Source organism: Oryctolagus cuniculus, chromosome 2, assembly GCF_051225735.1.
Source record: "Oryctolagus cuniculus isolate XC-2025 breed Fujian yellow rabbit chromosome 2, ASM5122573v1, whole genome shotgun sequence".
Classification (NCBI taxonomy): domain Eukaryota; kingdom Metazoa; phylum Chordata; class Mammalia; order Lagomorpha; family Leporidae; genus Oryctolagus; species Oryctolagus cuniculus.
Window position 1 is genome coordinate 115,704,878 of NC_142868.1, and position 55,683 is coordinate 115,760,560.

General features: G+C 52.4%; 3 protein-coding genes and 1 long non-coding RNA gene across 6 annotated transcripts; 1 reads left to right on the top strand and 3 right to left on the bottom strand.

Moving 5' to 3' along the window:
* Positions 1-1,788: 1,788 nt before the first annotated feature.
* Positions 1,789-23,654, bottom strand: C2H2orf92 (chromosome 2 C2orf92 homolog). 3 transcript variants are annotated; one of them, XM_008253663.5, is made up of 9 exons: positions 23,479-23,654; positions 21,983-22,045; positions 18,027-18,128; positions 16,285-16,368; positions 9,238-9,339; positions 8,323-8,391; positions 5,627-5,737; positions 4,208-4,358; positions 1,789-2,205 (listed from the first exon to the last, which is right to left on the bottom strand). In XM_008253663.5, exons 1-9 carry the CDS (start codon positions 23,558-23,560, stop codon positions 2,073-2,075), a joined length of 897 nt encoding a protein of 298 aa, XP_008251885.3. In that variant the 5' UTR covers positions 23,561-23,654; the 3' UTR covers positions 1,789-2,072. The 3 variants fall into 3 exon arrangements, with proteins under 3 accessions (XP_008251885.3, XP_089182168.1, XP_089182169.1); XM_089326042.1 differs by lacking the exons at positions 21,983-22,045; positions 23,479-23,654 and adding an exon at positions 21,403-21,678; XM_089326043.1 differs by lacking the exons at positions 18,027-18,128; positions 21,983-22,045; positions 23,479-23,654 and adding an exon at positions 21,403-21,678.
* A 5,922-nt stretch (positions 23,655-29,576) lies between these two features.
* On the top strand, positions 29,577-38,664 carry ACTR1B (actin related protein 1B). Its single transcript, XM_002710003.6, has 11 exons — positions 29,577-29,828; positions 31,382-31,446; positions 32,513-32,588; positions 33,306-33,431; positions 33,691-33,815; positions 33,942-34,158; positions 34,272-34,364; positions 34,444-34,618; positions 35,036-35,097; positions 35,310-35,350; positions 35,525-38,664. The coding sequence occupies exons 1-11, from the start codon at positions 29,781-29,783 to the stop codon at positions 35,625-35,627; spliced, it is 1,131 nt and encodes a 376-aa protein (XP_002710049.1). The 5' UTR covers positions 29,577-29,780; the 3' UTR covers positions 35,628-38,664.
* Positions 38,665-45,884: 7,220 nt separating this feature from the next.
* Positions 45,885-47,683, bottom strand: COX5B (cytochrome c oxidase subunit 5B). Its single transcript, XM_002710006.6, has 4 exons — positions 47,562-47,683; positions 46,925-46,998; positions 46,642-46,741; positions 45,885-46,083 (listed from the first exon to the last, which is right to left on the bottom strand). Exons 1-4 carry the CDS (start codon positions 47,662-47,664, stop codon positions 45,971-45,973), a joined length of 390 nt encoding a protein of 129 aa, XP_002710052.1. The 5' UTR covers positions 47,665-47,683; the 3' UTR covers positions 45,885-45,970.
* Positions 47,684-47,692: 9 nt separating this feature from the next.
* LOC149128007 (uncharacterized) lies at positions 47,693-48,424 on the bottom strand. Its single transcript, XR_016229179.1, has 3 exons — positions 48,285-48,424; positions 47,940-47,991; positions 47,693-47,822 (listed from the first exon to the last, which is right to left on the bottom strand). It is a non-coding gene; the product is annotated as an uncharacterized LOC149128007 (long non-coding RNA).
* Positions 48,425-55,683: the final 7,259 nt, after the last annotated feature.

Genomic DNA, 55,683 nt, shown 5'->3' on the forward strand with positions numbered 1-55,683 from the left:
GACCCCAGCAGTATTAATAGTCGCACCTGCTGTGTGATGGACACTGTGGTCAGCATTTTACATTAGCCCACTCAATCCATTTCCCAGATGAAGTAAGTGAAGCCCAGAGAGATAAACACAGACGCGGGCAGGAAGGGAGTGTGGGCAGCTGGGCCCCAGGACCCCACACGCTGGTTCTCTCCCCAAATGGCCACAATAGCCAAGAATGGGCGAGGCCCAAGCTGGGAGCCAGGAACTCCATCCAGGCTTCCCTGGCAGGGGCTCAGGCACTTGGGCCATCTTCGGCTGCTCTCCCAGGAGCATCAGCAAGGAACCGGATGGGAAATAGAGCAGCCGGGATTCCAGTAGGCGCTTTGTACACGATGCTGGCTCAACTCTCTACCCACAAGCACTGGTCCCAAACTTTCTTTTTTAAAACTACCTACAAGGGTAGGGGCCGGGGGACAGCTTCCCAGGGAGCAGGCTGCGTGCAGGCACCAAGGGGCAGCAGCACACGGACCCATTCCATGGGTAGGCGGGGTCTCCAGACTCTGAGAAGGGGGCACCCAGACTTTGCCATGCACAGGTCCAGCAGCCTTGACCCCTCCCCTCCTTCCTGCCCAGAGCTGACGGCCAGAAACTACACAGCAGCTTCTGAGATGGGGACGCAGATAAGGGTGTGGGTCCCGCCAGTGTGACAAGAGGCAGTGTGGCTCCTGCACGTTGGCGGAAAGGGCAAGCGGTGGACACGTGGGCTGGGTGCTCTACAGATTCACACCCGATATGCAGAGGGCCAGGGAAGAAATTGTCACACCGCAGGGTCCTCGCCCATGCTCTGCCCCGGCCCCTTCACCTGCCCGCCTCAGCCCTCTTTCAGGTCTCCCATTAAATGGACCTTCCTCCAGGAAGCCTTCCTGACCTCAGACTGGGTGGAGTTGGGGCTTTGCGTGACAGTAAAGGGGCCACCAGGTTAGGGCTGGAAAACCTCAGCTGGTGGGGGTGGGAGGGCTGCAGGCTCCAGGCTGCTGGGGGGGGGGGGTCACCCTGCAGCCCATTGACCCCAAAAGCACTCCAGCCCCTGTCCCAGACCTCCTCCCGGATTCCCTCCCACCCACTGCATGCAGCCCGACTTTGCCTTCCTCTGGGTGCTGACAGCAGGGAATTTTATCTCCTGGGTTTGCCACTTAGCACTGAGGGAGCCAGAGTTTTCACTCTGGGGAAATGGGGAGGGGGTGGTGGTGACAGTACCTACTTCGCAGGGCTGTTGTGAAAAGTACAATTGGCCTGAGAAAGACAGGCTGCATTATCGCCCTCACCATCTATCTCCCCATTTGCCCAATTTCTTTAGCGCCTGGTAACCGACAAGTCCAAGTGCGCCCTCTAGGGGCAGCTCTGCAGTACTGCATGCTACCAGGAACAACCAGAAAGCCAAACGTTGTAGTGACCCCGGTCCCTCCCCCATACAAAAATTAACCCCAGCTGGTTTAAATGAGAATGAATTACTCACAGAAGTGCTTTATGCTTTATGAATAGGTGGAACATTTTAAAACACCCAAACGCCTGGGTTTTGCTGTAGACGTGGAAGCTTATAAAACCTGGTTACAAGTGGAGCTCCTGCAATTCTTCATGGTCTTGGTGGAATACTTCATGTATTCCTACCTCCCACAAAAGAGACTCACCCTACCCCACACTGCCATCCTGCCCAGAGCAGAAGCCGGGCCAGACTCAGCCCTGGCTCCCTTGTTGCCTTTGGATATTGTCTGCGTTATTAGGTATTCAATTAATAACTGTCCAATGACAGGCTGAATTAATGAACAAATGCTTTACTAAATAAAGAACTACATAATGGAAAACTAGGTTTGTCTTTGGAAAAATGGGCGATTTCCTGCACCGGCATTAGCGCCATTTGACCATAAGCATCCTACGGTGCAGTACTTTTTCTTGGTCCATTCAAGACTGGGTGATGAGAAGGTGAAGGTGTTTGGTGAGGGCACCTTGCAGCCAGAAATCCAACTGCCTCTCGCGGTGTCTGGATGGAGCGCAGCCCCGCGGCGCAGTCTGCAGACTTGGGTGGCTGCCCCCCCCCACCTGCCTTAGACACAAGAATTGCTTTTCAGAAGCTTCTGCTTCCCAGAAAACTTCCTGAGATTTTTATCTGGAGACTTCTGCCACCAAGTCTTGCCATTCATGATGAAAATGTTATAGGTCATGTTTGCCGGCGGGTATCTGAAACAAGCCACAGAAAACAAACGCTGCTCAGCTGCGCACGCAGGAGTCCCTGTTAGGCGGGGATAGTCTGGTGTTCTGAGTGGGGAGGATTCCGCCTTCCAACAGGCGGGCTTGTCATACATGAAACCCCTGCCACTGGCCGGCGCCACGGCTCACTAGGCTAATCCTCCGCCTACGGCGCCGGCACACCGGGTTCTAGTCCTGGTCGGGGTGCCGGATTCTGTCCCGGTTGCCCCTCTTCCAGGCCAGCTCTCTGCTGTGGCCAGGGAGTGCAGTGGAGGATGGCCCAAGTGCTTGGGCCCTGCACCCCATGGGAGACCAGGAGAAGCACCTGGCTCCTGCCATCGGATCAGCGCGGTGCGCCAGCTGCGGCGGCCACTGGAGGGTGAACCAATGGCAAAGGAAGACCTTTCTCTCTGTCTCTCTCTCTCACTGTCCACTCTGCCTGTCAAAAAAAAAATAAAAAATATGGCCGGCGCCGTGGCTCAATAGGCTAATCCTCCACCCCTTGCGGCGCCAGCACACCGGGTTCTAGTCCCGGTCAGGGCGCCGGATTCTGTCCCGGTTGCCCCTCTTCCAGGCCAGCTCTCTGCTATGGCCAGGGAGTGCAGTGGAGGATGGCCCAGGTGCTTGGGCCCTGCACCCCATGGGAGACCAGGAAAAGCACCTGGCTCCTGGCTCCTGCCATCGGATCAGCGCGGTGCGCCGGCTGCAGCGGTGGCCATTGGAGGGTGAACCAACGGCAAAGGAAGACCTTTCTCTCTCTGTCTCTCTCTCTCACTGTCCACTCTGCCTGTCAAAAAAATAAAATAAAATAAAATAAAAAATAAAAATAAAAATAAAAATAAAAATAAATCCCTGCCACCTCTGGCCCCCACAGAGCCTCTGCAATATCCCTTTCTGGAAAACACTTGTCCACGACTAACCCAGGCCATGTACAGCTATGTCTCCGTGAGCTGGACGGGTACAAGGGGCGTGGAGGGGAAATGGCCCGTCGGAAAGATGAGCCATATTCAGAATTGTGAAACAGGGCCATGCTTACTTTCAGGCGCTCTGAAACAAGTCATGTCTAACCCCCTCAAGGAGTCACCAGTCGCAGGACCCCTGGAGCACTCCTGGCATCTAGAGAAAGCAACGCCCTTCTTGTGGGGAAATGGAAATACCGCAGCCTCAGAAGCAGACACTTCAGCATCGTCACACAGCCCCAGTCCCCTCTCTCGGGGGACACGCTGAGCCCCCGACACAGTGAGGGGCCTGTTGGGGAGCTGCTCTGTCCTCTGTGACCACGTCCCCAGCCGCACAGCCCACAGCATAGAATTTCCAAACGCAGTGACTCACTTACACAGTGAGTGCACAGTCTTGCACACTAGTTGCTTCCAGTGTTCCATGCTTGAGCCCTGTCATCCAGTGGTTTCATCAAAACACTGAACAATGGTGCACATAGGCTCTGCCAGCCCAAGGGCCCACTGGTAGAGCCTGGCCTCTCAAGGCCACTGCTGTACCAGGCATTAACCCTTCACGTGCAGGATCAGGGGTGGGTGGGTGGGGGGAGGTTCTTGAAGTGGCTGTAGAGGGACCCGTGGAGCCTTCTGCAATATTCTAACGACCAGAGCAGCTCCACCACGGGCCCTAGGTGCACACCAGCTTGCTCACATCCCTCCCCACCCCACCTCTCGGAGCTGTGTACTTCCTTTCCTTTCTCTGTGCATTGGCTATTTTTCCATCTTCATGCCAGACATGACACAGTCTCCTCTTTCAGTAGCCGGATGGGCACAGCCCAGTCCAGGAAGACTGGTGTGCATCAGTCACGCAGACAGGGCCCAGGATCCAGGGCACGCGTCCTCTTCCAAGCCCACAGGTGATGTCCGCACACAGCCCGGCCTAGAGAGCCCCCACTCTCCTCCTCCCCAATCCAGGAAGCTTCGGGGGAGGGTGGGGCAGCTTCAGTGCCAGCACCCACGAGTCCCGGGTGGAAGGGCGGGCGCTAGGAGCCACTCACAGGGGCTGCCTGCTCCTGACGTACGAGGTCAACATGAGCAGCAGCATGACCGTGACAGCAAGGATGGCGGCCACGGAGAAGGCGGTGATGATGATGTTCTTTCGCAGGAAGTGCAGGAGCTGTGCACAGGGCATGTTCCCGTTGCGACTATCTGCGGAAGACACAGGCCAGAGGGGACATGGAGGGGTGCCCCACACACACACACACACACAGCCCTGCTGCTACTCACAGCCTGGCCCCCATCTGCCAGGGCAACCTGAGAGTCACGCTCACTGCAGAGAGGAAAACAGCAGTCCACCTGCTGGTTCCAGAAGTGTTCTTGGGGATGGAACTGGCTTTGTTTAGGGAAATGCATTCATCATCGGCTGGCAGAGGGGTGATGCAGGCAACAGAGGGGGCAGAAAGAAGGAGCAAGAAACAGCAGTGGGAGAGACACCAGAAGAGGTGAGAAAGCCCTGTTGCAAAGGCTTATGGGAACAGAGGCATTTGGTCTACAGCGCTTCTATAACCCGGTCTCTGCTGCCCCCGTTCCCCCAGCTTCAGCAAATCCTACTGTATATAGAGTCAGCCACATGTGTGCAGGTTTGGGGTGGGGATCAGGTCTGATCCAACAGGAGGTGAACACAAGGTAGTGGTGATCCCAGGGTCCAGCGGGTCTCTAGGACCTCCCAGCAATCTGGAGGGTGGATTGGGGCCACCAAGCGTGGGCTTGGGCTCTTAGCTGGATCTCAAAGGAAGGAGAGTCCAGCTGACATCAGGCTTCTAGAGCTTGTCACCCTATTTGCAAGGGGACTGAAAAGGAAAGAGGGATCAGAGAAATGGGGTCTGGAGGTTCAATGACAAGAACAAGGTGGGGAGAAGCCAAGCCCAGCTGGTGATACAGGCAGGAGAGTGCCGGCCAAGGGTCTTGCCAGGTTAGGGGAAGAACACTATGCATGTCCAACTTTCTGCCCTCATCCATGCCACTTCAAAGGGCAGCCAATCAGGAGGCACCAAGGGCTCTGGTGGATAAACCCAGCATTGCCTTTCCAAGCTTTGCAAAGTGATGATCAGGCATTACGTTGACAGGCTGCATGGAGGGGGTAGCCCAGGCCCAGGTAATCCAGCAAGGAGGAAGATGCCAGGCCCGGGGGCCCTGGGCCAGCATTTGGCATTTAAACCTCCTTGCAAGCTACAAAGCCTCAGTGCTCGGCAGTGGCGGGGCCTCTGGAGATGATACCTGGATGACGAATGAACTTGGCTGTGTGCAATCAGGATATGAGTAGCATCTTTTTGAAAGGGTGCAGTTAGTTTATTCATAATTTTAACCACAGATCATACACTTCCGAAGGTGAATTAACGGTGTGCCGCCCATCTACTCAGACACATTCTGAAGTCATTTGCGGTTACGGATCTTATTCACTCACGCGCTAGACTCACCTGGGCTCACTGCGCCTTCAGCTGTTCCGCTAGTGACAGTAGCTAATTGGTTATTCACATCTCTGTGGAATAGGGAGGGTTCTTTAATCCTCCTCTCTTCTGAAATGTGATCTACAAAAGATAAGACCCGCCCATCAGGAAACACTGTTGGTCTGTGATTAGTTCTGTTTTTTCTTTCTAGAGTCAAAGTAGGGAGTTGGGGTGTTGGAGAAGACTCTACATACTATGTAGTGTTAACAGAGTATATTCACCTGGTCTATCCCTGGATAGTGTGGGTCTTCAGGAAGTGAACCAGAGGATGGAAGATCTCTTTCTGTCTGTCAGTCTGACTATATTTATGAATCTACCTGTCCATCTGTCTCTTTCCCCACCTCACATTGTCTTTTTCTTTTAATACAAGGGTCAAAATAAGAGGTATTTGCATCCTACCTCTACTATTATCTATCTGACTCATTTGTATATAGCCTGATGAAGTTCTCTTCATTCCTAGAGAAACAGAAACTTGTTCCTTATCCAATTTGGCTTAGAAAGAGAGAAACTCCCAATTTAATGTGACGCACAGTGATTTGACTTGGAAAACGCCAGCTTGTCATACCAGAGTTAAGAGATGAGCAGCCACGGAGAGGACGCTCTGGCCGCCATGGAGCAGCCAATGGGGATGTGCGCTTGCCTTGTCTTTCACAGAGCCATAAACAAATAGACTTGACCCTGGAACACACAGCTGCACTTTCCTCCTCTCTACACAACGAAAAAACCCAACTGAATTAAGAGCCATTGTCTATACTTACCATCAGGAAGGTCCTAAGTTTCTGTTTATCTAAGGTTCTTTGGAGAGTTTGAAGAGTATTTTTTATGTGATGAGTTGTGACTTTAATTATTTGTTGAATTTTTTATTTTTATTTGAGAGGCAGAGAGAGATATCTCCCATCTACTAGTTTACACCCCAACTTTCCAAAACAGCTGGCACTGGGCCAGGCTGAAATCAAGAGCTTCTTCTGGGTCTTCCACATGGGTGCAAGGGCCCAAGGACTTGGGCCATCTTCTACTGCTTTCCCAGGACATAGCAGAGAGCTGAATCAAAAGTGGAGCAGCCAGAACTCAAACCAGCACCCATATGGGATGCTGGCATTGCAGGCAGTGACTTTACCCACTATGCCACAGTGCTGGCCCCAGGGTTGAAGTTTTACATTGCAATTTTTGTTTTCATGTTCTTAAGAGACAAGCATTGAAATGAATCTTCGGGGGCCATCACTGTGGCATAGCGGGTAAAGCCTCCACCTGCAGTGCCAGCATCCCATATGGGCACCAGTTCAAGTCCTGGCTGCTCCACTTCTGATCCAGCTCTCTGCTATGGCCTGGGAAAGCAGTAGAAGATGGCCCAAGTCCTTCGGCCCCTGAACCTACGTGGGAGACCCAGAAGAAACTCCTGGCTCCTGGCTTCAAATTGGCACAGCTCCGGCCGTTGTGGCCATCTGGGGAGTGAACCAGCAGATGGAAGACCTCTTTCTCTCTCTCTGTCTCTGTCTGTAACTCTGCCTTTCAAATAAAGAAATTTTAAAAAGAACGAAAGAAATGAGCCTTGATTTAGATGTCAACAGCACCTCATTGCCAGGTGTCCCAGGACAGAGACTGGAGTCCCCAGAGTGGACCTAAGATCACTCCCAGTGTGAGCTGCTGTCCAGGGACCTGTGCACACCTCTCAACACCTCACTTCGCAGAGGCGTCACTTCTCCAGGCTCCTCCTGTCCTGTCCACCATTGATCACTACTGTCGCTAGAGGTGCAGACAGTGTGGTCTGGAACTTCCTGCTCCCTGTGGGCCGGCTTCAGAGCAGCTCCCAGCCTCAGAAGGTGGGCGTTGGTTGTGGCCTTCACCACTGCCCACAGGGTCTGCTCAGTTCTCTTCTTCCCTTGCCTGTGCTACTCAAGGCAACTTTACGAAGCAGCTCCACCTCCTTGTTCTTCCAAAACTCTTTACAAATCCAACCTAAGCACTGTCCAAATACCCTCCATTTTAGCATATTTACAACTAATTGTTTATTGTATAGGCTCCTGGCTCCCAGCTGTTACGGCCATCTGGGGAGTGAACTAACAGATGGAAGATCTGTGTGGGCGAGATGGCTCCAGGCCACATGCAGCTCTGTGTAGACACTCATCCCCGCCCCTCTCCCCAGCATGGCAGAGAGACATGCTTGTCCTGCTTTATCCCTTTCGGAGGAAGAAATGCATCCTGGGACTGTAGGTGCTCGCCCTGTGCTCAAGCCAATTGGCCTCCACGGCAGTGAGACTGGCAAGACCAGCCTTTCTCATCAGCCAGGAGCACCTTCCCATAATCCTCCTGGGGATGCAGAGAGCCCCCTGGGGTGGCACTCGGCAGTGTGCTCAGCCTCTTACAAGCCCCGGACTCTCCAGGGGCGGAAGGACTTAGCGAGGAAGCTTGGGAAGAGGACTCAGATGCCATGGGCAGCTCTCTCTCCCTCGTGGTGACCCATCTGCCCACCATGCTGCACCGTGACCAGTGCTGGGCACTCTGCCCAAGTACGGGCAAAGCACCTACACCCAAGCATTCATAAGAGAGCTTGAGATCCATCTGCCAGCATCCTGCCTCTGCCTCTCACTGGGTTCTCAACTCAGGCAAGAGAAACAAGAACCAAGACTTAGTGATTCCCAGCTCCAAGCTTCGCCGTTCGCACTTACCGTTATCGGCAATTCTGTCCGCGGTGCCAAGGAAATAGTCCGGCTCAGAATTCCAAGCGTTGCTAACTCCTTTGATGAGACAGGTGGGGGGGGGGGGGAGAAAAAGGGTTTCTTTAGTACACGCCTGCATCCATATTTCGTTTTACATTGCTAAGTTGAAACGTCCCTAGAGAATTTGATTTGTATTTGGAAATGTGTGTCTGAAAGTTGAGTCACTGGTGTAGACAGAGCCATCCGCGGACTGAGTGTAGACTCCTGGGCAGAGGGAGTGGGAAATCGCCCTTAGGCACTGCAGTGTATATCTGTATGCAAGATACGCGCCCCACCCCACCCCACCCCGCCCCCTCCTCAAGGCTCACTCCCCTGCCACAGGGGAATTCTCTTCCCGTTACCGGTGATCAAACAGCTGTCTTAATTCCCAAGAACTCTTTTTTTTTTTTCAATCCCTTGAAACTGCTCTGGGACAGAGGACTATCTTCACCTGTGTCATGTCTGTGGCTGTGCCCAGGGAGTCGTTTTTGGTTCTGTCTTCTCATCCACTGAATGGGGCACTGATGACCATCCAGGCTGTCTGTCAACCACATCACGCACGTGCAAGTATCAAGTGTGTGGAACAGAGGTTATGACGTTACCCAGGGCTCGTGTGGCAAGGAACAAGAAAGTCCACTTACAAACCAGGTGCCCAGAGTGGCAGGACCTGCCTACTTCCCGCATGTCAAGGATCACCCCAGAACACAGGCACGGTCACACTTGAGACGGGGCCTCCACAGGTGGTGGGGAGAGAGGTCTCCCACCCCGCTTTTACCCCATAGTAGCTGGTTTCAGGGAGGCGAGGATGACAACAAAGCACACCTACTACTACAACATGGAGCCTATAAAAGACGCGCACTCACATGCTGAGTGACGTATACTTGCCTTCATTTACTTCTCTCTTTGTCATTGATTTGCCAGTTGTTCTCGCCTCCTCAAATGGTACATCATACGGAGTTTTGGACAACACTTGCAGCAGAATTTCATCTCAAGGGAAGCAAACAAAGGCATGTTACTATCAGCAACGCGGGATGTATACGTTCTGCTGTGTAAGTTCCTAAAGTGGTCCAAAGACATGAAGAAATGATGCAGACGCCATGGGCATGGGAAGTTGCGTTCTAAAATGCTTTGTCTTGGGAAGCGAAGCTCCAGCAGCCCAAACCATCTGGAATATGGTGATTGCTCAAGATATCCTGGGATGCAGGGCTGGAAACTGCCCCAGAGCTCCTGGTGTTTGGCACCATGATTTTTATTCCTTTTCCTCACTCATGAGACTTTCCCCAGGATGGCCCAGAAAAATGGGGAGATGGCTGTAGGGGTAACAATAACGCATAACAGATTTTAAAACGTCAGGAAGTTCTTTCTTTATCAAACTGTCGGGGCCGGCACTGCGGTGTAGCAGGTAAGGCTGCCACCTGTAGTGTTGGCATCCCATACGGGCACTGGTTGGAGTCCCAGCTCTACTTTCAATCCAGCTCTCTGCTATGGCCTGGGAAGGTAGCGGAAAATGCCCCAGGTGCTTGGGCCCCAGCAGCCACATGGAGACCCAGAAGAAGCTCCTGGCTCCTGACTTTGGATCAGCCTAGCTCTGGCCATTGCAGCCATTTGGGGAATGAATCAGCAGATGGAAGACCTTTCTCTCTGTCTCTCCCTCTCTCTGTAACTCTGTCCCTCAAATAAAGAAACAAAATCTTTTTCCAAAAAATCTCCAATTTGTTGGCATAGAAATGTTGATATTATCCTCCTTATGACACTTTTTCTTTCAGAAAATCAGTAATAATTCCCCCCTCTCACTTCAGAATTAAAAATTTACTTTCTTGGGACAAGCACTGTGGCATAGTGGGTAAAGCTGCTGCATGGGGTGCCAGCATCCTATATGGGCATTGTTTCGAGTCTTGACTGCTCCAGCTCTCTGCTTATGGCGTGGGAAAGCAGTAGAAGATGGCCCAAGTGCTTGGGCCCCTGCACCCATGTGGGAGACCCGGAAGAAGCTCCTGGCTCCTGGCTCCTGGCTCCTGGCTCCTGGCTCCTGGCTTCAGATTGGCCCAGCCCTGGCTGTTGAGGCCACTGGGGAAGTGAACCAGCAGATGGAAGACCTCTGTGTCTGCCTCTCTCTGTAACCTCCCTATCAAATACATAAATACATCTTTAAAAATCTAGTCTTTTAATGATCCAATCAATTTACACTTAATGTCATTACTGGTAAAGAAATATTTATCTTCCATTTTTTCTCATTTTCTGTATTGTGCCTTTTTTTGTTTCTCATTTCCCTAATTGTCGCTCCCCCTCTTCGTGGAGGAGCGACACAGGACCCTGCGCTGTTCTTTCGTCTGCTCGGCCCTCCCCGGGTTTGCTGCTGGTTCTTCCCGGGTTGGCTACTATCCCTTCCACCTCCGTGGAAGGGCAGTTCCCCCTGGCCGCATTCCCCACTTCCGCAGGGGAGCGGCACACCGCCGGCCAGCTTTCTCGGGGGCTGCACGGGTTCCCTTTAGATGTTCCCCATAGATGTTCCCGGTGCATGCCGTCTCTCTCCTCCTTTATAGTCCTCCTCTGCCAATCCCAACTCGGCTGAGTACGCTGCTCTCCAATCAGGAGCAAGTCCTACAGTTAATTGGTTGAACTGGAGGCAGCTGTGCGGAAGCTGTTTACTTCTCTCCCAGCGCCATATTGTGGGAGAGCAGATGCATAGAATAAGTCCTAATTCGAGTAACTTAGTCTAGTCCGGATTGCTCCCCACAGATCCCCCTTTTTTATTTTTTAGCGTTGATACGCGCCTGTCTTCGGTGTCCCGCGGCACACACTCTGCTCTACTTGCTACAGTTGCCACAGGCTCTTACAAGTCCTATCAGGCAAACCGAATCCGGGTCCTCTCTTCGCCATGTTGTGAGGAGGTTTTTAGGCGCTGATGCGTGCCTGTGTTCGGTGCCCTGCAGCGCATGCTCTGCTCTGCCTGCAGGGGACTTACAAGACCTATCAGGCAAACCGAATCCAAGCCTTCTCATTGCCTTATTGTGGGGGAGACTTATTAGTGTTGGTTCGTGCCTATCTTCGGTGACCTGCAGCTCATACTCTGGTCGAGCTTTGCTGGCGCTTACCGCCTTAAATCAGGCAGACCGAATCCAAGCTTAATATTGTTGCATTGTGGGGAAGCTTTACTGATGTTAATTCGTGCCTGTCTTCAGTGACCTGCGGCTAGCCGCCCAGGTGCTCATCGCCTCACTAATCGGGCAGACCGAATCCAAGCCTTCTAATTGGGATGTTGAGGGGAGGCCTTATTTTCTCTATTTCTCTATCTCCGGGCATTCCTATTTCTCCCATTTTACTTCTATCTTCCAGCATTCCCATTTCTCTTTTACTTCACTTCCAAACTTCTGTTTCTCTTATCCCCGCAGCTTTCCGGCACCTCGCCCCGCCGGCGGGTTCCCGGCTCTGCGCCGCTTCAGCCCGCGCGCCTCTCTCATCTGCGCAGCTTCCCGGCTTTGCGCGGCTCGGCTTTGCGCGCTCCGCGGTCTCCACGCTTAACCCTTTCGCGTCTGAACCACGGCCTACGCCAGCGTTCCCTATCTATTCACGCCCCGTGCTCTCTCTGCACGCGGCGGCTTCCGCGAGTAACACAGCGTAGCTTGCGTCTCCGCCACTAGGATTCAATCTAAGTTCCCCGGGCTAGCCTGGCGAATTCAACCCAGCGTACGTCTCCGCCCCACGATTTGGCTTCCCGTCCTTTGCTCCCCGGGCTAATCAGACGGATCCCAATCTGGCTTACGTCTCAGCTTCTGGTTTCAACTTTTCGCCCCCTATTCCCGGGCTAACCTGAGAACCCCAAAGTGGCTTTCGTTTCCACCTTGGCCTGCCCCCCGCGGCTTCAATTTCCCTAACAGTTTTCTCTACCCGGTATGTTTCCCCAAGCTTTCCTCCAACGATATTCCTCCCTCATTTCTCCTGGCCTCTCCCCACAGTCCGCGTCCGAGTCTGTTTGTTCTAGCTTTCACTTTCGCTTTCGACCTTAGAGATTTCTCCCAGCTTCCCCCCGTAGTCTGCATCCGAATCTATGCCTAGGCTTTCAATAGCTTCCTCCGGCACCCTTTTTCGTCCGGCTTTTCCCTAGGCTGTTTGCTAGTCTCTCTCTCCGGTATTTTCCCAATTCTTCCCGTTTCTTCCCATTTCTTCCCTCCTAGGTTTCATATCCGTCCTAAGTTTCCTATCCGAGCTAGGTTTCCTATCCGAGTCACGGCACCATTATGTCGCTCCCCCTCTTCGTGGAGGAGCGACACAGGACCCTGCGCTGTTCTTTCGTCTGCTCGGCCCTCCCCGGGTTTGCTGCTGGTTCTTCCCGGGTTGGCTACTATCCCTTCCACCTCCGTGGAAGGGCAGTTCCCCCTGGCCGCATTCCCCACTTCCGCAGGGGAGCGGCACACCGCCGGCCAGCTTTCTCGGGGGCTGCACGGGTTCCCTTTAGATGTTCCCCATAGATGTTCCCGGTGCATGCCGTCTCTCTCCTCCTTTATAGTCCTCCTCTGCCAATCCCAACTCGGCTGAGTACGCTGCTCTCCAATCAGGAGCAAGTCCTACAGTTAATTGGTTGAACTGGAGGCAGCTGTGCGGAAGCTGTTTACTTCTCTCCCAGCGCCATATTGTGGGAGAGCAGATGCATAGAATAAGTCCTAATTCGAGTAACTTAGTCTAGTCCGGATTGCTCCCCACACCTAATTACTAGCTTTTTTAAAAAAATATTTATTTATTTATTTATTTATTTGAAAGGCAGAGTTACAGAGAGGGAGAGGCAGAGGCAGAAGCTTCTTCCAGGTCTCCCATGTTGATGCAGGGGCCCAAGGACTTGGGCCATCTTCTGCTGCTTCCCCAGGCCATCAGCAGGAAGCTGGATTGGAAATGGAGCAGCCAAGACACAAACAGGCACCCATATGGGATGCCAATGTGGCAGGAACATTGGCATCCCATATGGGCACTGGTTCATGTCCCAGCTGCTCCACTTCCAATCCAGCTCCCTGCTGATGGCCTGGGGAAAGCAGCAGAGGATGGCTCAAGGATTTGGGACCCTGCCACCCATGTAGGAGACCCAGACGAAGCTGCTGGTTCCTGACTTCCACTGTGACCATTTGGGGAGTGAACCAACAGATGGAAGATCTTTCTGTCTCCCCCTCTTTCTCTGTTATTCTGCCTTTCAAATAAATGAGTCGTTAGAAAAAGAAATATATATTCACCTGTGACATCATCTTTAAAATGTTTTCCATTTTTTCTCATGGCTTTAAGTTGCTATCTTATATACTTTCATTTTAGCTCCTTTTTATAATTCCTGCCTATTTATTGGTATTCCTATTTTTTTTTACTCAAGTTCTTTATCCATGATGACTTTTAGCTCATTAAACACATTGAAGACCATTCACTCAATGTCTTTGGCTGATAATTCCTACACCAGGCTTCCCCAGGAAAGGTTCTATCAAATTCCTTTTAACTTGGCTGGCACTGCGGCTCACTAGGCTAATCCTCTGCCTGCGGCACCGGCACACCGGGTTCTAGTCCCGATTGGGGCGCCGGATTCTGTCCCGGTTGCCCCTCTTCCAGGCCAGCTCTCTGCTGTGGCCCAGGAGTGCAGTGGAGGATGGCCCAAGGCTTGGGCCCTGCACCCCATGGGAGACCAGGAGAAGCACCTGGCTCCTGCCATCGGATCAGCGCAGTGCGCCAGCCACAGCAGCCATTGGAGGGTGAACCAACGGCAAAAGGAAGACCTTTCTCTCTGTCTCTCTCTCTCACTGTCCACTCTGCCTGTCAAAAAAATTTTTTTCTTTTAACCGGACATTAATGAGCCATACACTCTTGTTCCTTTGTCTTTTCCTAATTTTATGCTGAAAGTGGACATGCTGAGTATCATATCTTTTTTTTTTTTTTTTTTTTTGATAGGCAGAGTGGACAGTGAGAGAGAGACAGAGAGAGAAAGGTCTTCCTTTGCCGTTGGTTCACCCTCCAATGGCCGCCGCTGCAGCCGGCGCACCACGCTGATCCGATGGCAGGAGCCAGGATCCAGGTGCTTTTCCTGGTCTCCCATGGGGTGCAGGGCCCAAGCACCTGGGCCATCCTCCACTGCACTCCCTGGCCATAGCAGAGAGCTGGCCTGGAAGAGGGGCAACCGGGACAGAATCCGGTGCCCCGACCGGGACTAGAACCCGGTGTGCCGGCGCCGCAAGGTGGAGGATTAGCCTATTGAGCCACGGCGCCGGCCCATTGAGTATCATATCTTGGTAACTCTAAAAATCTAATGCTCTTGGGGCCAGCACTGTGGTGCAGCAGGTTAAAGCCCTGCCTTGAAGCCTCAGCCTCTCATATGGGCGCCAATTCTAGTCCTGGCTGCTCCACTTCCAATCCAGCTCTCTGCTTTGGCCTGGGAAAGCAATGGAAGATGGCCCACATCCTTGGGCCCTTGCACTTGCTTGGGAGACCTGGAATAAGCTCCTGACTCCTGGCTTCAGATGGGTGCAGCTCCGGCCATTGCAGCCAATTGGGGAGTGAACCAATGGATGGAAGACCTCTCTCTCTGCCTCTCCTTCTCTCTGTGTAACTCTGACTTTCAAATAAATAAATAAATCTTTTTTAAAAAAATCTAATCCTCTCACTTCTCAAAGATTCCTGATTTTTGCTTGTAGGGTATTGGAGCCATCCATTTCTCTCTCTCTCTCTCTCTCTCTCTCTCTCTCTCTCTCTCTCTTTAAGATTTTATTTATTTATTTGAGAGGTAGAGTTAGAGACAGTGAGAGGGAGAGACAGAAAGAAAGGTCTTCTGTCCGCTGGTTCACTCCCCAAATGGTCACAACGGCCAGAGCTGCGCCAATCTGAAGCCAGGAGCCAGGAGCCTCCTCCCAGTCTCCCACATGGGTGCAGGGACCCAAGGACTTGGGACATCTTCTACTGCTTTCCCAGGCCACAGCAGAGAGCTGGACTGGAAGAGGAGCGGCCGGGGCTAGAACCCGGGGCCCATATGGGATGCTGGCGCCGCAGGCAGAGGATTAACCAAGTGAGCCACAGCGCCTGCCCCCATTTGTCTCTTTTTCAAGCTATTTCTGCAAAGCAGAATATTCCTGCTTTGTTATCTCTGAGATCAGTCAGTGACCTGACAAAGGTTTCTTTAAAGTACCCACTAGTAGTTCCCAAAAGGAGAAAAACAAAACCACTGTCTCTCTACATTCCCTCAAAAGATCTGCTTGGAAGCTTCTCCAGCCCCTGAGGTCTGAAACAGTGGCCAGTGCCAGTATGGTCCCTCAGGACCTAGCAGCAGTCAAACCACATCTCCTGAGTTTCGGAGGACAAGGTTGCCATTGTCCACCTTGGCACCAGCAAGCTTCACAAGAATGTGGGCTGCTGGCCACACTGCGTCCTGCCACAGGACGCAGGCATGGGGAATGGCAGCCGCTACCCGGAGCGTGGAAATCCACTACAAGGTATCCATCTCTTCCCTGAGCTCGCCCTTAGACACCGCAAATGTTGTACTAGACTCCAGTTTTCCAAAACAGCTGCCTAAGATCACTCTTGCCAGTTCAACTGCTGCTTTCATAAAGGGACACAGTTCTAGAGCTTCTCACCCAACCACCTCCCACTTAACCATAGTTTCCTTCAAATGGCAGTAGAGAGGCTTGAAGTAAATCAATGAGTCACGACCTAGAATCAGCTGGAGGACTTTGAAAACTACGGATGCCAAGTCTCACCCCACACCGCTCCTGCTACTTGGATCATTATTTGAGGAGCAGGGTCCTTTCCAAGTGTTTACCTTCTATGCTTTAATTTCTTGGGACTTCAGCACTTAGAGGAATAGCTTCTAGCCTCCAGGAAAAGTACTTGCCATCCACCCAGAGCAGAGGAACAGGCTCCTTAGGAAAAACCACTGGCAAACACAGCCTCAAAGTTTCACGTTCAAAGGTTACTCACCAAATAATTTGGCCAAATTTTCTTCTTCCAGATCAGAACTTGATACAAATTCCGAATTGGTCAAGTTCTTCGGTTGGGGAAAACCTACGGGAAATAAACCTTAGCTGTGGTTAAATCTTTCTTTGGATGGGTGCCGGTTCAAGTCTCGGCTGCTCCACTTCTGATCCAGCTCTCTGCTATGGCCTGGGAAAGCAGTGGAAGATGACCTAAGTGCTTGGGCCCCTGAACCCACGTGGGAGACCCGGAAGAAAGCTCCTGGCTCCTGGCTTTGGATCAGTGCAGCTCTGCTCCGGCTGTTGAGACCATCTGGGGAGTGAACCAGTGGATGGAAGACCTCTCCCTCTATGTCTGTCTGTCTGTCTGTCTCTCTGTCTCTCTATGACTCTGGATGGAGGGTGGCTCAAGTGCTTGGGCCCCTGCCTCCCCTGTGGGAGATCCATATGGAGTTCTGGGCTCTCAGTTTTGGTCTGGACCATTCCTGACCATTGCAGCTATTTGGGGAGTCAACCAGCAGATGCAAGATCTCTGTCTCCCCCTTTCTCTGTAACTCTGCCTTTCAAATAAATTTTCTTTTTAAATTTCTTTTAAAAGGCAAAGGGAGACAGACAGAACTGTCATCTGTCATCCATTGGTTTACACCCTAAATGCCTGCAACAGCCAAAGGTTGGACCAGGCCAAAGCCAGAAGCCGGGAACTCAATCCATGTAGGCAGCAGGGACTTGAGGACCTGAGCCATCCCCTGCTGCTTCCCAGGAGCTACCTTCGCAGGAAGCTGCAGTCGGGAGCACAGCCCGTCGGGAAGCCAGGCCCTCCACCGTGGGACATGAGCATTCTAAGTGGTGTCTTCCCCACCAGACCAAATGCCCCTTCACCTCCACGTTTGTTTACGTGTGTAGCCAACTGCTGCTTCTCAGCTCTGACATCAGAGTGCTCTGGGCACAGACTTTACAGAAGCCAGGGCAGGAGCGGGGTTGATGGACAGGCACGTGGGAAGGCTTTGCTGCCCCAGATGCCGACCAGTGCACACACAGGCAGTGAACTTGGAAGGGCTGCTAAATAGAAAGTTATCACAGTACTCATAGCTCATGTTCCAAGGAACAGCGAACCCCAAATGGAAATTGTGTTTCTGGCCTCTGAACAGATCCTAGAGTGTCAGGACCTGATAGCATGCACCCGTGTTTACTCCAAAATATAGAGACGGTCACACTTTAGGCCATGGATTGCATAGCTGGTGAAAGATTAGAGCCGGTGCCGCGGCTCACTAGGCTAATCCTCCGCCTTGCGGCGCCGGCACACCAGGTTCTAGTCCCGGTTGGGGCGCCGGATTCTGTCCCAGTTGCCCCTCTTCCAGGCCAGCTCTCTGCTGTGGCCAGGGAGTGCAGTGGAGGATGGCCCAAGTGCTTGGGTCCTGCACCCCATGGGAGACCAGGATAAGTACCTGGCTCCTGCCATCGGATCAGCGCGGTGCGCCGGCCGCGGCGGCCATTGGAGGGTGAACCAACGGCAAAAGGAAGACCTTTCTCTCTGTCTCTCTCTCTCACTGTCCACTCTGCCTGTCAAAAAAAAAAAAAAAAAAAGATTAGAGAGAGACGATTTCGGACAATTCTCTCACATCTCAGTTTTGATCTTGTCTCACTTGGTATCCAGTTACAAGAAGTCTAAAATGATAGCTTAGCACACGTCATACACAGTAGAAACCTACAGAGGTTCCTGCACTTCTAGTGTTCACCACATACACTTGCCTTCTTCCATGTCTTTCAGGGCAAGTAATTTGTCTGCCGTTCTTGCATCCTCAAACGGTGCATCGTACGGGCCTTTGGACAACACTTGCAGTAGGATTTCATCTCCAGGAAGAAAACAAAGGTATGTTAATACCAGCAATGCACGCGGGATTCGTATATTTTGCCATGTAAATTCCTAAAGTGGTCTATTGACTAAACAATCCAGATTCGAAGGACACAGGAGGTTACGCTCCCCGGTCTTGGGAAGGGACGCTCCCGCTACCTACATCATCTGGAAAATTGTGGTTGCCGACAACACCCTGGGCGGGAAACACTGCTCCTTCCAGGTGTAGGGCTGGGATTTGCCCCACATCCTTTGACAGCTGGTGCTATTATCTTCCCTTTGTTCCTGTTGTCATTCTGACCCACATCTCCAAGACCTTCCGCACGCCATTCCCATGCGTGGACAGACCGCATTCCTGTTCCCCCAAGATTCACATCTTCCTTTGAGACTGCCTCCCCCGGGAAGCCTTCCGCAGTGAGTTCCTGCATGGGTGGCACACAGACCTAGACCCCAATCCCGATTTGCTCTCTACCCAAACATGACTGGAGGCAAGTACCTTCCCCTCTGACCTTTAGGGTGGGGACAGTGCTAACTCCTAGGAAGGACTCGTGAAATTGGAAGATATCGACGCCTAGAAGGAATTTAACAGTGCCAGTGTGAGGATTATTCTGGAAACTTCTCATCATCGCCATCCTTAAAACAGTTCCCCAGGTCAGCTAGTAAATGCTGCTAGGGGGCTGCTCAGGGGAGCTTTGCACGAGTGGAGTAAGTAGGTGGGGAAGAAAAAAAGGCACCCGAGGGAAACATATCACTGACCCAGGACAGAGAGAGAAGTGTGTGTGGCAGACTCTGCACTCCCATCACCTGCCACTCTCAGGCCTAATTGTGCTCCCAGCTGCCAGGGCCAAACTCTCAGACAGACACACCCTTCCCAACCCTCCCTAGCAGCCAGAGCAGTGCCACGGGACACAGAGGCCCTCAGAAGATTCCTGGGACCCAAGGAGAGTACTGCTCTGGACGGAAGAGAAAGAAATGCTGCTGCACCTCCTCCTCTCCTCTTCCTCCTACTTTGAAAGCAGATGTGATGTCTGGAGCTGCAGAGGCCATTTTATGAGCAACAGGCACAAGCACCAGGAAAGACCCTGAGGGTCTCAGAGAAACTGCCCGTAACCTAAGCTACTACAGCAAAGCCATCATTGCCTCTCTCAGACGGCTGCAACGGAAGGAAAAAGCAAGTCGCTCTTGAAGCCACTGTGAGTCATTGATGGTTTTCCAGGAATTTCAGCCAAGTCCATTGTCAACCGGCACAGGCACTGTGGGAACACCTGGACTCGCCTTGCCACAATGACCTTGGCAGCTTTATGGAAGAACCGAGCCTAAGTTCCTGAAGATCACTGTGCCCTTTAGACTGGGACGGAGCAGAAGACTATGTCATTCTTGCGACAAGCTTTCCGGAGCTCCGGCTCTGCACAGCAGCTGTAGGAGGTGCCGGCAGCTCAGAGAACAAAGAGAGCCGGCGCCCGTCTGCATCCCCGAGATACAGAGGGGCAGAAGCAGGCATGCAGACATGACCAGACACACCGACACAGCCACACCGGGCAGCAAAGCAAGAGCTGAGAAAGGGAGCGGAGGAAGATAACCAGTCCTGAGCAGTCACCAGGGGGCTGCTGCAGACCCACCTCAGTCCCACAGCAGGGCCACCTATGGTGTCCTGTAACACACACACACACACACACACACACCCCGCCACCAAGCCATCAGAAGAGAATCCAGAGCAGGAGGGGGCCTGAGTGTGACATTCCATACAACAAACCCACAGAGAAAAGCTGTCTTAGAAACGATAAATCTCGGGGCCGGTGCTGGTGCGTAGCAGGTAAAGCTGCCACCTGCAGCGCCAGCATCCCTTATGGGCACCGATTCAAGTCCCAGCTGCTCCATTTCTGATCCAGCTCCCTGCTAATGCACCTGGGAAAGCAGCAGAGGATGACCCAAGTGCTTGGGCCCCTGCACCCACATCAGAGACCCGGAAGAAGCTCCTGGCTCCTGGCTTCAGCCTGGCCCAGCCCTGGCTGTTGTAGCCATCTGGGGAGTGAACCAGCAGGTGGAAGACATCTCTCTCTCTCTCTCTCTCTCTCTCTCTGCCTCTCCTCTCTCTGTGTAACTCTGACTTTCAAATAAATAAAATCCATCTTTAAAAAAAAAAGGATAAATCTCATTTACAAATGCTGTGCATGAAAGTATACCCACGAAATCTGGGTGGAGGCTGTGGGGTAGAAGGGAAGCTTAACAAATTCTATAAGCTGGTGGAGCTCTTTGCTTATGAAACAGTTGCTAATACTTCAGAGTTACTTTTTTAATATGAGGGTACTTCAAAATGCTTGTGGAAAATAGAACTAAAGGAGAAGTTTGCTTTCGTAGCAAAACGTTTGAAATCCATGCATGCTTTTTTTCCTACGCTGTGTTTTCCCATGAACTTTTTGAAGACTCCTCATATTAAGTTCTCTTCCCATCTAAAGCTTTCTCCAGGAAACAGAGTTTTATTTCCCCTCTGGCTTTATTTTGCTAAGCCACAGGAAAGAATCACCACACTCTGCACTCACATCATCCATATTCCAAGTCCACTTTCAAGGCTGTTGGCCCCGGGTGAGGGTTTGCCCACTACACGGAACAGGTGCTTTCAATAGACACGGGAAAAATCACCGTCCGCTTCACCAGGAGTAAACAGCAAGTTCTCACCTCCCCCGCCCCGTGATGAATGTGTAGGGACCTACAAGTTCCTGAAACGCCACCCAGATGGAAGCTGCCGAGTGGATCAGTGCCTGCCTGCGCTACGGCACCGGCAGGTTGGTAGGTCCTTGGCGGGTAACTACAGGATCCTCCCAAACCCTGGCCCAGACTCCTATCTCCAGAGGCGCTCACTCTCCTCTGACACACGAGGGGCTGTGGCGCTGGGGTCACCACAGAACAGCTCTCTGGCTCCTAGACAGCACTTGCTGAACACATAGCTGGTGCACCTGCAAGAGCAACCTGCATCCATTCATCCGTCAGGGCTGGCCACCCGCCAGTCAGCGGGCAGTGCCGACTGGCTGAGCCCTCTTTGGGAGCGCTGGCGGAAGCAGGGCAAACCCAGAGTTCCCGACCTGGGACAGCTCCTGCGACAGAGTCCGCCATGTGTGGAGAGGTGCCCCTCCTGCAGGCAGGGTGGCCAGGCACCTCTGATCCAACAGCGGCAGCCCAGCGGGAAGCAGCAGCGCTCGCTCACTACCCCAGGAGCTCTCTCTCCCGCCAGAGGCGGCCCTCAGCCTGACCCTCTTAGCACCAGGGAGAACTCACCAAAATGGGGCCGGCTTCCTTCAGCACACGGCTGGGGCCCAGACCTGTCTCAGCCTCAGGCCTCTGCTGAAGGTGACGGCCTGGGCCTGGCCTGAGCTGTTATTGAGTTAAATGAGAGACTTCTAGTATATCAGTCAGCCCCAGCCTGGAGGCACCCGAAGGACTCTAGCATCCACCGCGCAAACATCCCCCCCCCTCCATGGCCGATGGCCGGGCAGGGCGGGACGCCTCTTTGTAACAATCTCCCCAGGACAGGCATGGGCTCAGCCTCAGGCAGGGATGAGAGCCCCCACCCCCCACCCTGAGAAGGTCCCCACCCTCTGGAAGGGGGAGGTGGGATGCAGCTGGTCTGTGGTGCACTCTCCCTCTGCACCTGCGAGGGGCTCCGGATGGAGGAGCCTTGGCAGCTGTGAGGAGCAGGGCCTTTCCCGGGGTTTCTCCCCTGGGCTTGGCTTAATTTCTAGGGACTTTGACATTTAGAGGAGTAGCGTCTAGCCTGAAAACAAAGCACTCGCTTTTCCCCCTAAGCAGCAGGAACAGGTCCCCTTGGAAACAACCAGGGATGAGCAGGGCTACTTACCAAATAGTTTAGCCAAACCTTCATCCTCATTTTTAATGCTTGAGGAAAATTTATTGGCTGGGCCTGTGGAGAAAGTAAATTCAGCTGTGATGAAAGGGCTCCCTGGGTCTGCCTGGACGGGGGTCCCCCTTAGTCACCCGGCATCGACCCCTGTGGGTGCCTGAGGATATGGACACACACACACGTTCAACGCCTTTTCTATCTTAACACAGTCCTTGGGCCCCTGCACCTGCATGGGAGACCCGGAAGAAGCTCTTGGCTCCTGGCTTCGGATCGGCACAGCCCCAGCTGTTGCGGCCATCTGGGGAGTGAACCAGCAGATGGAAGACCCCTTTCTCTCTCTCCCTCTCTGCCCCTGCCTCTCTGTAATTCTATCTTTCAAATAAATAAATAAATCTTTAAAAAAAAAAAAAAGAATCGATACAATGCCAGCATGACGCCTCCAGTAAGCTCATGAGTAAAAGATCATAAACACCCTTTGGGTTGTTTTTTTTTTTTTCTTTTTGACAGGCAGAGTTAGTGAGAGAGAGAGACAGAGAGAAAGGTCTTCCTTCCGTTGGTTCACCCCCCAAATGGCCGCTACTGCCGGTGCTGCACTGATCCGAAGCCAGGAACCAGGTGCTTCCTTCTGGTCTCCCATGCGGGTGCAGGGCCCAAGCACTTGGGCCATCCTCCACTGCACTCCCGGGCCACAGCAGAGAGCTGGCCTGGAAGAGGGACAACCGGGACAGAACCGGCGCCCCAACCAGGACTAGAACCTGGAGTACCAGCTCCACAGGCGGAGGATTAGCCTAGTGAGCTGTGGTGCTGGCCCATTTTGTCTCTTACGTGTGCGTGGGCATTTGGGTTGTTTTTACCATTTGGATATTATGAAAACTCCTGTTATGAAAAGTGACCTGGATCTCCTTCCTCGATGTTTAGTCACCTCCTGCTTTTAGAACCACTTTCGCTATTTTACTAAACTTAACTGGCTGACCACTTTCCTTGTAATTCTCTGTGTTAAGTCTCTGTGTTAAGTCACTGGGTCTGTGTACTCGATGGCAGTTGGTTGACCTCTGCGAGTTTATTTTCTTTGAGTAAATGTGGTCTGGCTGCGAGTTCGTATTCTGTCTCCTCTCTGTACTTTTCCTCACATTTGGTGCTCCCTGTGAGGAGGCACCAATCTGTGCCCCTTTTTCTAACACTCTGTCTCTCCCCACCCCCACCCCATCACTCTACCTTTCAAATGAATAAACAAAATATTTAGAAAACTTTTATAATCAAAAGTTAAAATGCACACATATGCTACAACCCCATGGAGCTCTGAACTTTGAGTAAGCTTCAAAATTTGGAAAACTTTTGAGGTTACTCCCCTCTTCCAAGCACTAAATCCCTAATGGCAAGTATAGGGAGGTAAGATGGCAGGCAGGCAGGGAGAACGCCTGTGTCCACCACACCAGCCCCCGATGTAGGCTCCCAGAATCACTCGCTGCCACACAGACACACTGCGACAGTACCTTCGATCAGGTTGATAGGGTGAGGCTTGGTATCTTGCCAGAAAACCAAGAGGAAAACACAGAGGATCAGAGCTCTGCTCATCTTTGCTGAGGTCTGTCTGCTATCAAGGAGAAAATGAACTCCTGAAGAGTCCTCCCACTCAATAGCCTTGACTCCAGGATACAGTAGAACCCAGTGGTCTGTGAGATCACACCCAGAGGGCGGGGCAGGGGCGGGGCTATCTGCAGGGGGAGGGGCGTGTCCATGGACAGGGACAGAGGGGGACAACACAGTGGCAAGATATATATTTAAGATTTTATTCATATATTTGAGAGGCAGAGTTAGAGAGAGAGAGAGAGAGAGAGAGATCTTCCATCTGCTGGTTCACTCCCCAAGTGGCTGAAACAGAGATGGGTCAATATGAAGCCTGGAGCTTCTTCCGGGTCTCCCGCATGGGTGCAGGGGTCCATTGCTCTACCCAGGCACATTAGCAGGAAGCCAGATCGGAAGTAGAACAGCCAGGACTTGAACTGATGCCTGTACACGGGATGCCAGCACCACAGGTTGAGGCTTAATCTATTATACCATAGCGCTGGCCCCACAGTGGCAAAATATTAACCAGGACTCTTCAGAAGTGAGGAACAAAAACTCAACCCAATCAGCTTAAGACAACTGGATGTAGCTAGAGTAACCAGAAAAACTGTATGATTAACCAAGATGCCACATTAAGTGTTGTTACTGGGGGGCTGGTGCTGTGGTGTAGTGAGCTAAGCCCTCGCCTGCAGCACAGGCATCCCCTATGGGCGCCGGTGCAAGACCCAGCTGCTCCACTTCTGATCCAGCTCTCTGCTGTGGCCTGTGAAAGCAGTAGAAGATGACCCAAGTCCTTGGGCCCCTGCACCCACATGGGAGACCCAGAAGAAGTTCCTGGCTCTTGGCTTCGGATCAGTGCAGCTCTGGCCATTGTGGCCATGTGGAGAGTAAACCAGCCAATGGAAAACTCTCTCTCTCTCTCCCTCTCTCTCTCTCTTCCTCTCTGTGTGTCTCCTTTCCTCTCTCTGTCACTCTTTCAGATAAATAAATAAATCTTTAAAAAATGGAAAGTCCTGAAATAAATTCATACATGTAAGATCAATTAACTAGCAAAGGTGTTGAGGTAATTCAATGAAGAAAGCACATTTTTTTAAACAAAAAGTATTGAAATAATTTGGAGCCATCTTGGGCCCTGCACCCGCATGGGAGACCAGGAGGAAGCACCTGGCTCCTGGCTTCAGATTGGCGCAGCGCCGGCTGTAGCGGCCATTTGGGGGGTGAACCAACGGAAGGAAGACCTTTCTCTCTGTCTCTCTCTCTCACTGTCTAACTCTGCCTGTCAAAAAAAAAATAATAATAATTTGGAGCCAGTGCAATAAGCAAAAATTGGTAACAACCCAAATATCCACAAAAGGTGAAATAGACAAGTTCTGGCATATCCATATAATGAAACATTACTAAGCAATCAAAAGTAATAAAAATATTGTGCAATGATACGCAGCAATCAAAATAACTGTGACGAGTGAAAGAAATAAAACAAAGTGCACAGGACAGGGGTCCATCTACATCCAGCGCTAGAAAATGACAGCTAATCCATAGCACAGAAAGCTGGCTGTGCTGGCTTGTGTTTGGGAAAACCCAGCATACAAGAATCAGCTGCCTAGGACACATCCAAAATCACACCAGCTGTAATCTACTGGGACTAGGGGGATTTACAGACAGAAGAGTGGCCTCCAGTGGCTGCAAGATGCAGGGCTCTAATAGACAAAGCTGGCCTGTGACTAACCTAAATGCATCTGGACTTTCTCAAGAAATATTAATATTCCAGGCATCAGACAAGAGACATTCCAGGGTCCAGCCAGCAAGATAAGCCCAGTGGTTTACCTTGGATGACTTTCTTTACCCCATATGGATTAGAATGACCTCCAGGGAAACTTAGAGGGCAAGATGGTGGTTACATCCAAGATGGGTGGACTCATGTCTAGTTGAGTTCCAACAGGATGAAAGGTGGAACTAGGAGGAGAGGAAGGGATTTCGAAGGCGCACAATAAAACTTCTGGGTTGGGGCCAGCGCTGTGGCACAGCGGGTTAAAGCCCCAGCCTGCAGCACCGGCAACCCATATGGGCACCAGTTCAAGTCCCGGCTGCTCCACTTCTGATCCAGCTCTCTGCTATGGCCTGGAAAAGCAGTGGAAGATGGACCAAGTCCTTGGGCCCCTGCACCCGCATGGGAGACCCAGAAGAAGCTCCTGGCTTCAGATGAGCTCAGCTCTGGCCATTGTGGACATTTGGGGAGTGAACCAGCGGATGGAAGAACTCTCTAGCTCTATCCCTCTCTGTAACTCTGTCTTTCAAATAAATAAAATAGATCTTTAAAAAACAAAAACAAAAAAACTTCTGGGTCAATAGTCAGCTTCATTATTTCAATTGGGAAAATGGTTTCATGAGTGTATTCATATATCAAAACTCATAAAATTGTACTTTTTAAAACAGATTTATTGGAGCCTGTGCTGTGGTGTAGCAGGTAAAACTGCCACCTGAACACTGGCATCCCATATGGGTGCCGGTTCAAGTCCCAGCTGCTCCACTTCTGATCCAGATCCCTGCTAAAGGCCTGAAAGAAGTAGCAGAAGATGGCTCAAGTTCTTAGGCCCCTGCACCCACGTGGGAGACCTGGAAGAAACTCCTGGCTCGGCTTGGATTGGTCCAGCTCCAGCTGTTGAGGCCATTTGGGGAGTAAACTAGCGTATGGAAGCTCTCTCTCTCTCTCCCTCTCTCTGTAACTTTGCCTTTCAAATAAATAAATAAATCTAATAAAAAAAAAAAAAAAGAAATCCCAAATGGCCGCAATGGCCAGGGCTGGGCCAGGCCAAAGCCAGGAGCCTGGAACTCCATCTGGGTCTCCCACGTGGGTGCAGGGGCCCAAGCAATCAGGCCATCTTTCACTGCTTTCCCAGGTGCTTTAGCAGGGAGCTGGATCAGCAGCGGAGCAGCTCATACGGGATGCTGCTGTAGCGGCAGCAACTTATCCTACCTCCCCACAGTGCCAGCCCCGAATTATAATCTTTATATACATGCAGTTATCATGTCACTCATATTTCAATAAAGCTATGAGAAAATGCAGTGCATCAAGTGGTCCTATTTTCCTACCTATGAGTGATACCAAGATCAGATAGCAAGATAGAGTTCTGATTTGAAGAGGACATATGAAGCCCAAGTATCTGTGCCTTCAGTTACCCAACCTTCCACCCTACTTGAAGGGAATAGCAAAGAGAGGAATCTACGGGCAGGCATTTGACATTGAAATGCCACTTGGGACACCCACACCACACATCAGTGCCTGGGTTTGAGTCCCACTCCACTCCCAACTCCAGTTTCCTGCTAATGTATGCCCTGGGGAGGCTGCAAATGATGGCTCAAGTCCTGAGGCCCTGCTGCCCACATGGGAAACCAACCCAGGTGGACTCACTGGTTCCTGGCTTCAGCCTGGCCCAGCCTGGCTGTCCCTGACATTCAGGGAATTTGGGTAGTGACCAGCAAATAGGATCTCTCTCCGTCTCTGTTTCTGCCTTTCAAATAAATATTTTTTGGCCGGCGCCGTGGCACACTAGGCTAATCATCCACCTTGCGGTGCCGGCACACCAGGTTCTAGTCCCGGTTGGGGCGCCGGATTCTGTCCCGGTTGCCCCTCTTCCAGGCCAGCTCTCTGCTGTGGCCAGGGAGTGCAGTGGAGGATGGCCCAAGTGCTTGGGCCCTGCACCCCATGGGAGACCAGGAGAAGCACCTGGCTCCTGCCATCGGATCAGCGCGGTGCGCTGGCCGCAACTCGCCGGCCGCAGCAGCCATTGGAGGGTGAACCAAAGGCAAAGGAAGACCTTTCTCTCTGTCTCTCTCTCTCACTGTCCACTCTGCCTGTCAAAAATAAATAAATAAATAAATAAATAAATATTTTTTTACAAATGGGAATCCAACCAGGATCCCCTGCAAAAGTGCATCCCATCCTCACAGAGTTAATTTCGCTGGCTTGTACTTAACGTTTTGAGTTGCTCACTGCTCACTGGTGGTTACAATCGCTTATCTGTAGGAGAAGCCTGGAGGAGGCCGCATCAGGCCCAGCATTCCATCATCTCTGTCTTGCTTTTTTTTTTTTTTTTTTTTTTTTTGACAGGCAGAGTGGACAGTGAGAGAGACAGAGAGAAAGGTCTTCCTTTTTGTTGGTTCACCCCACAATGGCCGCTTTGGCCGGCATACTGCGCTGATCTGATGGCAGGAGCCAGGTATTTATCCTGGTCTCCCATGGGGTGCAGGGCCCAAGCACTTGGGCCATCCTCCACTGCCCTCCCGGGCCACAGCAGAGAGCTGGCCTGGAAGAGGGGCAATTGGGACAGAATCCGGCACCCCAACTGGGACTAGAACCCAACTAGTGCCAGCGCTGCAAGGCGGAGGATTAGCCTAGTGAGCGCGGCGCCGGCTCTGTCTTGCTTTTGAGATCTGTCTTTGGGAAATTGCCATCACTGGAAACTTTGGAAGTTTCCACAGACCCCACCCCATGGCTTCTCCGTGTCTGCGTTGGCCCGTGGGTCCATTTTGCCTTTATGAGTAAGGGGAGCGTGGGCAGTAGTTACAGAAATTGAGCGTCAAGGGAACCCAAGTGCAGGTAGCACAAGGGGGTGCTGCGAGGATGGGAGGAGGGGCGGGGAGGCCAGGGCAGGGTAAAGCCACTGCCTGTGATGCCAGCATCCCACAAGGGTACTGGTTTGAGTCCCGGCTGCTCCATTTCCCATCCAGCTCTCTGCTAATGTGCCTAGGAAAGCAGTAGAAGATGGCTCAAGTTCTTGGGCCCCTGTACCCACGTGGGAGATCCAGAAGAAGCTCCTGGCTTTTGACCAGCCCAGCTCTGGCCTTGTGGCCACTTGGGGAGTGAGCCAGCAGATGCAAGTCCTCTTTGTAAACTTTGCCTTTCAAATAAATAAAATAAATCTTTTTAAAAAAGTAAATATATGCATGTTCAAGGTAAAACAAGTCAATATAAAATTTCACCTGGTAACAATGAATTCATTCACATTTACCAATGGTTCCTTCCTCACATTAAAAAGACTTTTTTTTTAAGATTTTATTTTATTTATTTGAAAGACAGAGTTACAGAGAGAGGTAGAGCCAGAGAGAGAGGTCTTGCATCCACTGGTTCACTCCCCCAAAAGACCACAACAGAGGAGCTGAACTGATCTGAAGCCAGGAGCCAGGAGCTTCTTCCAGGTCTCCCACATGGGTGCAGGGGCCCAAGGACTTGGGCCATCTTCTGCTTTCCCAGGCCATAGCAGAGAGCTGGATCAGAAGTGGAACAGCCCAGACTCGAACCAGCACCCATATGGGATGCTGGTGCCACAGGCAGTGGCTTTTCCCACCACGCCACAGTGTTGGCCCCTTAAATAACTATTTTTTAAAAGGTAAATAAAATGCTGTAGCGGCCATTTGGGGGGTGAACCAACGGAAGGAAGACCTTTCTCTCTGTCTCTCTCATTAACTCTGCCTGTCAAAAAAAAAAAAAAAGTAAATAAAATGAAGTTCTGTCATAGTTCTGTAAATATTGTTAAAAATTAATTTTTCGAAGACTCCGCTACAACTATGTTGCAAGGACTTAATCCAAGGTAAATTAAGCAGAAATGTTCCGCAGGCACAGAGGACAATATCAAATTATCACACAACTGTAATTGTTACAAGGAAAAGGGCTCTTTTCCGTGGTTAATAAAGAAGTGCTTTGGATGGAATTCCCAGAGCCAGCCAGCACCCTCGGGGACCGCGTGGTCACGAAGGAGCGAGGTCCAAGGCGCTGAGGTACCTTCGTCCTGTCCTCTCGGACAAGTCGCACTCGCTGACCCTCCACTCCGGTCTGTGGACCCCGGCCCCGCCCACGGACCCGTCCAGCGCCACCTTCTACACCCCGCTTCTCCTTTAAGAACCGAGCCATGACGTCACCCTCGTCGCGGCGCAGCCTATCTTGGCAACGCCCCTGCCGTTCTTCCGGACAGCTCCAATTGGCTAGTCGGCCCCAGGAGGCCCCGCCCCTTCCCTCGCAGGCGGGCCGGAGCGCCCGCAGTCAATCGGGCCAGGTGGGAGCGATGATTGGCAGCAGGGCCCGCCCTCCAGCCAGCCCCGGCGGGCTCGCGTAGGCTGCGCGCTGGGGTGGGAGGAGCGCGGCTCCGCTTTGGGAGCCGCCGCTGTCCCCGTCAGCCCGCCCGCCGGTCCCTCCTGCGGCCCGCCTGCTGGGCAGGGCCGGCCCGGCCCAGACATGGAGTCCTACGACATCATCGCCAACCAGCCCGTGGTCATCGATAACGTGAGAGGCCCGGCAGCCGGGGGGAGGGCGGGTGTGCCGCCCCCGGGGGCGCACGCGGCGGCGCTGGGAGGGACCCCCGCGCATCCCCGCTAGTCCTCCGAGCGCCGCCAGCCGCCCCCGCCTGGCCGCTCGGTTTGCCCCAGGGCCTCGCGCCCGCCTGGCCCTGTAGCCTTGGCCTTGGGGCAGCCTCTCTGCTGGTGCCGCGGAGCCCCTGCCCCCATCTTTCCTACGGCAGAGCGGAAAAGTGCGGGAGATGCTGGGTGACAGCCGGGCGGCTGGCCGGTCGGTGCACCTGTGCGTTAAGCTCGGGCGGGACACGGACCCTCCTCGGTTGAGAGTAGAGTCAGTGGGCAGGTTGCGACCCCAGCCCTTGTGCCCATCGTGCGGCCCTGGCGCTGGCTGCCTGATGGAGGTGGTGCCTCTGCCCTTTGGCACACCGCTAGCCTCTTCTTTGGGAGGTGGCTCCCCAGGTGATCTGCACAACAGCGCTTCCCAAGGGGACTGCACCCCGGCGAAAAAAAAATACAGGTTACTTTCACCCAGCCACATATCCGCCCCCACTGGTTGGCCCTTCGGCTTCTGTGATCCTCGGTGTCGAGCAGAAATGCCGGGGCCTCTTCCCAGGACGTAGAAGCAATTGGAGGCAGTTGTTTGGAAGCCTCGGAGGAAAGATGCCTTGGCCCTCAGTACAGGAGCTATGCTTTCAGCTGCCCCAGGAGGGAAGATAAGGGCTGGGGACTATGGATCCACCCCTAGCTGGGTTTCTACTCTGGTGTACCGGCCTTGGAGTTTGCAAAAATGACTCACTCCTCTGTTTTCTGGGACCTGAATCCTCCCCTCCCCCTTGACCCTGGTGGGGTCCCCATGGCAGCCTTTTGGAGAACCCCTGTGGGCTCACCTGAGTCCCATAGGCAATGTTTAACAGGAGGCTGTTCTGCATGGGGTGTGCTGTCAAAGCAAGTCTCCAGCAGGCTGCAGGAACCCCCAGACGGCTTCCCTTGTAGCTGGGCAAGTCATGCACGCAGGCTAACCCAGGAACCCCCCTGCACCCGGAACCTGGAGATGTGTGTGCACTTGGGATGGAGACTGGTGGGAAGGGGAATGGAGAAAGACGCCAGTTGTCCCATGCATCCAGTGGCCTCACTGGCAGGCCTTTTGATGGTCCATGTTAACTGGGGTGGGGGAAGGCTGTTGGGGGCTGCTTCTGGCCGACTCTTGGCACTTGTCCCCTGGATTCCTCCTGCCTGGAGCCAGCCCTAGAGTATGGGGAGGAATGTATGTCTCACAGCTTCTCAGTCTGTACTGTTTACCTCCTGGATTGGGTGATTGTTGGTATGGGGGTGTCCTGTGCATCCTTGCCCACCCAATGCCGGTAGCAGCACCCCCCTACCCGCGACCTCAGTCACCAGGCACACCCAGAAGTATATTTGGAAGTGATCTTGGTCTCTCAGCAGGATCTCTGGCTTCCTCCCCAGCCCTCAGTGGGGCAGCCAGCTCTCTCCTCTGCTGTGCACGGTGCTTCATCAGGAGCTAAATGTTGTTTTTCTTTGCAGGGTTCGGGGGTGATCAAGGCTGGCTTTGCTGGAGACCAGATTCCCAAATACTGTTTCCCAAACTAGTAAGTGTTGCTCAGGCAGCAGCCCTGCTGCTTGGTTTGCTCCGGGGAGAACGCTGGCCCCCATCTTTGAGGAAGACACAGCTGTGAGGTCGGCAATGCCGGGAACTCTGAAAGGGCCAGTGCCCTGGGTGCCCCCTTCCTCTTTGGAGTCGCTGGTCTTCACCTCTGGAGCCAGGGAGGAGGAGAAGCAGCCAGCGCTCCCCTGGGGCTGGGAGTGGCAGCAGCAACAACAATAAAAGGAGAGCTGTCCACGGGGAGACCTAAACCTGGAGCAGAGAGCGCGCAGACGCACACAGCACTCTAGGAAAGGTTTTGTTTCGGTCAAGGGCAGGCTGTGCCGTGTGGCGCTGCTGGAGGCAGGAATAAGCAGGAGGTGCAAAGCCAGAGATGGCCTGTGTGGGGGCCACGCTAGCCCACCAGGAAAGGTTCCTTGGCGGTGCCTCCTCTCGACTCCTGGAGGCTTTGGCGTTTCTGGCCTGCATGCAAGCCAGCAGAGGGGCCCCCACATGGCTGACTGGGCCAAGCACCTCGGGCTGGTCTGGGCACAGTGCAGCTCAGAGCACTGCTCGGCTCTGTTCTGGGTGCTCTCTGAGGAGGTGATGAGAGATCACTGCTGGTGCGTTGGGGACCTGGGTCACGTTTTGAAACGTGGCTCGACGAATCAGGCCAGTTACCAAGGACTGCACCTCTGTCTGGAGGCCCTGGCAGCGGGAAGGGAAACACTGAGCTGAAGGAGAGAGGGGCTGTGCCCGCTCCCTGGGGTGCAGGGACGTTGATGGCAGCCCTGGCCCTGAGGTCAAGATCGTGGGCTGAGTCATTGTGGTCAGAGAAGGCTGACCCTCTGCCAGGCCTGGGCAGCCCGTGACGGGCTCAGGAGCTCGGCCTGCTCTGGGAGGGATGCCCATTGCTCCTGACCCTGCACTTCCTGTCCCCCTGTGAGTTCCACATCCCAGAGACCCAGCTGCCAGCCTGGGCCACATGGCCGCATCCTGGTGCTTTGGTGTGGGAAAAACTGGAGCTCATCCCTGCCCCCTTTCACACGTGGCTGACTTCTCTGTCCTTGCAGTGTGGGGCGGCCTAAGCACATGCGGGTGATGGCTGGAGCCCTGGAGGGCGACCTCTTCATCGGACCAAAAGCAGAGGTAACGCCGTGGAGCCTGCCCACCCCCGGGTGGGCGTGGGGTCTTCCTTCACAGGCGTGCTGGCTACTGGGGAGAGGCATCTGTTCTCAGGCCCCCGCTGCTGCCCGCCTGGCCACCTGCCTGCTCCAGCTGTGAGGTGCTGGCCGTCTGGCTCGGTGACCTGCCTGGGAGCTGATGGGCAGATCAGTTGCTCTCAGTAGCAACCAGTCGGGAGAAGAGCAAGCCAAGCTTGGGCAAGTGTGTAGGCACCGCAGGCCAGCGGGGCACGTGTGGGGCTCTCAGAAGGTAGGCTCAGTAGGAGCTACCGCTGAGAAGCCACGTGGTGCTACACAGGAAGGGGCGCCCCTAGTGGAGGCACTGGGTCTACACAGGCTATTGCAGCCTTGAGGGCTGGCGGGAGAGGGAGAGCGGGCTCTGCAGTTACGGCTGCACTGCCCGAGGAGCCCTGGGCCCAGGTGACCTGCAGGAGGGGCTGTGTTGCCCAGAGTGGTAGCTGGAGTGCAAGAGGCAGGAGCTGGGCAGCGTGCAAGCAGAGAACAGTGAAGAGGCCTGGCAGTGCGTGGGGAGGAGCCCAAGACGCTGTTGGACACATAAGCTCATCCACGTTGAGGCACCAGCTCAGAGCAGGGGGACACCCACTGGGGAGGGGCAGCTCGGTTCAGGGCAGGGGAGGCCAGAAAACAGCTGTTCAGCGTGGGACCCCTCCTTCTCCTGCAGGAGCACCGGGGGCTGCTGGCCATCCGCTACCCCATGGAGCACGGCGTGGTGCGGGACTGGAATGACATGGAGCGCATCTGGCAGTACGTGTACTCCAAGGACCAGCTGCAGACCTTCTCCGAGGAGGTGCGCGGCCGGCCCCTGCTCCCGCCGGGCTCCCAGGCCAGCCTGGGCTCCCCTGCCTCCCCTCCCTCCTGCTGGGAGCTGCCACCTTTCCTCTCTCCCTCTTGTTTTGTGCGTCTGTACGCATGTGCACAACCAGTGGCTGCCCAACGGGCTGAACTACCTGTGCTCACAGTTGGGGGTGGGGGGCGGCTGTCCAGAAGGATCCTCCTGGGCCTAGCATGTGGTCTGCACGTGCCCATGACTCTCACATCTCTCGTAGCATCCTGTCCTCCTCACGGAGGCCCCGCTGAACCCCAGTAAGAACCGGGAGAAGGCGGCGGAGGTGTTCTTTGAGACCTTCAACGTGCCGGCCCTGTTCATCTCCATGCAGGCCGTGCTCAGTCTGTGAGTGCTCCCAGCGGCCAGCCTCCTGCTTGCATGTCCCTTTCAGACTGGATCATGCTGATGTTCCGGGGGGAGGGGTCCCTGTGCCTCGGTGGCTGAGGCGAGGGGATGCTGACCCGGTGACAGGTACGCCACAGGACGCACGACGGGAGTGGTCTTGGACTCAGGGGACGGGGTCACTCACGCTGTGCCCATCTATGAGGGCTTCGCCATGCCGCACTCCATCATGCGGGTGGACATCGCCGGCCGGGACGTCTCCCGCTATCTCCGACTGCTGCTCCGTAAGGAGGGAGCCGACTTTCACACCTCGGCTGAGTTTGAGGTTGTCCGGACCATCAAAGAGGTGCTGAGAGGCGAGAGGGGGCAGGGGGAGGACGAGGCGTGAGGCGGAGCCCCTGGCTGTGGGAGTCCCGACTACAGCTTTCTGAGGGCTGTGTCCCGCCCCGCTCCCCGCAGCGAGCCTGCTACCTGTCCATCAACCCGCAGAAGGATGAGGCTCTGGAGACGGAGAAGGTGCAGTACACCTTGCCGGACGGCAGCACGCTCGACGTAAGTGGCCAAGCCCGGGCTGCAGGCAGAAGGGGCTGGCTTCTCCAGAGCCCGTCTGCCACGGTCCTGTGCTCCAAAGGTGGGGCCTGCACGGTTCCGGGCCCCCGAGCTGCTGTTCCAGCCAGACCTGGTGGGGGACGAGAGCGAGGGGCTCCACGAGGTGCTGGCCTTCGCCATCCACAAGTCTGACCTGGACCTTCGTCGGACGCTGTTTGCCAACATTGTGCTCTCGGGCGGCTCGACGCTTTTCAAAGGTACTGGGGTTAGACCGGAGGCCAGGGGCAGCCAGGCCCACGCCCTGGAGCCGGGGGCATGGCCCTTTTCCTCTTGGCTTCTTAGGTGGAGCTCAGTGAGCTGCTTTTGTTTAAGGCTAACATCTGTGTCTAGAGTTTTGCACTCGAGGTCTAGGGTTTTCTCGGGGACTGTTGGGTGGGGAAGAGCATAGAGGCCAGGCGCGGAGTGACTGGGGTTTCCTCTCACATCATATCTCTGATCCTCTCACATCATGTCTCTGAGGAAGCTGGGCCTGCCTGCACCCAGGCTGCTGGGCCTCGGGATGGCCAGCCCTGCCCTTGACCCTGTAGAATTGAGAAGAGAGGTGGCGGCAGCTGCAGGGGAGGGGGCAGGGAGATCAGAGGTGGCCCTCAGCTCGGCCAGCCGTGTGTTCACAGGCTTCGGCGACCGATTACTCAGTGAGGTGAAGAAGCTTGCCCCAAAGGACGTCAAGATCAAGGTAGGCTGCAGAGGGTCCCTCTGGGGCACGGGGGTGCTGGGCAGCCTTGAGCTGGGGGGGGGAGGGCTCCTGCTGCCTGCACCCCCCCACCTCCACCTGCACCAGCCCCACTCCTTCCAGCTGCTGCCCCTGCTGCCTGGCTTCAGGCCCTGGGCTGGGGGGTGGCCGCTGTGTGGGGCCTGGGCAGTTACGTGGCCGCTTGCTCCCTCCAGATCTCAGCCCCTCAGGAACGGCTATACTCCACGTGGATCGGGTGAGGCGGGGCTCAAGGGGAGGGCTCGGGAGGAGGCTGTTGGCCCTGGACACCTCTCCTGTGGTTGGTGGGTGGACTTCCCTGCCCGGTAAGGGAACAGGGCCTCTGAGCGCCCAGGGAGGGCAGCTGGCCCAGCCCACAGGTCCACAGGAATGCTGCCCTCCGTCCCCACAGGGGCTCCATCCTGGCCTCACTGGACACATTTAAGAAGATGTGGGTTTCCAAAAAGGAGTATGAAGAGGATGGCTCCCGTGCTATTCACCGCAAAACGTTCTAGCACCTTGGGAAGATGGAGCATGTGGGGAGAGTAGGAGGACAGGGGCGCCAGAGCCCTCAGCCCCTTTAGGCCTGGGCTCCTATCTAGGCTTAGAGTCCCCTGCATGTCCAGAAGCTGGGAAGGTGGTGCAGCTGTGCTCTGTGCAGCCCTCTCCTACACACACACACACACACACACACACACACAGTAACGTTAGCTGCATGGATAGCAGTCTTCGTTGGAACGTGGGAACTGGGGAGCCCAGCATTGGGTTGGTCTGGGTGTCTCCCTTCACGGGGCCTGTTAAGCCTGTGGTTCCTTGTTCCAACTCTTGGGGTGCTTCCCTGAGCTCCAGGGCCAAACAGCCAAGCACTCCATTTTCTCTGACACACTCCCACCAGAGCCAGAGTGCCTGGACACCTGGAGCATGGGGTGGAGGAGCAGCCAGCGACTCCAGCAGGTGCAGTGAGGTGCCACAGTGTGTCTCATGCCACCCCCTCTTCCTGACCCAACAGGCAGCCCTAACCTTTTCACTCCATCTTCCCTTCTTCCTGGGCAAATACACTGGCACAGGGCAAGCACCAGGCAGTGCCATCCGCGGTGAGAGGGTGTGCCAGGGTCAGGCCGTGGGAGCCACAGGCAGCCCCAGCAGCGGGGCCTGTTGCACTGTCCTGTCAAAGCACTTCACTGACGTGCTGCCCCCTGTCCTCTACCCCTCGTACCCTGGGTGGGAACTGGTTCATGGTCTTCATTCTTTGAAGGGGAAGCCACTTAATCCAGTGTCAGGTCCAAGGGGGAGGGGGCCATTTCCTTCTGTCGCCTCCTCGGGGAAGTAGGGCTTCACTTCCACGTGGCCTGGACCCCACCTCCTCTCCCAGATAATGTACAATAATTTATCACAGTTGCCTGAAAAAAAAACTTTTTTGTAAATCATTATAGTGAGAATTATGGACAAGGCCCATGTGTGGCTGTTTTCTTGTGGTTCTTTGTGCTGTTGTTGGCTCAGCCATCCCCGGGGACTGTGAGAGAAGGTGGTTGGCAGGGCTGTTGTCACCCAGGAGCAGAATTCCCCAGCCTCGTTACCTGCTTGCCACAGTCTCCCAGGGAAAGCCTTGGCCCTGGACAGAGCCTCTGCAGCCGCGTCCTCACCCGATCTGTCTGAGCGAGTGCCTGTGCATGCCCGCTCTGATGGCCAAGGTGATGGACACAGGCAGTGATGCAGGCTCCGGGGTTCAGACAGGTCCTGATGGGGTGGGGGAGTGATGAGGGAGAGGAGCTGGGATCTCCAGGAAGAGGCAGAGAGCAGAGGGAGCCGTGGGAAGTGAGGTTGGAGAAGGTCTACGCATTGAAGAATCTGAGCACCTGCCATGTGCCTGCAGGATATGTCACCCCAACAAGCGTACAGGTCAGGGGAGCCAGGCAAGCGGGCCGCTGCAGTATGGAGTTGTAGAGAGCAGGAGGACAGGCGAGTGACCCACTTGGGGCAGGTGGACTAGCAAGGGCCTGGAAGGTTTTACCTTAAGGTAAAGCTTAAGGCTCGAGGAGATGCCTGGGGCCACTGAGGCACAGACCTAGTTTATAGCTGAGATAAACCGAAAAGGTAGGTTGACCCGTGAGAGGATTCTTAGTTGTGTCCCAGGTGACAGGTGGCCAGCCACAGTAGACTGGTGACCAGGGCCGTGTGCTGAAGACAGCTGAGGCTGGTGGAGGCTGAGGGAGGGTGCAGAAGCAGGGCGAGCAGGTAGGAGCGAGCCAGCACTGAATCAGGCCTGGCTGTGTGCTCACTGTGCAGCCAAGCAGAGTGGACATGGACAGCTCTTCCTGCCAACTTCTCTTCCCCAGCACCCAGGCCTGGAGCCCTGTCCCGTGCCTCCTGCCTGCTCCTTCCCTCACCCCTATTCTGCCCGTTGCCATGTTTATGGTTCTGTGCTGCCTTCCCACCTGCCCTTTCCTTTCCACTGTGGTCACTGCCACACAAGCTCACGCCCCCAGCTCTGTTTTCCCTCCCAACTAATCCATTTGCTCTCAAATCTAAAGTTCAGAGAATTTACCACTTCCTGTTCCAAAATGTCAGGCAGTTGTCCTCTGCCTGGTGGAAAATAATTGATGAGATGTTGGCAACGTCCTGTCCACGATCCACACATTATTCACAACTGATGCAGGCCCCCGGCCATCTGTCCCTTCACCGGTCGTCAGGTGCTGCTTTGCTCGCTGCCTGCCCTCACACAGCAATGACCTTCAAAATCCCAAGGCAGCATTCTCCCCACACCCTCTTCCTGCAGGGATAAGTGAGTAAAGGGCTCAGGCCAGGTTCCTCTCTGTTACAGGAGAAAAGCTGTGGATGAGGAAGGGAGGTGGCTAGAGGTGCTGGATTGGGATCAGGGGTGGTATGAACTCATGGCTGTAACGTATGTGTAGACACTGAAACAGATGCACATCTGTGTGAGTGCCAGGCTTAGGAACATGCATTTCCTGGCCCTGCTTGCTGGGAGGGCCTGAAAAGCAGTGACACCCCCTCACGGCACAGCGTCCAGACCTTGGTTCTTAAATCCCATTCCTCATTTCCCTGGGGCAGGAAAGTACAAGATGAGTCTGGAATATCATGGTACCACAAAGCAAGGCAGCACTAACAAAAGAGGGGCCGGGGAGTTGGGGGAGCCTTGTCTAAAGGACACAGGAACCAACCTGAAGGAGGTCTGTAATGGATTATGAGCCATGGATAACCTGTGAGTCTATACTGATGTGCAAGAAGGGACAGCAGAATTCCAATTCATGTAGAAGGAGTCTTGAACTAGTAACTTACCACTGGGCAAACACCACAGTAATAATTGTTACAGTAATAATTTCTTATAATAATATACTGTATATTTTTCTAAAAAATAAACTAGAAGATTTTGAATGTTTTCACCATAAAGAAATGGTAAATGTTTGAGGAGATAGGTATGTTTACCCTGGTTGGATATTATACAATGTATACATGTATTGAAACATCATATGGTATCCCATAAATGTGTATAATTTTCATGTATCAGTTAAAAATAAATTATTTTAAAAATAATTTAATTTTTTTGATTCATTTGAAAGACAGAGACAGAAGCAGGCAGTCTTCCATCCACTGGCTCACTCCCCACATGCCCACAACAGCCGGGCTAGGAATAGTTCATTCCGTAAATGTCCAAAGCAACAGGGGCTGGGCCAGGCTGAAGCCAGGAGCTGGTAATGCCATCTGGGTCTCCCACGTGAGTGGCAGGGACCCAAGTACTTGGACCCTCGCCTGGTGCCTCCAAGGGTGTGCATTAGCAGGAGACCAGATTCGGGAGCAGAACCAAGACTTGAACCCAGACAAACCCATACGGGATACAGGTGTCCCAAGCAGCACCTTCACTGCCACGTCAGACACTCAGCCCTAAGCTAATTTTGAATGAATGCAAAAATTGGCAGAAATGATACTTGATTGTCTCAAAGCTCTTTCCAAGAAGCACTTAGAATTACAGAAGGAAAAACAGTAACTTTATGGAGGAGAAACCTAGTGGACACCACTTTTACCAAAAGATCAAAGTTTACCTCTCCAGTCTCTTGACACACTGAAAGGGGCCCAGTTCCACCTGTGTATCCTTGGATCCTCTTGTAGCTGGTAAACCCAAACAGAGCAGTTCTCTTATTCAGAAGTGGCAGGTCATGAAGATAAAGACTGAAGAGGTATGACACCTGTGTGCGACGTGGGGCGCTGGGTGGAAGGGGACCTTCCCAGGAAAGCGTGTGAAATCCTAGCTGATCTGTTAGTAGCACTATATCGATGTTAACTGCCCGGCTTCTAGAACTGTACTATGGTAATGTCAGATGTTCACATTAAGGAATTTCTGTAATACTTCTGGAACTTTTCTGTAAGTCAGAAATAATTGGGGGACAAGAGAGCTCAGACTCAGAGCTAAATGGTCTGGACCCACAGTTCTGCCACCACAAACGGCTGTGTGATGCTATGCATTCCTTGGTTGCACTACTCTAATAGGGGGTGATAATAATAGCACCTACCTCATGGGTTTTTTACAGCCTGGAAGAGGCTAGAACATTTTGTGCCAGAAAATGAGTGCTCAAAGAAAGAGATGTCCAGGCCACAAGAGAGGCAGGTCAGGACCCTGGCTTCCCATACCAGTGTCCGGGTTCGAAGTCCAGCTCCACTTCTGATGCACACCCTGGGAGGCAGCTGGTGACGGCTCACATGCTTGAGTCCCTGCCACCCACGTGGGAGACCTGGATTGCGTCCCCAGATCCTGCCTTTGGCCTGGCTCAGCCCTGTCCTTGTTGTGGGCAACTGGGAAGTAGACCAGCAGATGGACGATCTCTGTCTCTGTCTTTCTGAAATAAATTAAAAAAAAAAAAAGTCACAGAAACCAGCTTGAAGAGGTTCCCACTGGCCAACTTTAGAACAAATTAAACATCAAAAAATAAAAAGTATGGGCTGGCACTGGAGCACAACAGGTTAAAGTCCTGGTCTGCAGTGCCGGCACCCCATATGGGCATCAGTTTGAGTCCCGGCTGCTCCACTTCCAATCCAACTCTCTGCTCTGGCCTGGGAAAGCAGCAGAAGATGGCCTAAGTCCTTGGGCCCCTGCACCGGTGTGGAAGACCTGGAAGAAGCTCCTGGCTCCTGGCTTTGACCTGGCCCAGCCCTGGCTGTTGCAGCCATATGGGGAATCTGTGGATGAAAATCTTTCACTATCACTCTGACTTTCAAATAAATACATCTTTTTAAAAAACCCACTGAATAGTACAAGAAGCCTGCCTACATAAAGATATAAATTAATAAGTTGAAAACTTAATTGAGCAACAGGGTATTGACATCTCAAGGTATTATTCCATAAAATACTTATTAGTAATCAGAGAGCAACTACAGAAGCCTGGCAGGTATTAGGGTCGAGTGACCAAAATGCACCTCATCAAACCAGCATCAGGTGCCTCCCGAGAAGGGTGCAGCACCTGGATGGCATTCCTGCCCGAGCCGGGCAACTGGAATCAGGAAGTCATTCTCAGTGTCAAAGTCCAGAGAGTGAAAGACAGGAACTGTTCCAGATGTGACAGCTAAAGACAATGTGATTCTGAACTGGATCCTTCAGCTATGAAAGGCACTTATGGAACATTTAGCCAAACTTTGACGGAGTCTGAGAACTTGATAGTAGAAAACATGCACATTCGGAGCCGGCACTGTGGCGCCAGCATCCCATATGGATGCTGGTTCAAGTCCCAGCTGCTCCGCTTCCAATCCAGCTCCCTGCTAATGTGCCTAGGAAATTGGTAGAAGATGGCCCAAGTGCTTAGGCTCCTGCACCTGTGTGGGAGACCCTGAAGAATCTCCTGCCTCCTGGCTTTGGACTGACCTGGCTTTAGATTCTCTCTCTGTAACTCTGCTTCTCAAAAATAAATCTTAAAATATAGCCGGCGCCGTGGCTCAATAGGCTAATCCTCCACCTTGCGGCGCCGGCACACCGGGTTCTAGTCCCGGTTGGGGCGCCGGATTCTGTCCCGGTTGCCCCTCTTCCAGGCCAGCTCTCTGCTATGGCCAGGGAGTGCAGTGGAGGATGGCCCAGGTGCTTGGGCCCTGCACCCCATGGGAGACCAGGAAAAGCACCTGGATCCTGGCTCCTGCCATCGGATCAGCGCGGTGCGCCGGCTGCAGCGGCGGCCATTGGAGGGTGATCCAACGGCAAAGGAAGACCTTTCTCTCTCTCTCTCTCTCACTGTCCACTCTGCCTGTCAAAAAAAAAAAAAAAAAAAATCTTAAAATATATATAATATATTATCATATATATTATATATATTTATATATATATGCACACTGTATTTTCCTGGTCATATTGTGGCTAAGAGAATGTCTTTTTTCTAATTATTTATCTGAAAAGCAGAGAGACAGAGACAGGAAGAGAGACAGAAAAAAGATCTTCCATCCACTGTTCACTCCCCAAATGGCCGTAACGACTGAGACTGAGCCAGGCTGTAGCCAGAAGCCTGGGACCCCACCCAGGCCTCCACCTGCTGCTGCTTTCCCAGGCACATTAATTAGCAGGGAGCTAGATGAGAAATGAAGCAGCTGTGACAGGAGCCAGTGCCCACAAGAGATGCTGGTATCACAGGTGGCAGCTTAACCCCTGCCACAACGCCAGCCCCAGCTGAATGTCTTTGTAAGAAATACACTAGAGGCCGGCGCCATGGCTCACTTGGTTAATCCTCTGCCTGCGGCGCCAGCATCCCATATGGGCGCCGGGTTCTGGTCCCGGTTGCTCCACTTCCGGTCCAGCTCTCTGCTGTGGCTGGGGAAGGCAGTGGAGGATGGCCCAGGTGCTTGGGCCCCTGCACCCACGTGGGAGACCAGGAGAGGCACCTTGCTCCTGGCTTCGCATCAGCGTAGCTCCAGCTGTGACAGCCATTTGGGGGATGAACCAACGGAGGGAAGACCTTTCTGTCTAACTCTGTCCAAAAAAAAAGAAATACACCAGAGCATGCTGGGGCATCAGATCATGAGTTCACTTTCAATGTTCCCGGGTGGGGGAGGGAAGTTCTTTATTCTGTACTTGCAGATAGTTTAATATCATTACAGCGAGGTTATATTCATCCATGGAGAGGGGAAAGGAGATTCCATCTCTAAGCTAACTGACCACAGGTTCAGATGGACCCATTTCCACTAGGATCTGGTCTTCCAGTGAGGGACATTACATTTCCTCTCTGTCCTTAGGGTTTCCCACTGCAAGGAGGACAGGAAGCGAGCTACTGGTGTTTACAAGCTTAGCAGCACATGGCAAGCACCTGGGGAACTTTACGCTTCTGATGCCTGGGTCCCAATCCCAGGTACTAAGGGCCAGGTGTGGCCTGGCACCCGGAGTCCTGACAGACCCCCAGGTGGTTCTGCTGTACAGCTAAATGTGAGGCCCACTGACCCAGGAGCTGAAATTTTTTTTTAAAGATTTATTTATTTGCAAGTCAGAGTTACACAGAGAGAGAAGAGGCAGAGAGAGAGAGAGGTCTTCCATCTGCTGGTTCACTCCCCAATTGGCCACAATGGCTGGAGCTGTGCCGATCTGAAGCCAGCAGCCAGGAGCTTCTTCCGGGTCTCCCACACAGATGCAGGGGCCCAACAATTTGGGCCATCTTCTACTGCTTTCCCAAGCCAGACAGAGAGCTGGATAGGAAGTGGAGCAGCCGGGTCTTGAACCAGCGCCCATATGGGATGCCGGAACTACAGGCCAGGGCGTTAACCCACTGCACCACAGCACAGGCCCCTGAAATTTTCTAGACTGTGTCTAGGTTTTCCATTGCTGTTATAGAAAAATTACAGTAAACTTAGTGGCTTAAAACAACACAAATTGGGATGGGTATTTGGTTTAGTGGTTAAGACACGGCATGAGACACTTGTCTCCCATATCAGAGTGCCTAGGTTCAAGTTCCAGGCCTGCTCTGATTCCAGCTTCCTGCTCATGCACAACGTGGGAGGCAGCAGGTGAGGGCCCAAGTACTTCGGTCCTTGCCACCCTCGTTGGAGACCCAAACTGAGCTCTGAGACCCAGTGATTGCAGGTTTCTGGGACGTGAACCAGCAGATGGAAAATCCCGGTCTGCCTCTCAAATAAAACTTAACAAGAAACTAAAAACCCCATAAACGCATTATAGTTCTAAGTCCAACATGGTACTCACTGGGCTGAATTTAAAATGCCACCAGGGATCCATTTCTTTCTGGGAACTCTGAGTGAGAATCACTTTCTTGTCTTTTCCACTTTTTTTTTTTTTTGACAGGCAGAGTTATAGACAGTGAAAGAGAGACAGAGAGAAAGGTCTTCCTTCCATTGGTTCATCCCCCAAATGGCCGCTACAGCTGGCGCTGCACCGATCCCAAGCCAGGAGCCAGGTGCTTCCTCCTGGTCTCCCATGTGGGTACAGGGGCCCAAGCACCTGGGCCATCCTCCACTGCCCTCCTGGGCCACAGCAGAGCTGGACTGGAAGAGCAGCAGCCAGGACTAGAACTCGGCGCCCACATGGGATGCCAGCGCCACAGGCAGAGGATTAACCAAGTGAGCCACGGCGCCGGCCCCATTTTCCACCTTTTGACAGGCTATGTGTATTCCCTGCTTTGTGGCCTGTTCCTCCCTCTTCAAAGCCAGCAACACTGCTACTGACTCTGCCTTCCTTGTGCTTACTGGGCCCACGTGGACAACCCAGGGTACTCCCCCTATTTGGGGTTGGCTGATGAACAACCTTAGTTCCATCAGACTCTGGAGAAATGGATGTGGACATCTTTGGGGGATCTTCTGCCTACCACAGTCTAGAATGGTAGTGGAGATTTTTTTCTACAGTGTGAGCTGGTTAAAATTAAATAAAAGGGGGGGAGGTGAAGACGCAAGGACTTGGTGGTAAAGGAGGGAAAAGACAATCTGTACTAATGATGTGAGGAGTAAAAAACATACCCCAAGCAGCGTGGAGCACAAGGGGACCTGGGAAAAGGGAAGGACCTGCAGGAAGCCAGGCAGAGGTCTAGGCAGCAGTACCAGACCAGTCTTCACAGAAGTTACTGGAACTTCGTTCTGACCAGCATTTAAGACAGGAATGCAGAAGTCACAATTAATAAGACTCTCTGGGGTTTGAGAAAGGGACCTGGAGGGGCAGACCAATGCCTGGGCATTTTCTGGACAGGCAATGACTGACTGAAGGCAAGGGATGGAAGCAGTAGCTCTCCTACCTCTTCAAGACCAGGTAAGACAAGACAGGGAGAAAGGGCCTTTCTCTTGGGTTCTCTTGAGTTCAAACTGAAGAATCTGCGTTGAACCAATGTTAGATATCAACTGAGGCCACCTCTGGCTAAACACAAATGTAAAGGTATTTCCATTTCATAGGAAAAAAATTGGAGAACTTGGCCAAGGTATCTCAAAATATGCGATGGTTGGACTGATCTTGTGTTTCTCCCTCTCCTCAACTTGTATTTCCATAAGTACCTCTGAAACATAGGAAAACTAACTCCGAAAGCACAACTAAGAATTTTTTTTAAATGCCTAGATATCTAGAGTTCAGATCATTCCAATCTTGATTCCCTTTATTTTTCTTTAAAGATTTATCCATTCATTAGAAAGTCATAGTTACAGAGAGAGGGAGACGGAGAATCTTCCACTCACTGGTTCACTCCCCGGTGGCTGCAATGGTCAGGGCTGAGCCAGGAGTTTCATCCAGGAACCCCACATAGGTAGCAGGGACCCAAACATCTGCTGCTGCTTTTCCCAGGCCATTAGCAGGGAGCTGGATCAGAGCAGAGTAGCAGGGACACAAAACAGCGCCTACATGGGATGCGGGCATCACAGGCAGCAGCTTTATCCACTGCACCGCAACACTGGCCCGCCTTTAATAGTTCTTTTCAAAACCAAGATTCAATAAGATCCACACTAGCTGATTGCTATTTCTCTAATCTGTTTCACTCTATAGGTTCTCTACCATTTTTTAAAAAAATATCCACTCTGTAACCTATCTGGATAACCCTGGTCATTAGTTTCTAGATTTTTTCCACATTCTGAACTTTGCTGCTGGTATCCCCAGGAACTCTTGCTCTCAACCTGGGATCCTTGCGAATTCAAAGGCACCTGCTGTCACAATGCCATCCTCTCTCTCGATACCCTGAGGACCTACTATCCGCTAGGCTCTTATGTAATTTCTCAACACCTCACAAGACATCTATTTTTCTGTAGATGTAACCAATCCTCAAAGGCATGTCCAGAGTGACAGTCAACGGTGGAGCCTGATTCCACAGCCTGTCTTTTCCCCTGCAGTAGGTACTCCCAAGCACTGCATTCCGGGTTGTTAATCTACTTAATCTAAGCAGTGCACACTGGTTGTAGACTGTGAGTAGCAAGCTGGTATTAACAGAGAGCTATTCCCAATGTAAGAATCACCCACCCAAAATTATAAGGGGGCCAGCACTGTGGCATAGCAGGTAAAGCCGCCGCCTGCAGTGCCAGCATCCCATATGGGCACCAGTTCAACTCCTGGCTGCTCCACTTCCGATCCAGCTCTCTGCTGTGGCCTGGGAAAGCAGTGGAAGATGGCCCAAGTCCTTGGGGTCTCCCACATGGGAGACCTGGAAGAAGCTCCTGGCTTCGGATCAGCACAGCTCTGGCCGCTGCAGACATCTGGGGAGTGAACCAGTAGATTGAAGACCTCTCTCTGCCTCTCTTTAACTCTGCCTTTCAAAGAAATTAATAAATCTTACAAAAAAAAAAAAAGGAAAACAAAACAAAGAAGTAAAGCCACCTACGGGAGGAGGAGCCAATACAATGGCTAATCTTTATTGGGAAGAAGAAACCTCACAGCACATTCTGATTAAGTTAGCGCAGGGGCTCAGTGGGCCAGCTGGTGAGGCACCAGCTTATAATGGGTTCCACAGTTAGGGCATCGCTGGGTCTCGCCTTTGTGCAGCCAGAACCAGATGACAGCACTGTTGTCCTCTTCACCTGAAAGGACAAAAGGAGTTTGAAAGTCATCCAGTCTAAGAAGAGAGACTTTCAACATTGACCTTTTTTACCCAGACACCTCGGAGACAGAAATAAAACTGTGGCTGACACCTGAGGTCATCAGTTCAAACTCTCCTCCCCACTCTCCAGATGAAGAACTGAGGCCCTGCATCTACCTGCACATATACCGACCTTACAGCAAGGTCACTGTAAGTTCTAGCAATACCCTTGCCTACACAGACTTCCAAACGGGGTCCACTCTGGTGTGCATCCCTGGGGCCTAAAACATTGCCCAAGATTTGTGAATGAAAATTCCATCTTCATCATGCACTTCCAGCCAGCCAGTCTTGCTGCTTGTTCCACACCTCTTTCCAGTAAGGATGACCTACTGCGTGAGAGCCAGGACCCTGGGAACAACTTAGTTACACACACATCCTCTTTACATTCATAGAGTTGCACACACACACACACACACACACAGGAGATGTGAAGCAGCTTATAGCTGTCCCAAACAGAATATACTACTTAAATAGTTAAGAAAACCTGTCAGGGACTTACAGATGCAGCCCACTATTCGCTTGTTGGTGATGGAAGGGACTAAATTAGGGTCCTCCTTGGTGCCTGAAGCTGCCTTTGGGGGTAGCATATTGTATGGGTCCTGGAAAAAAAAAAAAAAAGAATTACTCCACTATGCCATAAGACTTCTACCCTCCCGGAGCTGAGGCCTGCTCCCACAAGCCAGGCTGCCTGGATCAAATGCACCAAGAGTACTGGCGACTCCCCCGATTCCATCTCAGACCCATGAGCACCACAGAAGACACAGAAGGGAGCCCCTCCTCACCAGTCCCTTCCGCGCGGCCATCATGACCTCCCTCTCCAGCCCAGTGGCCTGTTCCTCATCGGTCGGGACACCACCTAAAGGAAGACACGTGCATTATGTCCTTTAGCCACCCAGACAGGAAAAGGCACGCTGCAAATGACCAAGACGGAAAACGCCACACACGAGCTCCTGTCTATGTTTTACTGGGCTCACGGGCTCCTAAAGGCTGCAGATACCCAGGATCCTCTAAGGACGAGCCCCAAAAGACCAGCACCTGCGGAAGCTTTGCTCTCTCCACACCTCCAACCACCAAAACCGATTTTTCGACATTTTTCTAAAAGCTGGTCAACCAGAGTCCACTCGGCTCAGAGTGGGCGCGGGTTTGAAGGGCAGCCCGGTCCCGCTCCATCCCGTTTGCAATCCCTGCCCTCCAAGGTCATCCGGCACCTCTGCTGAGGAGTCTTACTCTGCGGGGTCAGCTCGGTGGGCGGCAGTAGCGGAAGCCCGAAATGACAGGGCGACGCCCGCAGAGCCTGATGCACTCGGGGCCGAGAGGTGGCCACTGGGGCCCAGAGGGGCTGCAGAGCCCGACCCGCTTTCCTGCCCCAGCCCCAACCACCCCGGGAGAGCAACGACACCGGTCCCTTGCGCCGCGTACCTCCAGAAGCCATGGAGCGCACGGCAGCCGCTCCATTGGGTCCGCGGGCCCTCAGGGCCTGAGCAGCCAGCGCTCCAGCTCCGCGAAGTAACCTTGAAGCCATCACGCCCGCGACAAACAGCGCCACTTCCGGGAACAAGCTCTAGTGATGGGCGGGACTTCCGGGGGCGGGCTTCTTTCTCCTCCTGGTTAGTCTTCCGCTTCCTACCAGCTCCCGAGTCCACGTGACGGTTTCGTGGGGGAGATTGCGCATGCCCAGCACTGTATAGACGCGGGTTCGGGCCCCGTCAATGGCGGGTCTTTAGGTTTGGTTTTTGGTAACCCTGGGGTTTGGACAATTCAGTGACCCAGCCGAATGGGAGTTGCTGTGCGTCTTACCTGATGGTTGGGTCACTGAGGAGGCTGCGGACGGAAGTCTTTAAGTCAGCGTCTGTCAGGAGACTTGCGTTAGTACCAATTACTTATACAGGTGTACTATGTAGGGTAATGAGCCCCCTGGTGATGAGCAGGAGGCTAGAGCCAGAGGTGGCCGCTCCCAGGACCAAGGCCCTTTGATGATATGAGGTGAGGGAGTGACCCTTCCGCGGGTTATTAACTAAGGAAAAGATGAGGGGAGGAGGAGCAGGAAGGGGAAGTGATAATGGGAAGTGGAGTCGCAGAACGCACTGTGTGGCCAGAGTTCTGTTTAAAACCGACGACATCCTCCAATAACTCCCCGTTTACCTTCAGGCTTAGGGTGGGCATGGAGAGCCTTGGGAAACGCTTTCCTCCCTGTCGACTCCTCGCCACTTGGTTCGCATCAAGTGTTAGCAAGTCTGCGGTTCCCTACCAGATGGAAAATCCCTTCAGAGTGGAAATGATACCGCATCATCGTGGAGTTATGTATCTTGCAGAGGCCTGGCATATATAGCATTTTTAGTACTTGGACGGAGGATACAGGATCGGTTTATAGGGCAATTTGAGGCACGTTGGAGAGTGGAGGTCCCGTACGGGTTATGATACTCAAAAGGACCTCCTCCTTCAGGGGAGCTCATGTGGTCTTCCTGGGTGCCCTTTCCACCAAGGGGGGAAAAATGGTCTCTATCCCGAGACCAGACTTGACTTGATCCTCTTCAAAGGTGGGTTTTGCTTTGAATGTTGCCCCCTTCTTCCTACATCCACTGCAACTCCTCTAGATTACACAGAAGGGAAGTTATTTAAAACCAAGGAATGGTCCCCAAGGATCTATCGTTGATTTGTACCTGTGGTTTGGTGTTTGGTGAGAAAAAAAATCATTGGTCTGGAAAACAGCTGGCCCTACCAGGCAGCTCAGTCCGATTTTGTTTTGTTTTGTTTTGTTTTCTCTTTTTGGCCACCTTGTCCTAATCAGTGAAACGATAATCAGATGAGGATACTGTTTTCCGAAGTACTCTATGGAATCCAAGGCTCAAGATGTGCGGTCAGAAAAAAGGAATTGGCCAAGATAGGACAGTCCTGCTTGTGAGGACCACCCTCTTGGACGTGCAAATCAACATGTTAAAGGCTCTGCAGCAAAGAACTCTGCTTCGCAGTTTCTTAAGCTGGACTTTTCCTGTCTTAGCCACAAAAGGCTTTCGTGGGGAGCACCTACTAACCTGCTCCTGAGCAGGCCGGTGGGACAGTCAGCTCTGATGTGTTAGGAGTCCCTGCTGCCTGACACAGATGGTTTGCTCCAAGCTAGAAGTTAGGAATTGAATTGGGGCTTGTTCCACACATAGTGAGCCCTCGTCCAGGGCTCCACTTCTCCCCGGGACTATTCAGATTGTGCGGGTGAGCTCTAAAATCAGATCCTCTCCCACCCCTGCTGCCTCCAGCGCCTGCCACCCTCACTCACACCCGTGCCCCTGAGGTTTCCTGGGGGAGCAGTTGGCCACTCCTGCTCCATCATTGGCTTTGCCTAAATGAACTTTTTTTTTTTGCCTTTACAGGCTAATTTTTAGTTGCAAAAATAAATGCTTATTATACTAAGTCCACACAGACACAGTAAGGAAAAGGTTAAGAATTTGGTGTTTATCTTCTCTTCTCTGTGCCGGTTTCTCAACCTCAACGTGACTGACACGTGTAGAGGGGAGGGGTGAGGCTGCCCAGTGTGTGTTTTAGGATTTAGCAGCTATGCCATTAGTGTTTGACAACTAAAAATGTCATTAGTCATCTTGTCCCCCTGGGGGACCAAATCACACTTGCTTGAACATATTGCTCTATACCTGCGTTAACATATTCAAAGAAACACACCTATATAGGAAGTTTCCTAAAATTACACAAACGTAGCCGGGTAGGCATTGGGCGCTGTGGTTAACATGCAACCTGTGATGCCCTGCATCCTATATCAGAGTGCCTGAATTCAAGTCCTAGTTCCAGTTCTGATTCCAGTGTCCTGCTAATGTGCACACTGGAAGGCAGCAGGTGATGGCCCAAGTACTTGAGTTCCTGCCACCCTTGAGAGACCCAGATTGAATTCCAGCCTCCGGACTTCGGCTGGATCCAGCCCTGGCTGTTGTAGGCATTTGGGGAGTGAATTAGCAGATGAAATGTGTCTCTGTCTATCTGTCTCTACCTCTCTGCCTGCCAAAATAATAAATGAAAATATACAAATTTGGTAAAATGTGTTTTTTTCTTTGACCACTTTAGAAGTTATTGCTAATTTTTTTTTCATTTCATAAAATATCTTGTGGACATCTGCCCAGATCAACACATATAAGTCTAGCTTACTTTCTGTAATTGCTGCAAAACATTGCCTACTATGAGTGGGCTGTAATTTATCTAGCTGTTCCCCTTGATGAACATTCAGATGGTTTCTTGGTTTTTGCCCCTCAAACAATGATGCAGTGCACATTTCTATACAGTCTTTTTTTGTTTGTTTTCATTTTTTTAACTTTTATTTAATGAATATAAATTCCAAAGTACGATTTATGGATTACAATGGCTTCCCCCACATACCGTCCCTCCCACCCACTACCCTCCCCTTTCCCACTCCCTCTCCCCTTCCATTCACATCAAGATTCATTTTCAATTATCTTAATATACAGAAGATCAGCTTAGTATACATTAAGTAAGGATTTCAACAGTTTGCTCCCACACAGAAACATAAAGTGAAAAATAATAGATGATTTTTTTAACTGATGATGAAATCAGATCAGACCTATTGTCATGTTTAATCCCAGTGAGAGTCAAGTTGGGAGTTGATAATTTCTTTTTTCTTTTCTTTTTTTTTTTTTTTTACAGAATCTATACAGTCTTATAAATAATTTGGAGCTTTGGTTTCTAAGAATTGAGTCAAGAGGTGTATCTGTGTGAAACATCCGAATAGGTTTTTCCAGGCTTCCTAAAAGTCTGGAGCAATTCCTGTTCTCACCAGTAGGGCACGCAAGTGTCAGTCCCTGTCTCTATCTCACTCAAAGTTTGCCTGCCCACACAATGACATCTAAGGGAGCTGAGCTATCTTTGCAGATGCCTTTTGACCATTTGCATTTCCTTGGGAATGTGAAATGCTGGTCTCAGCCTTTCAGGCAAACTACTTCACCTCTTTTTGCTTTATTTTCATTTTCTTTAAAATGGGCATCGTGGGGCAGGCATTTGGTGCGGCAATTTAAATGCTGCTTGAAACGCCCACATGCTTTATCAATCAGAGTACCTGGGTTCAAGTCCCAGCTTTGCTTTTTTTTTTTTTTTTTTTTTTTTTTTTTTGACAGGCAGAGTGGATAGTGAGAGAGAGAGACAGAGAGAAAGGCCTTCCTTTGCCGTTGGTTCACCCTCCAATGGCCACCACGGCTGGCATGCTGCAGCCGGCGCACCACGCTGATCCGATGGCAGGAGCCAGGTGCTTCTCCTGGTCTCCCATGGGGTGCAGGGCCCAAGCACTTGGGCCATCCTCCACTGCCTTCCTGGGCCACAGCAGAGAGCTGGCCTGGAAGAGGGGCAACCAGGACAGAATCCGACACCCCAACCGGGATTAGAACCCAGTGTGCAGGCGCCGCTAGGTGGAGGATTAGCCTAGTGAGCCACGGCGCCGGCCCCCAGCTTTGCTTCTGATTCCAACTTCCTCTTAATGTGCACCCTGGGAGGCAGCAGGGATGCCTCAAGCAGTTGAGTCCCTGCCACCGACATGGGAGACAGGAATCGAGTTCCCAGCTCTTTGCCTGGATCTGGCCCAGCCCTGGCTATTGTAGGCATTTGAAGGGTGAACCAGCAGATTTCTCTGTCTCTCCCTGACAATTTCAAATAAAAGTGAAAATAGGGGTAGATATTTGATGTAGTGGCTAAGACACCACCTGGGGGACCAGCATTGTGGTGTAGAAGGTAAAGCCACTGCCTGTGACACCAGCACCCCTTTTGGGCACCAGTTCAAGTCCCTGCTGCTCTGCTTCTGATCCAGCTCCCTGCTAATGGCCTGGGAGAAACATGAGAAGATGAGCCAAGTATTTGGGCCCCTACAAACCATGTGGGAGATTTGGATGAAGCTCTGGGCTCCTGGCTAATGCAACTGTCTGGGGAGTGAACCAGCAGATGGAAGATCTCTCTCTGTCTCTGTCTCTGTAATCTGACTTCCAAATAAATAAATACATCTTTAAAAGAGAGATAGAGAGCTACCACTTGGGACACATGCATCCCATATCAGAGTGCATGAGTTCGAGTCCCAGTTGCACGTCTGATTCTAGCTTCCTGTTAATGCGCACCTGGTAGCAGCAGGTACTTGGCACCTGCCATCCACATGGGAGACTTGGATTGAATTCCTGGCTCTTGGCTTGGCCTAGCCCAGCCCTGGCTGTTGCAGGCATTTGGGAAGCAGCAGATAGAAAATATCTCCCGGGCCGGCACTGTGACACAATGGGTTAATGCCCTGGCCTGGAGCGCTGGCATCCCATATGGGCGCCAGTTCAAGACCCGGCTGCTCCACTTCCAATCCAGCCCTCTGCTATGGCTTGAGAAAGTAGTAGAAGATGGCCCAAGTCCTTGGGCCCCTGTACCCACATGGGAGACCCAGAGGAAGCTCCTGGCTTCTGGCTTCGGATCAGCGCAGCTCCAGCCATTGCAGCCAACTGGAGAGTGAACCATTGGATGGAAGACCTCTCTCTCTCTGTCTCTGCCTCTTCTCTGTGTAACTCTGACTTTCAAATAAATAAATAAATCTTTAAAAAAAATCTCTCTCTCCCCTCTCTCTCTCTCCTCTGTGTCTGTTTGTATGTGTGTTGCCTTACAAATAAATAAAAATAAACATAAAAGTATTTTAGTCAGGCATAGCACCTACCTCTCAGGGCATTGTGAGAACTAAATGAGATAATTGCAAAGCCCTTAGGGCAATGCCCAACACATTTTTTAAGATTTATTTTTATTTATTTGAAAGATTTACAGAGAGAAAAAGAGAGAGACAGAGACAGAGACAGAGGTCTTCCATCTGCTGGTTCATTCCCCAAATGACCACAATGGCCAGAGCTGAGCTGATCCAAAGCAAGGAGCCAAGAGCTTCTTCCAGGTCTCCCATGCGGGTGCAGAGGCCAAGAACTTGGGCCATCCTCCACTGCGCTCCCGGGCCACAGCAGAGAGCTGGAACAGAAATGGAGTAGCCAGTACTTGAAGCAGTGCCATCTTCACTGTATTCATACTGGCTTCTATTTACCATAGGAAATCATAAGTCCACAAGTTCTTAACTCTGTGTGTGCATCGGGGTGGTGGTGGAGGGACTTGGGCCTGTGCACAGTGTGTCACTGCATCCCTCATACACTGTTTTGAGTCTTTGTCTTGATTATGTGAATGAATTATTTAAAAATAAACATCTTTTAATGATTTATTTATTTATTTAAAGTTACTTTCAGAGTTACTCCCTCTTCAGGGAGAAAGGGAAAGACAAAGAGAAAGCGATCTTCCTTCCTCTGGTTTCTCCCCATGTGGCTGCAAAGGCCTGGGCTAGAGCAGACCAAAGCCAAGAGCCAGGAGCTTCTTCCTGATCTCTCACGTGAGTGCAGGGGCCCCAACGCTGGGGCCATCTTCTGCTGCTTTTCCAGATGCATTTGCAGGGAGCTGGATAGGAAATGGAGCAGCCAGGATAAGAACTGACACCCATATGGGATGCTGACATTGCTGGCAGCTGCTTTATCTGCTGTGCCACAATGCCAGCCCCCCAAATCAGCATTTTTAAATTGGCTAGCCACATTCTTATTTGGAGAAACTGTTTATTTTATTGATTTGCAAGGGCTCGTTGACTATGAGGAATATTATATGGAGTCTTTTCCGTGAGCCAAGACTGGTCACTTTTCAAGAACAAGTAAAATGTGATTTCTGCCTTGAATCTAATGCAAGAAACAGGAAGGGGAGGCAGGCATTAGACATAGTGGCTAATTTGCTGGTTGGAACCCCTGAATTCCTTATCTGAGAGACTGATCCAGCCCTGGATCCTCTGCTTCTGATTTCAGCGTCCTGCTAATGCATACCCTGGGAGGCAGCAATGATCACTGAAGTACTGAGGTCCCCGCCACCTTTATGAGAAACCAGCTTCCTGGCTTTGACCTGGCCCAGCCCTGGTTGTTGCAGGCATTTAGGGAGTGAACTAGCAGAAGGAAGATCTCTTGCTATCTGCCTCTCTGCCTTTCAAATAGAATGAAAAGAAATATAATGCTTTAAAAATCAGGAAGGAGCTGGGAAGAGTCCACGCACACACACAAGCTTGGAGTAATGGGATCAAAAAGGGGATTTAGTCTGCGTTTCTGTTACCAAAGATGCAACTCTGAGCTCTGCTGGGCCACAGAGGCCCTGAGCACTTAGGAAGGTGTGTGCTGGACCAGTTTTTAATTACAGAAGGGGAAGGGAGTGGGGGAGTGCGGCTCCTAGGCTGGCTGGGATCCCATCAGCCCAGGACTGTCCAGGCCCCAGGGCCCCCCAGGAAGCCTGAGGAAGGCCAGACAAGGTAGCCGAGCCTCTGCAGGGCTGCTGGGCACTGGGAGGCGAGAGGGAACCCAGCATTTTTATGCAGATGGTGCAAATCCAAAATGGGTCACTTGGAACTGCTGCCAGCCTGGGGCCAGGCTGTAGCTGAGGCTCAGAGGGGTCTGAAGAGGCTGCTTATTTAAAGCACTTTATTTTAAGAATCAGAAAGAGTCTGGTGAAACAATGGGGCAGCACAGGGCATTCATGTGGGAAACTGCACCCACTGCTCCCCAGACCCCTCTCTCACCCAGAGACTTCCGCCGTTCTGCAGGCCCCCATTTATCCTTCCCTGGGAGCCAGCTGGTAAATCCTAACATTCCTCTCCCTCTCAACACCCACTCCTTTCTTTCCCCTCCTCCCTCCCCCCATCTCCACTTACCCCCTCTTCCACCTCCTATCTCTGCCTGCTTCCTAAGTCAGTTAGGGCCCCCTTGAGCCACATGATGGGCTGGTTGTGGAGGTGTAGCTAGGGCTGACAGCTTTAAAGGACAGTGAGGACCAGGGACAGCCACCGCGGGACGCTCTGACCATCCTGCGCAGTTGGCAATCAGAGGCCAAGGGAGTCCCTTGATGGGGACCGTGGAGGATAAACCACCAGCCACAGAGAGCAGCAGCAAGACAGAGGGTGGATGCAGAAGAACACACTCAGGGAATAACCAGCAAGATTCTCTGTCTGGGACAATAACCTGTTCTTTCATAAAAAAAATATTTATTTATTTATTTGAAAAGCAGAGTTAGAAAGAGAGAGGGAGAAAGAGAGAGATTCTGTCTTTCTCTCCAAATGGCCGCAATGGCTGGAGCTGGGCTAATCCAAAGCCAGGAGCCAGGAGCTTCCTGCAGGTCCCCAATGTGGGCCCAAGGACTTGGGCCATGTTCTGTTTTCCCAGGCCATAGTAGAGAGCTGGATTGGAAGTGGAGCAGCTGGGTCTCGAACCAGTGCCCATCTGGGATGCCGGCACTGCAGGCGGCAGCTTTACCCACTATGCCACAGCGCCCGATACACCTCCTCCTTACAGGGTCATACTGGGAACCAAGCTTGGATGAGCTTGTGGACAATGACCCACATTCACACCATAGCACTGAGTCCCGAGTATTTCCTCAGTGTGCACCTTGCTCTGCCACCATCTGTCTTCTCCTCCCATTCACTTCCAGACTACCCGGAGGATCCCTTCTTGTCTCAACCTCT

Bases quoted from the DNA above. Each gene is read 5' to 3' on its own strand.
- C2H2orf92 (XM_008253663.5), bottom strand. From the start codon at position 23,560: ATGAGCAGAGCTCTGATCCTCTGTGTTTTCCTCTTGGTTTTCTGGCAA. The intron at 16,369-18,026 runs GCAAGTGTATGT...TATTTCCCGTAG, and splicing joins CCTGAAAGACATGGAAGAAG to GTTTTCCCCAACCGAAGAAC. The intron at 4,359-5,626 runs GTGAGTCTAGCG...TGTCTTCCGCAG, and splicing joins TGAAGGCGCAGTGAGCCCAG to ATAGTCGCAACGGGAACATG.
- ACTR1B (XM_002710003.6), top strand. From the start codon at position 29,781: ATGGAGTCCTACGACATCATCGCCAACCAGCCCGTGGTCATCGATAAC. The intron at 33,432-33,690 runs GTGCGCGGCCGG...CATCTCTCGTAG, and splicing joins TGCAGACCTTCTCCGAGGAG to CATCCTGTCCTCCTCACGGA. The intron at 33,816-33,941 runs GTGAGTGCTCCC...ACCCGGTGACAG, and splicing joins ATGCAGGCCGTGCTCAGTCT to GTACGCCACAGGACGCACGA.
- COX5B (XM_002710006.6), bottom strand. From the start codon at position 47,664: ATGGCTTCAAGGTTACTTCGCGGAGCTGGAGCGCTGGCTGCTCAGGCC. The intron at 46,742-46,924 runs GTGAGGAGGGGC...TTTTTTTTCCAG, and splicing joins TGGCCGCGCGGAAGGGACTG to GACCCATACAATATGCTACC. The intron at 46,084-46,641 runs GTAAGTCCCTGA...TTGTCCTTTCAG, and splicing joins GCGAATAGTGGGCTGCATCT to GTGAAGAGGACAACAGTGCT.